Raw genomic sequence first — 69,116 nt, 5'->3', positions numbered from 1 at the left:
GGATTTCCAGTTTTCTTTTGTCCGTCTATTGAGAACTCAGTAGCTGTTGAGAATCCCTCATGGTATCCTCCATCTCTGATAGTAGCCTAACCTGAAAGTCTACTTCTTTCTGTAACTTGACCATCTTAGCGCTTGGCTCAGACACGGATAATTATAATTCCTCTACATGCTCTCTTAAAATCTTATTATCCCGCTCTAAGTCCACCACTAGGTGGCTTAAATTTAGCCTAGTAGCATAATGCTGAAAAGAGCAGCAGTGAGAAGTTTTATTTACTAAAAGAAATCAATTAAGAACTTACCACAGTTGCGCTCTAAGTATATTTATTCGCATGCTCAGAAATAGAGAAATCCCTCAGCCGTCTTCTCGCATTTGTCTAAGCCTCAGCTAATGAGCCTTTCATCTTCACCACCCCGTAAGATGATTGAGTTGAGACCATTATTGGTGCGGGAAGCATCCGACGATCGAACTTGTGTTTTGATTATGTCAAAAGGTCCAAAGTTAAGTTGTTTTATTATCTAACGAGTTTGATTGAGATTGTAAGAAAATCCTAAGTGTACTTAGGTAAAAGTCCTAGCTGCGGTTAGGCAGGTGGAAAACCTTAGGGGGTGGTAACCCTAGGTCCTAGGAGATGGTAACCCTAGGTGAGGAAAAGTCCTAGCTGCGATTAGACAAAGGGAAAACCATAGGGGACGATAACCCTAGGTCCTAGGGGGTGGTAACCCTATGCGAAAAGTCTTGGCGGGTCGAGGGCTTGGGGCAAAAGTCCTATAGTAGTCGGGGACTCTAGGTGGAAAGTCCTGGTGTCGCGAACTAGGTGGAAGACTGGACGGGTCGTGGAGCAGACATCCAGCAGAAAGTCCTAGAGCCTCAGGTGCTGAGCAAAAGTCTAGTCGGTCTAGAGGACCGGTCTGGCAACAAGTATACTCTCCTGAGTGGAGTAGATGAGGATGCGTTCCCCGATTAGAGAACAGTAAGCGTCGATTCGACCTAGGGTTTCTAGACGAAAATCTGAAGTCAGAACCTGACAGTCCAAAGACTATCAAATGGTTTGTTTATCATGCCTGTATTATGCTAACTTTGTTTTGCAGGGTATAGTTGGTTTGTTGGATTAACGTATCTTGCAGGAAGCGAATTGGACATCTTTGGTTCAGATGAACAGTACCCGAGGCACCTTTCATAGAGCTTGGAGGCGCAATGGGTCGCATGCGGAAACCTCCTCGCAGCAGGGTGCGAGGGCACCCTCATGGAGCTTGAGGGCGTCCTGGACACTGGCGCGAGGGCGCCCTCCAAGGTGCACTCAGGCTGATAAGCAACGACCTGTTTAGAGCTCATCCACGTTGCGAAATCGGCAGGGTTGAGGGCACCCTCCATGTTGTTGGAGGTGCCCTCCACAGGCTTTATAAGCAGGTCTTGAGCAGCGGCTTCATAACAACACAAGATAGCGATCTTTCTTTCGTGTGCTGATCAAAGGATGATCCGATAAAGCTGTAATAATACACCGACGACCAGAAGCTTCAAATTTCTTTATTCTTAATTGCCGATATAAGTTTTCTGTACTGCTTTTATATTGTACTTCCAAGTGTAATTTTCTGTGCTTATAGTGATTGTCCACAGAAAGCGATCAACGATCATTGGCCTTGGAGTAGGAGTTGCCACAGGCTCCGAACCAAGTAAAAGAAACTTGTTAGCGATTGTGTTGATTTCTTTTTTATATTTCACTGCATAATTCTGAGTTTTCTGAAATGAACGAAATAACCACGAGCGCTATTCACCCCCCTCTAGCGCTTTCGATCCAACAATCCCCTGTTTAGATGGTAAACCAAAAGTGAAGTAACATTAACGATATGAGTCGGGATGAGAGCTCGACCTTGAAGAAGAGGTGCTCAGAGTAAGGCCCGTTGTTAGTGTCGGGCGTATAGAGGATGAAGGTCTATGAGTTATCTTGGTCGGATGAGGCGGTTGTGTAGGTATAGAGGGCACAGAAGAAGGACCATATGACCTCAAGATGATCGGCTTGGTCAGAGGACGGTTAGTTATAATCGAGTCTTTACCTTGAGCGGGAGGAACTCGGGCGTACTAACAATGATCTTCTCGGTCACCAAACATTCGAATACAGGCGAAGCATCCGGTTAACACCTTTCATGTCTAAAGGTAAGTGGCGTATTTGAGTATGAAGATAAAGGGGTGGCAAAAGGTATTCGAGGATGGATAGGTTGTGGAACTTCTTTCCCTGCCTTGCACTTCTAAAATTTCCTTTCCCATTCAGTTTAGTGTGGCGTCATTCAGCCGGGAGGTTTTGGAAAGGAGAGCATTGGATATGACCATCACTATAAAAAGAAAAAGAAAATGTTTCAGCTAGGAACAAGAGAAAAAGAAAGTTAAAACCTCTTACCAAAGGAGTTGTCTAGCCCTATCTGAATGGGGCTTAGCCAGAATATGTACAACTTCCCTTGGAGTAGCATGGGAATGTCAAACTACAGGCTAACTAGTTTCTTTACAATTTCGTTAAAGGTTATCTCCTTATAGAAGTCACCTAACTCGAGTACAGGAGGAAGAAATAGCTATAACTCGATCGGCCAGGACACAAGAGTCGAGAGTCGAATAAAAAAGTATTTTCCCCTTTCACTCAACGTCGTGATAAGGGATTTTGTTAAAAAGAGTAACTTTTGGGTGAGCACAGAAGCTAAAGAGACCATAAATTATTTGATGAGGATAGAAGAAGTAATAGAATATTCAAGGATTTAAGGAAAACCCAAATAAGTGAAATACAATGGTGACCCCGCATAAGATGCAAATAGAGTTGAGGACTAATTATGGCAAAGGAAGGTGGAAATATCGACTTACCATGGATCCAACCACCATGGATATGATATTCTTGTTGAGGACTAATTATTTTTAGAAATCAAGAACATAAAGCTAGATATGATATTCTTGTTGCTAGGAAAATTTTGTGCATTAGATATATGGATCCAACCACCATGGATATGTTAGGGATTAGGAATGACGTGGATTGGATGATTAGCTCCTTTGATTGGCATGACATGATGTACACATGTCTACCGACTTACCCCCGCCTAGTCCTGAAATTTTTAAGTTCAATTGATGTTAAAATTTCTTCTGAGGATGACTACATTGGGGTCATAACTTTTAGGTTGATGAACAAAGAAATTCGGTGGGCGTTTAGTGATTTTAATATTTATTTTGGTTTACCTACTGGAGGTGCTCGTGGATTTGATGGTACTGTAGACTGGAATGGATTTTGGGCTTTAATCACGGGATCAAAGAACCCTTATGAACCCTTTAGAGCAAAGGCATCACACATTCAAAATCCTACTTTTAGATACCTTCTCCGAGTGATGAGAAAAACAATCTTTAGTTGAGATGAGAGTGATGGGGTGGTTAGGAAGGTAGAGCTTTATTCTCTTTGGGCGATGCTAAATAAAGTCGACTTTGATTCTGAGTTTCATTTCTTACAAAACTTGTTAAGAGCAGGTAAAGCATCTTCGAGGATGATAGTGTTTGGCGGTTTAATCACCCAAATAGTAATAAATCTAGGTTGTGAGCTTGATGGGCTGGAGATCATTCATGGTAATGATAAAATCGACATCGACTCTTGTCTTGCAATGAAGATGATCTGTCGGGACGAAAATGAGTTTGCTTTCCCTAGGAACGATGGTTTCCCATTACCCCTTCCTTGTCCCAAGCGCACTTTAGTTCGTAACCCAGCGAACTGGGTGATCATTGACTCAGAACCCGAGTTTGTTCCCTCCCTTGTAGAAGATACCGAGCACCACTAAGAACCCTCATCATCAGGACTCCTGCAACCCTTCGGATATCCGGAACCTGCTAGGTACTCTTTCGCCTATGGTACGGGACCTTCAATATTTGATTTTTCTGATTTTCGTGCCTCCTTAGACTCGCTTCATGAGAAACACGCTACCCAACAACAATTATTGGAGGGTCGCTTCAAGCTGTCTGACGACCAGTATAGGGAGGTACAGGACCATTTTCAGTTTACTAGAGACTTTCATAAACAGGTGACAGGATTTGTTCAGGATTATAAGGTTGAGCAGGAAAGAATGAGGAATTTCATGGATGATATGAATATTACTAGACAACAAGTAGACGCTCTTTACCAATATCACAAGCACATTGGTCATCTCCCTGGTATGCCTAGATTTCTCTGTGGCACACGACGGGGACCCCCCTTATCCCCCTCCCCCACCACCGTTTTGATTTCATCGGGACGTTGAAATGTCTAAGTCTGGGGGGTGTTGTGCTTACATAACCTGAGTCGAGTCGAGTCTTTTTCCTTGTCCTTTTGCATATTTATTTATTTTGCTTTATCTACTTACATTTCATTCTATTTTTCAGTTTCATATTACACTTTCTTTTCCCACTTGTAGTTTTTCATCATGTTTATTTTGAATAGTTTTGAAGCATATTTGAGAGCATCGAACCTTCTACTTCTTCTGTTGACTTGTCCAATAGTAAAATGACTAGCACGTGTATTTTCTGTCATAGAAATAGTGTTAGTATGTTTGGTGTACCTCCTTTCTTTATTTTTAGTAGCATGAAATAAGCTAAGTATTGTACGGAGTTTAGTATAAGTTTTGCCCTAACTTTAAGGATCTTACTTTCACTTCACTTAAGCTTAAAAAATATAAATATTTTGAAATAGTTATGATTCATCCAATTTATTTAGTACGTGTTCCCATAGGGATTCCTTAGTTACATTTTGGTTACTGAATGACCACAGATCATGGAAGCTCATTCCGAAAAATCTAAATTCCAACATTTGCATCTTGCATTTGTGATTAGTGCTTCTATAGCATCAAAAAAAATAATAATAAAAAATAAAATAAAATAAAATAAAATAAAGGGTTGAATAAGGGATAAAAAATAGTTGTCGTGAGTGGAAACTAACAATTTACCCTTTTGAGACCGAATTAGGTTATTGGAGAAATAAATGTTATGTTTCTCTTGATTCCGAGTAGTATCCTTTGAGACCTTGTGTAATTTAATGGAAACGAACCAAGTGTGTGGCAGGTAAGTACCTATCACCGGGAACATTAGGAACTCAATTGTATGACGACTTGACTAGGACAGAAAATTGACACTTGAAGAGCTTGAGTCACTTATTACACCGAGCACAAAGAACTTATGCTTAGGTCATACTTAGGTTACTCCACAAACATGCTTATCAATAAAACTAGTTGATAGAGTTAGGCGAATGCACTAGGGATCATGATACACTATAGGAACTCATGAACATAGATTGCAGCATTTTGCTTGAGGACAAGCAAAAGTTCAAGTCTGGGGGTGTGATGTGCGTAGATATTATGATCGTTTATGCATGTTTTAACGGGCAATCACTTGCTTTATTTGCATATATTCTTCGCACGATCATCTCTCCTATTGTTTATTCAGTATTAATTACTCTTTTGTCGGAGATTTGCTCTTTGTTTAGTTTTGTGTTGACAGGGATAACTCTTGGAGTGAAAACAATGATTGTCGATGCATCGGAGCAAAACCAGCAAACTTGACACCAGCCGTGCAACCCTGCACGGTCGTGTGGCCATTCCCGAGAGAGAGCAGCACACGACCGTGCGACCTTACACAGTCGTGCCTCATGACCAGAGACAAAGGATAACATGGCCGTGCGGATCTCGCATGGTCATACCACTCTACCCAAAGAAGGAGAGGAGCTGGCCGTGCGGATCTCGCACGACCGTGGCACAAGCCGTGCGGCGCCCGTGCGTTAGCCTATAAAAGGGCACTTAACCCTTCCCCTGGGGGGGGGGGGGGGGGAGAGAGAGTCGGAAAGAGGGAGATACACCTTAGTGTCATTCCACGTCGTCCCAGACCTCTATTCGACGATCCGAGATCACCTCCATCACCGCATCAACTCCATAAGCAAAGGATTGGATCCGAAGATCACTCGACGTCATTGAATAATCATCTCTATTCCCTCTCTCTTCTTGCCTGGGGATTGAATGTTTAATTATACTGTCTTTGTATTTTTCTCCTACGTCTATGGAGTAGATTCTTTGTTCTAGGATCAGGGAGTAATTGTGGATAGGTTATGATGCAAGATTCATGCTTATGCTTTCACTCTTTGAATGATTTCGCTCGTCTAGCTTGTTTCAATTTCATATGCATGAGATTTGTTTGCCATGTCGTATTAATTGATTGTGTTGGGATTGCTAATTTCGTAAAGAAAGGATCTTAGATTGTATACCCGAGGGGTCCTAGTGACAGGGGTAATCCATTCACGGACATCTATGGCACTCCCTCGAAAGGAGAGGTAATTCCTCCACAAGGAAGTAAGAAACCAAACCAAATCCCTATCTCTATCCTTAATGATACCGACCAGGTTTGTATTCTTGTGATCTACTGAGGCGCGCTAGTGACGGGGGTTAACCATAGCAGGATTTCACAGGGATCTTCTCTGTTTAGTGGTTATGGGTAGTAGCTATAACTTTCGACAAGTACATGTTGATTGACAATGAGGAAAGGATAGAGCATAATACATTAGTTACCATCACAACGAAACCAAACTCCTAGAGCTCTTCCTAAACCAAGTAAAACTCTTTTTCTCTTGCTAGTTCGCACATCTACTTCCCAAGTTCTTTTCTTCTCAAGATACAGTTCACTTACAACCATCGATAATTTAATTAATTCTACGTGAACAATTACTAGTGCTTATAACTAGTCCTTGTGGGATCGATAATCTTTTATTACTGACGACGTATCCGTGCACTTGCGGAAGCGTAACAATGATGCCCGAGGTTGCTAAGTTCCCCATGAACAGTTTGTCTCCATTGACTTTTTTGAAGTTGTGGAGCAGCTCCTTGTTGCAGCAAACATGTCTGGTGACTCTAGTATCGGTCCACCATTGCCACGGGTTTGAACCCATCAGGTTCAACTAAGAGACCACAGCGCAGAGGTCATCCATTTCTGGTCTCTCGTTTAGGTTGGCCTCCTGCTTCTTCAGCTTCCTGCACTTCGAAGATTTGTGATCCACTCGGTCACAGTTGAAGCACTTCCCAGCGAACTTCTCTTTGCTGATGCCTCCTCTGGGTCCCATCTTCGAAGATTTGGGGTTCTTCCATTTCGATCTTTAACCATGCTCGACCACGTTGGCTTTCACAATAGCTTGAGAGAACATTTTCCTATCTAAACTCTTGTTGTGTCCTTCGATGCAAAGTCTAACAATGAATTCCTCCACATTCATCTCCTTCCGCTTGTGCTTCAGGTAGTTCTTGAAGTCCTTCCAGCTGAGAGGCAGTTTCTCAAGGATAGCAGCCACCTGGAAGATTTCACTCATAACCATCCCTTCTCAGTGGATCTCATGCAAGATCACCTAAAGCTCCTGGACTTGGTTGATTACCGTCTTGGAGTCAACCATCTTGTAATCCAGGAATCGGCCCACGATGAACTTCTTGGCCCTTGCATTCTCCTTCTTGTACTTCTTGTCCAGGGACTCTCACAGCTCCATAGTCGTTCTCTTCATACTATACACAGTGTACAGCAAGTCGACAAGGTAGTTGAGGATGCAATTTTGGCAAAGGAACTCAGAATGAGTCCATGCTTCTACTGCACTGATGGTTTGCGCATCAGCATCCTCAGCATGCTTGGGAGGGTCCTCGGTCAAGAAACGAGCCAGATTGAGCGTGGTCAGATAGAAGAACATCTTCTGTTGCCACCTTTTGAAGTTTAGTCCATTGAACTTCTCTGGCTTTTCCCCGTGACTGATTAGCATAGTTCTAATCGGGATGGAGGGGGCCTGCACGTGTTGAGTCTGTTGCACCTCAATATTCTATTATGTGTCCAACTCAACAGAATTGAATCTGTTTCAAGATTGTTAGTAAAAATAATCTGTTGTCGAAGATTTTTAGGGACTTAGTTAAACTTAAAATTACACAGAATTTAAATTCACTTAACTGTTGAAATGACCTGAGTTGATAATCTCAGGCTACCAGCAGGAGCTTGTGTCTATCAAGTGCTTAACGCATCCTTCACAGTGGCCGACCGAGTGAGTTAGTTGCCGAACGAGCGAATCGAAGGCTTCTACAAACCGAGAGAAATAGACTAAGGCCAATCGAGCGAAGCTTAAGGCCGACCGAGTGAATCGAAGGCTTCTACCGAGCGAGTTGCTACCGAACAACAGAGCAAAGCCTAGAAAGCAGTCAGACGAGTGAACTAAGTAAACTAAGGCATGCGACAAATGTAATTTTCTTGAAACAGATTTGCCCCACCTCTGGTTGTGTTTCGATGCTTTCTTGGGTCATCTATTTTTCAGGATACAACGGTGAACCGTGATTCTCACCAAGCACTAATGGTCACAACAAATAGAGAGGTACCCGACTACTATCACGGGCACTCCACCGAGTAAGAAATGCCAATATAGAGGAGATGGGGAACGTAGGTGTGTGTAACCTTTTTCCATATGATCTATCAATAACAACGTTAATGATCATTACTCACCGAGATATAAAATGTCAGTGTTTCACTCTCTGCATTAATCTTCAATTTAATGCTTCCGTTGCAAGTAGAAAAAGGTTCATGTGGCAAAATGTTGGTCCGGCATTGGTGCGTACAGATCATGCTCACACATAAGTCAACTTGATTCAGTGCAATCCGACCCCTACATTTGCACCCCCTTACACGCCCATGCATGAGAGAGAGCCTTTCCCCATGCATTTGTTCACATCATAAAAGTATGTGAATCAATATAAACTAACTAATTTGCCTTGAAGCTCCCAATGTGGGACTAAAGTCTCATTTACAATAGAGCTTCTTTCTACTTCCATCTCTTCTCCATTCACATATATCCAACAGCTCCCCAATCACCCCTCCTGCCCAACTTAACCATGATTTATCCCCTCTGGATATCTGTGGGGCCAGACCCAGGGGGCCGCTAAGATGACGGTTCCACCTTTTGCAACATATATCCAACAGCTAGATTGGCTATGAAGATCAATTGTTGATGCACTACTATAAGTGTTTTTGGATTTAGGGTGAATTCGAGGGAAGTTTGTCTATCTCAAAGACTAGTAGGGTCTAAGTGGTCTCCACATTTGGATTAAAAAAAATAGAGCTCGATTCTAGGGGTGTGATATAGTAGTAAAATATTTAAGAAAACAATTAAAACATCTAAATCGGAATCTCAATAGGAATAAATATCCTGAAGATTAACCTCTAAATGTGCATATGTTGTGTTTCCAATTTAATTGATAAACGAATTAAGTGAAAGGTTGTCTGCTTTCCAAATTAATTGTGGAAGACTTAAGTTACTAAAAAAAATTAGAGATCCATTTCTAAGTATATAAAAATTGTATTCTAGACTTATTAGATAGATGAATCATGAGATATTTGAATATTTAAATTACTTTTTTAAAATAATGAACAATAATAATAGATTATGCTATTATGGCACAACTACATCAGATAGGTCTACATAAGTTGAGTGCAACATCATGTTAGGACTCAAAGCTGAGTCGATTGAGCTGATGGGTGAATGTCGAACTTCACCAAATTGATGGAGTTTGGTCGATCAGCTGTATCAGACTCTTCAAGGGTCTGAGTTGGAGATTGCTTTGAGTTCGAGGTAGATTCGGAGAAGGATATTTGATAGTGAGGTCGGCATGAGCGTGATTTCATGCCTCAAAATAGTACCATGGGATCTTATTTATAGGTCTTAGAATGCACACCCTTAGTTGCGGCATCCTCCGGTCCCCGTATTGAGGTCGTAGCGGCTCCTATGTATGACATTGGATAGATGGAGGAGAAAGAACGAGTAAAAACGATAACAATTGTCACTATATATACTCAATAGATCAACCACACTAGCTAGAGAAAACTTTCTCCTTACAAAGAACCACCCACCAAGAATATATTGTGAAAGGAAGGTGACTATGAATAAATAACTTTTCAAAGAGAAAAATAATCCATTTTAGTGAGCAAGCAAAGAGTAAGTAAAGAGTAAATAATCTTAATGAAGGTTCATGCCAAACTTTTAAATTGGATATATAGCTTGGAGAGTCGAGTAATCAAGATTTTCTTGATTTCTTTGTTTGTTTTTTTTTCACGCCGCCACTAAAGTTTTGAGTCATAGGAAGTAGACCGTATATCCCGAAGAAACTTATACTTGTTTGAATTGAAGATCTATCGTAAGATAAACACAAGTCCCATTAGCAAAAAATCTTGCCAACCAAAGTCCTTAAGAGATTTTTCTAAAATTTATTTAGGCACAAAGTAGGTAATATCATACTATTATATATATTTAAAGTAAAAAATATCATCCTATTATGAAAATATATAAATTTTTTTATCCGAACACTTGACATTAAAATTGATAACATGAGAAACATCTGAAGAAGTCTTGTTGCAAGTAATAAAGTGAGTCATTCTCAAAAATCAATCAACAAACACCACAACAGAATCATTCTTCCTTTGAAAGGCAAGTCCAAGATGACCAATAGAGCATTAGGCATGGGCCAATGTGTGTAAAGACTAGGATTTTGTAGACAGATAAATCATGAACATTAGGCATGGGAAAGGTTGAGTATCCAATGAGATATTTTACACCTGTTAAAAATTGATCTTAAGATTTATTGAAGCAAATACTCATGTAGATACCAATTATACTGAGATTGATTAATATTTTATGAATGAACTTTAACAATATGACATGCATGATGCCTCTAGATACAAAGTCTAATATCTTTAAGTAGAAAGGACCGATAAAAATGCATTAACTTAATTTTAATTTTACGAATGCTAAAAATTTTATCTCTATCAAAATATCCATTAAGTCCACTTTCATCTTCATAAAGTTTTTTAGCACTTTAATGGGACCACTTTTACTTGTATAGTAGTGAGAAAAGAATATCTTCAAGATACCAAAATAGTCAAGACGATGATAATGTGTCTGAGACTTCACTCCCCAATCAAAGTGGATTGAAAAAACTTTGCGACCAAAGTAGTGTTCAATGTTGTCTTTAAAAGCGACATGAAATATGAATCATAGGAAAAACTAACTTGCCAAAAAAAATCCTAATTAAACAAAATAAGTTCATGATGAAAACTACCGACACGTTTTGCATAAATGAAATTAAAAAACTAAAGAAGAGAGAAATAATTTTTAAAAAAAAGAGTTGATTTCGCGATTATACTAGACTAAACAAGGAGTTTTGGTAGTCGAATGTGCCCCTACTTGGTCCGATCAACCTAGTGGACAACTCTTTTGATGGCGGACATGCTCCATAGGTCCTTCGGTGGACCTCCGGCAAGATCGATTCTTTGTTGCTAAGGAATGTCTCAACTAAGTGCACAAAATTAGATAGAGCAATACTACATTGAGAAAAAGAGAAAAAATACACTCGTATTTAAAAGAAAAATAAATAAAGTAGTAAAATTAAGATAGACAAGGTCAAAAATGAGAGAGGGAAAAACAATTAAAGGAGACAATAATCTTTTATAATGTTAATATAGTCCAATAAATATATTTATATAATTTATCTAAAAATGTGGTGTACAATCATAGTAGTGTAGTTATGAAAATACAATGATTAATCATAATTACAATACGAAATATGATTCACATAATAAACTCTAAATAGATTGGAACTAATTAGCTAGGGCTGATGTTACGCTGCATGACCAGTTCTAGTTTAGGAAACAAAAACACACACACAGACAGAGATCTGATCCATCTCATTCACTAGGTTAATTAGATTATATTGCATGCCTAGATCGTAATCTTTGTACAAGAACTACGATCGCAAAACGATCGAGAAAGAGTACCACTGATCATAATTAATTAATAAAGTTACCTGCAAGATTAAGATCGATCGAGCTAAATCATGGCTGCTTTGGCTGGAAGAAGGAGGGAACGACGTCCTGCAGGAGGCCGCAGTCCGGCAGCTGAACCGGCGGCCGCCAGGGATTCGACTGCGAGAGCTGCATGCCGCCGCCGTCTGCCATGCCGGTGAGCGCTCGCATTTGCTGCAGGAGGCGGCTGCGGTGGTGGTGGATGAAGTTGTCCGGCGGCGCTGCCGCGGCGGAGAACGGAAACTGCGGCGGAGGTGCCGTGGCCGCCGGTAGGTAGAGCCCTCGCTGCGCGGCGGCGGGGCTCGGGTGGGTGTGCTTCCCTTCGTAGGTGGTGATCACGGTGGACGGGTCTTGGTACGATCTCTCCACTCTCTTTTTCACCGGACACTTGTGCGTCGTGCAACGGTAGTAACTTCTGCGATAACGATCGATCGATCAAATTAGATCAACCGGCAGTCGAATTAAGAGATGGGGAGCTGAGGAGGGATATTTCATGTGGATAAAACCTTGGGAAAGGGCTGTTTTTGACTGCCTTTTGGCCGTATTTTCTCCATCGATAGCCGTCTTCCAGATGATCCACCTCGCTCTTGGTCATGAAGGCGAAGCGAGGCTCCCTCTGTCTCTTTTCTCCCTTTTTCTTGGCCTTGTTCCTGCACCACATGCAGATCGAGTGAGCTAGAGCTATCAATCGGAAGGTATAGTAGGTTTTCGATAGTTTCCATCTCCGCCCAGATCTCTGTAATTTAATACAGCTAGCTTTTGATCTAGCTAGAGAGATCGATCGAGTGCAAGTTCAATCGATCGGTTTTGTAATAGGCAACCGATCGATCGAAATTGATATATCTTACGTACGCTTTGAGCTCGGATTTGTCGGCGTCGGTCGCCGCTTCTGATCGCTCTTTCCGCCTCCCCTCGTTGAGCATCTCCCCTTCCGCCGCCGCCTCCGTCGTCGACGACGACGCCGCCGAGCAGTTAGCCGACACCGGGGACGACGACGACGACGCGCCTCCAGTTGACGGCGTCGTGGCCGCTTGGATGGGGCCCCACTTGACGCCGCTGAACCCGACGTCTGGCTGCCAGGATGATTCGTCGAAAGGGTCGGCCAGGTAGTAGTCGTCGAAGGCGATGAGGTCCTGCAGGCTATCCGACACCGAATTCTGCCCGGTACTGGCCGGGAAGATCAACGAGAGATCTCTGTCGAGGGGGTAGCCGAAGAGCCCCCGGTCATCGCCGCCGGACATGGAGAGGTCGAGACGTCTCGACGGTGGTGGCGGAGAAGAGAAAGTGGAGGAGAGCAGAAGAGAGAGGCGCAGTGTGTGGGTTTAGATGATAAGCTACTCTCTCTCTTTCTCTCTCTTTCCTCACTCCCTCATTTATCGAATTACTGACTCCATTAATCAATTATTAATATCAATAAAAAATTTAAAAATAAATAAAAAACGGTGGAATAGTCCGCGGTCAACAAGAGAAGCTGTATGTGAGTCAGCGGCCACCGGCCACCGGCTGTGGGTCACGTGGCCGGGAGGAGAGCGGGGCGAGCAACGGTCCAAAGAGTTGTAGATCTCTTCTTGGATTCTGCTCCCACGTGTCAGTTAACCACACGTTCCCGCGGCCGTTTGGCCCACCGTGACGACCCCGCGCGCGTCACGCGATGTTGACCGCAATGTGCTTTGGAGCAGCGAGACCTGCCGTCCGATCATCATCCAACGGTGCGAATGATGTTTAAATTAAGATGACGATATAGTGATTTAATAAATTATCCCTTCAAAATTCAATTTTATTAAGGATAAATTGAAAGTGCTAGTATATATATATTAGTCAACATACTGTAATATAATACATTGAAATCACATTATTCCTTTATAATAAAATTCTATTAATTAAATATTTTAATATTAAAATATTAAAATAAAATCATTAGTAGAGTCATTAAGATATGAGTCTTTAAAAATCCGAATTATTTGGATTTTCGAGTGTCATCCTTATAATTTCCCTATGAAAAAATTAATTTAATTTAATATTATACTTATCTTAGTAAAAAAAACTAAAAAAAATATATTTTTTTAACATTATCAGTCTAAAATATTTATAGAAATTTCTTTGATCATAGTATCGTCAATTCTAATATGTGAGACTAAAGAGAATTATATTTTTTTATATAAAATAATCAGAAAAAATTAATGATGAAAAAAATTCATAATAATATACCGCAACTGAGTCTAAAATTCTAGATCACTTATTTTTTTACTTGTGGAATTACTAATAAACTTTGAAATTATTTTTAGTATGAATAGAAAAAAAATATATTAACATAAATTCATTTAAACTTCACTAAAATTAATTAGTAAAGGGGGAAATTTTTTTAATAAAATAATAAGATATATATAACGAAAACAAAAACCCATCCTTTTAATCTCACCAATTTATATATTAACTCAATCACTATCTTCTTGACCATTTAGATGTCGAAATCAAGTGGAATATATATATATATATATATATATGTGCATATTGGAGTCAACATTTTGTCAGATATTTGACGAGGGAGATGGGGTAATTAGTTTTAAAGTGGATGCAATAAGTCAACTAATATAGCCAATCTATCACAATTTGTCTTGATCTTCTAAATAATTAAACTTGAAAATAAATTGACTTGCATACAAACGAAGTCGCCTCACACATGCATGTTTTTTATTTTTTTATTTATTTTTATTGTTTTTAGTTTTTGTTCTTCCCAAGACAAGACCTACAAATATACCTACTACAAGAATCTGCACAGTTCACAAGAATGTTTGGTGAGCAAGCAATTGCGATTGATTAAGCAATGAAGATGGAAAAAATGTCTGTTAAAAGAACAAAAAAGTATTAGAGAGTTGAATATCAGGAAAGAAAGATCATGATTTCATGCATAAGTTAATCAAACAGAAGAAGGTTTATACTTCCTATTCATAAATATAAATACCAAAAATAAGAGAAGAAGAAAATTGAAAGCTTAATCAAGAAAATGGCAGAAGATAATAGCAAAGTTGACAGGAGAAGACTAACCACTTGAATCAAGTTCCTTTGACTAATTCTTGACACTGTTAATTAACTTTTGGGGGAAAAAAATCAAAAGAAGGTGGTGTGGAGAAATCTTAAGGATCTCAGAGAGATTAGTTAGAGAGCTTGAGATTGTTGACCAGATAAATTAACAAGTCAAACTGTTGTTTTCTCAAAGATTAATGTAACTGGCTGTAGGATTTAGTAAAAGTCTGTGAATTTTCAGCAAGAAAATTTGTGTTTCTTATTTTTCACCTTTCCTTCCATTCCATGCTTTTTCCCAACTGGGGCCTGATTCAAAGAAGACTGATTCCAATAGCTCGAACTATGAATTCTCCCTCTTCCATTCTTGTTTTCAGAGAATTATTAGGTGCCTCTCATTTTTATTTTTTTTTCTCAAACGGATTTCTTGACAGAAAGTTTCACCTCTTGCAACGATCTCATGCAATTTTCCTGTGAATCTGAAGACTGGACTTGGTCTGAATTTCTAGAGCCCTGGACCATAAATTCAATAAAATTCCCACAGGGCATCCATGTCTGATAGTGTCAAAGACATCAAGTGGAGAAAATTTGGAGAAAAAACTTAAACAAAGATGTCTTTCATCTTTTTCTGCATTCAAAAGGTGTCATATGCATAGAAGACTGCACCCACATCAACTAGGTCAAAGGATGACCCTTCTGCCAAGGTCTTTTTGATCAAAGTCTTCATTACTTTTTATGAACTGTGAGCACACTAAAAAACATATATAATCAAGCATTACATTGTATATAATATGTAGCAGGTGATGCCATTTCCAACCTGAAGTTGCTTTTGACTTCTCTCCTCTTGAGAGCTTCAAGGAGTTTTTAAATAAACTTATTGTTCCCATGAACTATCCTCCAGTGATTTCACACTTGGTTCTTGTTGAATGATTAGCTTGTGAAGCTAATGGAAACAAAGGAAGCCCCCACTTCACATGGGAGACATAATTCAGAGGGATTCTTGAAGTAAATTCACTCAGACAAACAATTCAGTCATAGAGAACAAGTCAATTTCCACTGTAATGTCAGAAGCCAGCATGCAGTGGCCCCTGTGCCATCACTCATCGCCTTTTGTTTGATAATTTAAACATCTGCTCATCAACTCAGTTCACAATTGACAAACAACACTCATTCATTGCTAGGACATCGAAATAGTATGTGTGTTGGATTGGTGCAATCCTTGCTGATAAAAGTAGGATGTCCTTGGAGCAAACAAGAGCATTGCAGAGAGAAAACATTAGCATCCAGTATCTGAAGGGCAGTGAGCAATATGCACCACGGCAAGTTCCTGAAACACTGCATGCCATGTATGAAAATTTTTTCACTCCCTGTCCATGATTAAAGCACTGCTCTAACTTGTTCTAAGATTAAAAATTTCTGTCTCTTCTGTGACATGGTGGCAGTGCCATGAGCAAGCTTCTGAAAGCTCTGGACATGCACTAATGGAGGGCAAAGGTGAAGACATTTCTTTCAGCATGGATTGCGGTACTGCGCACATCGTGTGGGAGAGGAACAAGTATGATCAGTTTACTGATGTCCTCCTGCCTTGATAAATGTGCTGTCAGCAAGAACAACAAGTCTCTTAAATCTAGAATTAAAGTTGCATGCAATGAGAACTGAGAACTTGTCTTGGAGCAACCTTGCAAAGCTGCATACACACTTCAGTTGGGGCTGCCAAGCTGCCTCAGATCTGTGACCACAGAAATGTTAAGGATAAAAAAAAGGAGGCTCCACTTGCAAGCAAAAAGTAGAAAAGAACAAAAAGTAAAGATGTGGGAAACAGGATCTAATCTATCTTATAATTGAAGGGAGAGGAACTTTGAAGGGTATACATTCTGCTCGAATAATATCAGTTTGCTCAGTTGATAGGATTATGATGTGAATTCTGTTGTATGTTTGCTTGAAAAGTGGCATGCACTATACAGATCCTAAAAAAAGGAAAAAGTAGTGTTCCAAAGTGGCGATGTAGTTGGGTTTCTGCAACTAGTTTCTATGATGGATTTTGTGAATTAGAAGATTATTATTATTATTATTATTATTCAAGTTTTGTTATGTTTCCTTAGATCTACAGTTCCAATTAGCAAACAACAAATAATATTATTATTAGTTGGGTCATGCAAACCAGTTGAATCAATCGTGCAGTTGGAATGATGATATTGGTCATACCAAGCAAGTAGGTAAATCGTGAGAGCTAGACTAAGTCAAACAAAATATTTAAGTGAAGATATTATTTACATTTTGAATAATTTATGTCCCTATTTTTTAGAACATTTTTATTAATAAATATAAGAATAATAATTTCATATGTATTACACTTCACGAATAGATTAAGGGAAACTTTTCAATATTTATTTTTTATTTATTTTATTTTCTAGAAATAGTCATTATGCCTTTTTTATATTTCATTATTGAACCAAATGCACCACAAGAGAATGAATGTAATTTAAGCTAAACAAAAAAGTGTAAAAAGGGAATTACATTAATTTCTCTCATCCAGTTCCATTTATCTCATTTGTTAGAACAAAATTTAAAAGAAGTCCATAACCATGCTATTTGTATTTGTGCAATGAATTCAAACCTCATTTACCTCTAGATTTGTCCATATGAGTAAAAATATGATCAGACGATTAGATACTAATAGTTGTTCAATCTAATGATAAGTAAGTTTACTTTTGGCAAAAAGCTAGGGGTTTCAAATTCATATATAACCTTAACGGTCCCCAGTGTCAGCTCCATGGATATGGAGGGAGGTAAATGAGATACGCAGAAGTTAGGCAACTGGTGGGGTAAATCTCAAGTCATCAGTTTCTGAGAATCGACCCCTAGCCATCACGACAAAGACGTCATCTGCCCAGCGTCTGCGCTATGCCCTGGGAGCTCAAATTTGTATATAATGATACTATCTAGAGTGGTTTAACCTTGTCACTTCCACATTAAACAGGGAATAATCTCACATCTAATGTAGTTGCATGGGAACACCTCTCGATTAATATAAAAAAAATTTTAAACAACTAGACAAAATTAAATGAAAGGAGACAGGGGATAAAAGAAGACAATATCCCTCTTGCCCACCCAAGCTCCTCCACCATGGTTAATGGAAAATGTGAGAGGAAGAGGCAGGAAAGTGACAAAAATATTACATAAACCGTGAAACTTCATGTGTAATTTTGAGTCTTTTATGCTTCTCATATATTTCATTCAACTAATTAAACTCTTAATGTGCAAGCTTTATTTGTCAATAATTTATCTTTAAGGTGTTAAGGGCTCATCTCAGCCATTACAATAGATCTTAAACTTTAAGGTGATAGACTATGAAGGATATTCTTGTTCAGTCTAATTGAACTTATAATTAGACGCATGCAAGATATGAACATAGAAAGAAATAGCCTCCTCATAACTCTTTCTCAACAAGTTATCCACAGAGATTACATCAATTAAGAGCAAAGAAATTGGGTGTAGTATCTTAGTTGATGTCCCAGACTGTATCCTTTAAACTGGTATTTGTCTGCAACTTACTCATAACCTATTTCTGAAAAACATTCAGGATTCCAAACATTACAACATGCAGTAGGTGTAAAATATCACTATTTTGACTTAAATTTCCTCCTTCAATTTTATTTAGAGAACTTTAATTGCAGGCCATGCAAAAAATGATGTGTGACTACAGGGAACAGGAAAGAATAAGAAAAATGGGAACATCTTTGAGAGATGAAAATGACTTCAAAAAAAAATTCCTTATGTTTTTGCAGAGGCAAGAGAAACTACTACTCTGAAGAAAAAGGAATATTTACAAGAGCATGCTTCATATCAAAATGATGTAAATCACATGAACAACAACAAGAAACTCTAGAAACCAAAAATTATGGAACCACTTCCTCCTAATTCCATGCTTCACACACTAATTTGCAGAAAGTGTATTTAAATAAAAGTGATCAGTAAATTTGTTACCTCCAATTTCAACTGCTGAGTTGCATGTTTTAGTTGCTATGATTGCCAAGGATTTGGTCTGACAAACTGTGGAAAAGGTGGGCTCGCCCCAGAGCAAAGAGGAGAGAGATAGACAAGAAGAAGAAAATAAATCATTACCTCTGTCACTTTGTATTGAAAATAGCCACTCGTGTATTGCATGTTCATGTGTTTCTCTGGAAGTCATCCATGTCTATTTAGTTCACTGTAAAGCTTGCTATGGCATTTTTAATCCATCTTTTTATCATTTATAATTATACCTAAGAACCTGAAACAGTTAATGTATTAATGCGGCTTTATAATAAATGTCCTTCCTGCAGAAAAAATCACCCATTCTTTCTACCAAAATGAACATTTTTACTAAACTAAAGCAACACTGCTGTTGGAGTTCTATAACTTCGAAAATGCTCAACTAGTTCTAAAACTCCATCTGAAAGGATATTTTGAAGAAAGGAGATCTCAAGAGTGCAATTATCTTCCCAAACCTTCCAACAAAATTTTCAACAAAATAAAGCCTATTAGTGCCCCTATCTGATATTGGAGAGATAATGCAACTCATTTGCAGGGATGATGTGCCCCTGATTCTCCATCTTCACTAATAAATCATTCTCCTTTAGGAGATAAAAAAACATCTAACTGTTCATAGTTGTTCTAACAATGAACTATAAGTTAAATATCTCCAAACAGAGGGCAATGAACTCACTCAGCAAAGCCTTGAAATATAAGGATTGGGTGTCCACATTGCCAAGGATATTCTCATCATGGACTCGAAAAAGTGTGAAGCTCCAATTTAAAAAGAAGTGTGAAGCTCCAAATTCATGGATCCACTCGTTAACAACAGTGATTGACTTATTGGATATTGTCTTTGGCAGCAAATTTAATTTAATGAATGACAACTCCTAAAAGCATTCTATATGTTTCATGCTTTTTCGCAAACTAGAAAGACTAGATTAGAGATTTGATGAGACTGGGATTAATTATCCTTACAAAGCCTTGAAAGAGATAACACAATTTTTCCAATAACTGAAGAAGCTATTAAATTCACATTGGAATACCTCACACCTCATATATGATCCCTTCGAATGTCTTTTTTCACTTTATTTGCCAAACATCAGGTAAAAGGAAACAATACATCACAATGTGAAGTGCACTTATTCCTACGACAGGTCTCAAATTTTATCAAATGTTGACTTTTCCAGCAGATACAAAGTGCCTCCTCAAGAAAAACAAGTGCCAAGTTTCACCCTAGAGATGGATAAAACTTACAACAACAATATTAAATATCAAAATAAATTTTAAATAATATCTTGAAAACTTAGACACATTATTTCAAAATAAGAGTGCTGGCTTACCAGTATCCATTAGGTAGAGCACCAAGGTTCTTGCTCTTTCAAAAACATATTTCTGTGTATTAAGTATCAAAAATCTTGTACAGCATGAATTTGCTAACAAAATTAGATATGGTTGACAAAATACTCATTTGAAGAGGTTAATCTTGGCAATCCTCAAAATAAGAAGGCCTGCAGAGATTCTCAATGGCATAAATCAGTTTCCTCCTTGGCCCAACTGCATTTGCACCCATATCTTTGAGTTTGCCCATTGTAAGATTGACTAACTGATAGATTCCTACCTTTTCCCTCTCAAAAATACATATGAAACGCTCAAGCCCTTGAGATAGCAGCCAGGTTCTGAGCCCACCTAATAGCTGGAGCTTTCTCTCAAGGTTCAATGCACGCAATTTGTAATCTACAACATGTGACCTAACAACTGGTAGCCTCCTTAGACTTGCTGCAATTTTGTGAGAGGGCATCATTGTTTGCTTTTCAAAGTGAGCCACAATGTTTTTGTTTTGCAGATCTTGAGTTATTGGTTCACGATGCATCAAAGGTATGCTGTACAAATGATCATGATTGTTGCCCATGGTCCTCTTGTTCCAATTTCCACTTGCAATTGAAGGATCAAGATTTTTGTTCCTCCTCAGATATCTTGATTTCCCTGGATTAGCTTGTGCTTGACATAAAGGAAGTACTTGAGAAGGTTTCTCAAATTCATCCTTGTTCATATGTTGATTGTCTGACAACTTTTTCGAAGGTCTAGAGCTTTTTCTGTTTGGAATCCTTTTAGCCCTTCTCTTAGGACTACCCAAGATTTGGATATTTCTTCTTGACTTGGTAGATTTTACCTTAGGAACCACAGATTGAGATTCTCCAGCTGGAGGAACCAAAATTATAATTCTACGTTTTTTAACTACCACCCACTCTTCCTTCATTGCCTCATCGTCAACAACTGAGCTTGATAGGTCCATTGAGCCAATCATGGATGGTCCTTATCTGCAGCTGATGTTGCAAAAAAACATGGATTTTATCTGGTGTACAAAACAGCACATCTTGTCATCAAACAAGACCTGCTAGGAAAATTGGGGTAGCTAAAATCATTACAAAGAATCATAAGAGAATTTTGAGGAATATCCCTGCAATACGAATAGAAGAAAAAAAATAACCAGCAATAGTCTAGAATAAAAGAAAATATTATAAAACTATTAAGCAGAACAAAAGGTTGCAGGCCACCAAATTTATATTCTCAAAAAGTAAATCCAACCTCATGAGTAATGAAACCATGCCAATTGGATCTGAGACAAAAGTTCAACTATGTTGCAATTGGAATATTTCATCTTTTACCTGTTTTTTCTTGGAAAAAAAAAACTACTATATGAACATTTTATTTTGTGAAAACTGTGCTTTGACAAGTCTCATTATCTTTTATGATTCCATCTTTCTGTGAAATTTTTTCCATGTTAATGGCTTAGATTGTCGCACAAAGTTGGTAAGAAAGTCACTATTTTGTTTCATGGCATAACATAAACATAGACCTCAAAAATTTTCTCAAAATGAACAATGCAAGGTACAGTTGAAGATTCTCCACTATATAATATTTAAACTAATAAAGAACCTGAAAAGAACCTGGTGGTCAACTCTTCAAAATAAGAGGCTGGTGACTCAATAAATGTGATTTATCTGATTGAAGCCTTCTTTTACAAGGGGGAAAGCTGCACTTAGGGGATTGGACACCAGGATGGATGAGAACTGGAAAGAGCACCATAGCAGCTAGATCCTCACTTTAGGAAAAGAATTCTGCCAGAGTAGCCCTACCACGAATGACTGAGCTATGCCATGGAGGAAGTCTTTTAGCACGCCGTGAAGAACTATAACAGTGCTACCTTGGATAGAAGAGGCTTGACCAGACTCCAAAGTTCAAACTGATAATAATATAGAATGAATTCATATCCCTTTCCTCCCACTAGAGATCTCCTTGTTCACAGAAAGCTATAAGTCTTCCCACAATATTTATCATTTATGTTATGCCAGGGCATCCTTATAATTTCTGAGTGAATTTGGAGACAAAGATATTCTACCTTATCCCATTTTTGCTTATAAATATATTTCTTTTACACAATTACAAGCCTTATAGGCACCAAAATTCATGCAATATCCAAGAAACTTAATTAATCAAAAATGTTAGTGTCATAACTCAGTTGACAATTTTATGCTCTTTTCTTCTGAATCCTTAACTACAGGCCCATCTAGCATTTATGCACAGATAGAGAAATCTTTTACCGGATCATGTAAATCCAACTTCATACACAGAGCTTCTGTTATGTGTCCTAATTGGGAATTAGATATGGTTAGCTAAAATCTTATATGTATAACATTCATTATAAAACTGAATCTCACCCTATATTTTAGTAAGAGACATTGAAATTATTTTACAATCATTGATAAAGAAAAAAAGAGTCTAATTAAGTAAATTGAGATATGGAGAATAAAGAAAATCTGGTAGTAAACAAAAGAGAGATTCAATTATAAAACTGAAATATTCAATAAACCTTGCTTCTAGAGTAATTGGCATAGATCATTTCTTCATTCAAAATGAGGGCAGGCGCTGATGATGGTCATTGTGATTTGATTTATCCAAAAAGAGAATGATGAGAAGCTTCTTCTATATGCAAAGAGGAAGGATAATGCATCTTACACAATCAAAGAAGAAGAGAAGATGCTTCAGGGATCCAAATAGGAGAATTTGCTTTGTGGAACGAATAGCTAACATGTAGGGATGATTCTCCAGCAATTCATGTGAAGGAATTTATGGATAAAATTCACACCTTCAGTGTGATAGAAATCAGCAAGGTGTGTGATCTAAAAAACAATGACTCCACATCTCATCACCATGAGGTGAGCAAGGAGGAGAAGATGAACCTGATAGGCAACAATAAGGCATAGAGGAGAAGCATAGCTTAGGGTTTCAAAAGTTGGGTTGAAATTTGAGGATTAGGTTAAAAACAATGAGCAGGACAGACTATGAGTCAATTTGATTCTGAGCGCCAACTCTTTCTCATTAAAAATGTAAAAGTGATTACTAATTATCAAACTGTTTTGAAACTCAGTGGGGATTGAACAGTCAACCTCTGCTACATCTTTTACAATTCAATTAGTCAAAGGTTGATTCAACTAGGATGAATTTATCATTTCAACCAGACTAGATTGCTTTCTGATTCCTGGATTAATAAGTTAAATGTCTGATCTAGTCCAATGTTCTAAACACTTGACTATTGGTGGGAGTTTGGGCAATTGACCTTAAATAAAATACTTTGATGTTGCTGAAGCATTCGGTAATATAAGATTAAATCATAAGTGCTGCAAATAAACATCTAGATAATCTTTTAGCATATACATTTGAAAATTGAGGCATTGTTAAACAGTAGCAAATGCAGGATGACATGTTGATAATGACATAATAAAGGTGTTAATAAAATGAGTTCATCCATACAAACAGTATCAAATAATGGATCAAATGGCAGTGACAAAGAATATTAATTTTGACAAAATCTTAATATCATCATTTCCATCAAACATTTATGTTGTATTTTCAATTTGTAGTATAATTCATCATAGTTACATCTCCCGCACGCTGTCACTGATAGTGCATACTTAATATGATTGGGGACATAAAAAAACAAAAAAAAAAAAAAAGCTAAAAGTCACTATCATAATGGTTAAAACTGTAATGTCAAAGCCCAAATAACTTTTCATAGCACAATTCTGAAAGACACTCTCATAATAGTTAAGATTGTAATGCCCTTACATAAATTTCTGATAGCACTGCATGCCATAAGATAAGAAGACAAAGAACCATCAGCTTAATAAATTAAACAACCCTATACACAATGAAATTTAAAGCACGGCAAGCAGAAAAAGGAATCCTACATTGAAAAAAAAAAAAATCATATAATTTGTTCTGGGTTTAACACTAGGAACCAAGTTGAGAAATAATAATAAATGAGTCTGAATTGTTGCCAAAGTTTTAGAAAGCATACAGATCTGCATATTCTGTTGCCTCTTGTCTCCATTTTCAAATATATTGTTTTAACATAAGCAAGTTAACTTTTTCCTCCTGCAATTGCCCAAAGGGTGAACCTAAAGTTCGGAATTGACCAAAAGACGCCCCAAACTTTGAAATGCCCAAAAGGCGCACTTTTTCCCGTTTTACACCCTCTTCCAAATCCAAATCTGACTTTTTCTCTTTCTCTTTTCTCTTTCCTCTCTCTTATGCATGCAACCTCTCTTCTCTTTCCTCTCCTCTCTCTTTTGTATGCATGCATAACTATTGTGGTGCTGATTTTCAGATAATTACATTATCTTTCAGTACTACCACGGTCCTAATTTATCAGAAACTAGGATCACATTTTAGTTGATTCTTCTAATAACATTTTAACACCTCCAGAGAAGCTAAAATAAGGAGGGCATTGTTGGACTCCTTGCAGCCTCAAAAATCCACAGAAGCCCTCCATTTGGATTTCTAAGGCTGCAAGGAGTCCAACAATGTCCTCCATTGTTTATTTCAGTTTTTCCGAACGCGTTAAATATTATTGAAAGAATCAGCTAGAACCCTAAACCCCCTAGGCTTGATATGAATCATATCAGACCCGACATGATTCATATCAGGCCCGAGGGTTTAAGGTTCAAGTTGATTCTTCCAATAACATTTTAACACCTCCAAAGAAGTCGAAATAAACCATGGAGGGCACAGTTGAACTCCTTGCAACCTTAGATATCCAAATGGGACCAATTAGACATGTATAGGTCCATGTTTCGGTCCAATTGGACCTGTTTCAGATCCTGTGGACCCCTGGGCCTGATATAATCAGATTCATATCAAGCACAAGGGTTTAAGGTTCTAGTTGATTTTTCTAATAACATTTTAATACCTCCGGTAAATCTGAAAGAAGCAATGGAGGGCACTGTTAGAGTCTTTGCAACCTCAAAAATCTACAAGACCTGAAATGTGTCCAATCGGACATGTTTAGATCCATCAGTGGATTTCAATCGGACCTGTTTAGGTCCATCGGTGGATTTTGAAACAAATCCAATTAGACACATTTCAAGTCCTATGGATTTCTAAGGCTGCAAGAACTTCGACGGTACCCTCCATTGTTTATTTCGGCTTCTCCGACGGTATTAAAATGTTATTGAAAGAAACAACTAAAATATGGTCCTAGTCTGCAAGAAATCTGGTCCGTGCTAGTGTCGAAAGATAATGTAATTATCCGTGGTGCTGATTTTTAAAAATCAACACCATAATAGTTATGCATGCATGCAACAGAGAGAGGAAAGAGAAGAGAGGAGAGGAAAGAGAAGAAAGGTTATTTGCATAAGAGAGAGGAAAGAGAAAAGGCCCGATATGGAAAAGTGGCAAAACAGGAAAAAGGTGTGCCTTTTTGGGCATTTTCAAAGTTCGGGACATCTTTTGGTCAATTCTGATTTTTAGTTGCGCCCTTTGGGCAATTGACGTTTTCCTCTATCATTGTTAAAATGATATCTAAAACAATATACTTATTTTTTATGAGAATAAATCATCATTTTATCGGCCAAAACAGAAGGTTGATAACTACCATTATTCTTCATTTCTACCAAGCATTATTATAGATCCATGAGTGCAATTAAGAAATTAAATTTTCCATAATTGCCTTTCAGATGACAAACAGTGTGATTAAGGTAAGAATAAAAGCAAATAGAGTAGCATTTTTTGGATTCCCTTACCGTGAGTAATGGAAGAAGCAGAAAGAAAATAAGTTTCTCAACTTGTGTAAAGACATAGAAAAAAAGGGAATGATGTCTTATACGAATTGTTATTTGTTACATCTGTGATAAAAAATAATAATAAATAAATAAAATAAATCTAAAACTCCATATAAAGATTCCGAGCTAATTCATCCCGATCAGTATTGGAGTCATACTTTAGCCAAAACACTTACAGCCTCGTTCAATTAAAATGGTCCTTAAAAAGAACAAAAACTCTAGACCCTGAGACCAATATTTCAACATTGACATTTTCGCAAGAATCCATTGTTTCAAATAAGCATATGATATTTTTATCCATGTGAAATACTATGGACCAAAAAATCATTTTTCTTTTATCAAGATCCAAAAAGAAATTGATTTCTCCTAGAGATTGAAGACATTAGGAAGCACAAACACTAGAAGCTTCGCCTCTGGACCTATCTCCAACATCAAACCCGCACTTAGGTGATTTATCCTTCCGAATGTTTTGATTCAGATCCAAAAAAAAAAAAAAATTAAAAAGCTATAAAACAAGGTTCATCAGAAGCAACGCTATGGGCGATTCATACGTCAAAGTTGGTTTCGCCCAATGGGAGAGATAACAAGAAACTGGATTTAGGACGATGCATAAGGGGGGGTGGGACTTTTAGGGATTACCTGCTCCATTCCTTCTTCTACTTCTCCATCTCCTTCCTGCAAAGTGGAAGACCGACAATGGCCGATGGCGAGGCGGAGGCGGCGAAATAGGGTATCTTGACTTTGGGTTCCCTAGGACTTCACTGCTTAAGCAATGTCGAGATATATAACGAAAATTATCAAAAAGAAAATTTTACTTCATTATCAGGAAAAATATTAATTTATATTTTAACGTTTCTTATATGTTTATATATTTTATAGGATTATTTCCCATAACGACAATTTACTGAAGAGGGTGGGTGAATTAATCATAAAATACATTATATTTTGATAACGTATTCAATTTTTTATTATTACCATTCTATCTCTTCATTATTTTATTTTCTCTTTTTTCTCTTGTTTTTTTCCTTAAAATATCTCTCTTCTCTCTAAAGTTTAGGATACATATAAATAGTATTTAACGTATTTCTTTAAATAATATTTTAACATCTCCGAACAAATTAACATATATAATGAATAACATCGTTGAACTTTTGATAGTATCAGAAATCCATAAGGTCTTAAATGAGTCCATTTTGAGGTTTCTATGTACATCAGTGAATTTGAATCAAAATTCACTAGTGGATCTAGATATAGGATCGAAAAGCGCTAAGGGGGGAGGGAGGGTGAATAGCGCTTGTAGCTTTCACTTCCATTTTGAAATAATCGATCAACACATACGTAGCGTAATAATAAAAATCAAATACAAACACTAAGATTTTTACTTGGTTCGGAGCTTGTGGCGACTCCTACTTCAAGGCTCATACTCGTTGAGTGTTACTTTAGACGATCACTATCAATTCGTAATATTACAAATTAAAGTACAATGATTAAATACAGTAATGGAGATTATATCGACAACTAAGAATAGAGAATTTTAAACTTTTGGTTGTCAGAGTCGCGTTACGGCATTGTTAGATTGTCTTTTGAGCAGTGCGCAATAGAAAGATTGCAAATTGTTGTTCTATATATCTGCTGCTACTCGAACCAGCTTCAAATAGTCTGTTGAGGACGCCTCCATCAACCATAGGAGACACCTCCAGCAGAGATTTCTATCCCCTCCGCGTCGATGCCGATAAGCACTACTTCCTGCGCTACTTATCCACTCGAAGCACCTCCAAGCTCCATAGAGGGCGCCTGCCATCCAGCACCGAAAGGCGCCTTCAACAGCCTTAGAGGGCGCCCTCTGCCTGCTTCCTGTGCAAGTCGAGCCAAGGCACTCAAGGCGCCTTCAACAACCCCTGAGGCGCCTCGGATGCTGTTTATCCGAGCATATCCTTGTGCAACTTCATTCCTACAAGGCATATTAGTCCACAAACAAACTATACCCTGTAAAACTAAGTTAACATAATAAAATACAACAAATATAAGTATTTGACAGTCACTAGACTATCCGGTTCTGACTTCCGATTTCCTCCGAAAATTCTAAGTCGAACCAACGCCTACTATTCACTCTTCGAGGAGCGCATCCTCACCTACTCCACTTAGGAGAGTTTACCTTTTGCCAGATCGGTCCTCCAGACTAACTGGACTTTGTTGGAGTGTATACTGAAAGCCTAAGCTTTTGTAAACATTTGTTTTGAATAAAGAATCACATTTGGTCAAATTATCTACATTTGTTTGTAGTTGTTCAATTAATTTATATTGTAGATAACATAGTATGTGGTGTCACATGCAGAAGATAATGTTATTAGTATCTTATAAATTATAAACAGTAGCTCACGACCAAAATGGAAAGGAACAAACCATTAGAAGGTCGTAGTGTAATTAGGTATGAGTTTATCTTGACTATATAATTACACTAGTACACTCAGAGTGTATTGAGTAGGATCATTTGAGGTCGTTTCTTTTATACTGACTTTATAAAGGAACAAAGACCTCAGTTATTATGGAAGTGTGTGCTCTTAATCCTAATATAATAACAAGCACATATATTTGATATTTATTTCTTTAATTTATCAATGGGTGAGATTTAGTTCGATGAATCAATAAGCCCGATAAGTTGGGAAATGATATCACTTATAGTGTGTGTTATTGATTATAGAAGGAAACTGTGTCCTAGAGATACTAGGTTGATAATGTCCCCAAGAGGAGCTCATAAGGATTGTCATGTTAAACCCTGCAGGTGGACTTAGTCCGACATGACGATAAGGTTGAGTGGTACTACTCTTGGACTAAGATATTAATTAAATGAGTTGTTAGTAACTCACTTAATTAGTGGACATTCGATATCTTAAACACAGGGAGACTAACACACTCATAATAAGAAGGAGCCCAAAAATGTAATTTGGGATTGGTGCGGTAGTTCAATAATAGTTCTCTAGTGGAATGAATTATTATTGATAAAATTAAGTTATGTGTTCGGGGCGAACACGGGATGCTTAATTTTATCGGGAGATCAAAACTAATTCCTCCTCTCGGCCCCTATCGTAGCCTCTTATTTATAGAGTATTATACCCACCTATACCCACCTTCTATACCCACCTAAAGGGGGTCGGCCAAGCTAGCTTGGGAATCAAGCTAGGGCCGACCTAAGCTTGGTTTATAGGTGGCCAGCCCTAGCTTGAACCCAAGCTAGAGAGGGACGGCCATAATAAAATTAAAAAGAATTTTAATTTTAATTTTTTATTATGTGGAAGATATAATTTATTAAAGAGAATTAAAATAAAAATATTTCTCTTAAAAGGATCTACAAAAGATTAAAGAAAGAGATTAGATTTCTTTCCTTATTTGTAGATTGGAAAGATATTTTATTTTCTCTTTGAAAATTATTCACATGTTGAAAAATTAAAATTATAGAAATTTCTTTTTATAAACCATGAAGGGATTTTTTTTGAAGAGAAATTTAATTTTAAAAATTTTCGGAAACAAATTAGGAAGTTTTAATTTGTTGATTGAAACTTGTCTAATTTTTCCTCTCTATGATGTGGTTGGCCATTATAAGATTAATTGGAAAATTTTATTTTATTTTTCTCAATTAAATCATGTCAAGAAAATTAAGGAAATTTTATTGTAATTAAATTCCCTAATTTACCAAGACTAAGGAATATAAAAGAGGGGGTTGGGATGCCTTCATGAGATATAACCTCTATTATTTTTCTCCCTCTCTTATTCCTTGGTGTGGCCGGCCACCCTCTCTTCCCCTCTTCTTCTTTGTGGTGGTCGAACCTTTCTCTTGGCTTGGAGCTCTTGTGGTGGCCGGATACTACTTGGAGAAGAAGAAGAAGAAGGAGAAAAAGTTTGCATCCCTTGGAGCTTGGTTGGTGTTTTTTTTTCTTCTTCCTTGGTGAAGCTTTCTTGTTTTAGCCGAACCTAGCTAGGAGGAGAAGAAGGTGTTTGGTGGTTTCTCATCTTGGAAGATCGTTGCTCACACAACGTCCGAGGTTAGAAGAGGAATACGGTAGAAGATCAAGAGGTCTTTCTAAAAGGTATAACTAGTAATTTTTCTTTCCGCATCATACTAGTTATTTTTGGAAATAATACCAAATACAAGAGGCTTACGATTTTAGTATTTCGAATATGTTTTTCGATGTTGTGTTCTTTTGATTTATTTTTTCTTGTGATTTGATTGTTCCTTTCGGTTAACCTAAAGTTATTTTAGGAAATTAAATATTAGCTTTCCATAAAAGGTTTTGTCTAGTCGGTGGTAGTTGCTCACATATCCAAGAAGGTCATGTGCCTCGCCACGTCAGTACTGGGAACCAATTATGAAAATTAATATTTAATGGAATTAATAACTTAAGGTGATTTGGATCGAACGTGTTAAGTTCCGCAGGAGATCCAAGTCTAAACCTAAAAGAACAAATAGATTAAGTTTTGGATCAAACGTGTTAAGTTCCGTAGGCGATCCAAAATTTAATTTAAAAGAACACATGGTAGCTAGGAAAGAGGTTCAGACCTTTGTACAAAATTTTGTACAGTGGAACCTCTAGGTTTTCCGAGTAGCAACCAACAATTGGTATCAGAGCTAGGGTTTTGCCTCTGTGTATTTGGTATTAGTTTAATTATGCACATGTCATACATAATTTAGGCAGGATAATAATAGGATGTGCTAACTTTGTGGATGTAGGATCCAACTATTATAGCTTATAGTTTTATGTGTGTGATTGGACCCTTGGACATGTCAAGGGCATTTATATGTGTGTGCATGATTGTATTATAAAATACAGCAGGAGCTGTATTTAGTTTTATTAGGATTTTATTTTTGATCTAGATACATGTACATTCCTTTTATGGAATATAGGATCAAAATTATAAAATTCTATTTATGTCGCGGATCGAATCTTGCAAAGCGTGGAACCTTCTGAGGACCAGAGGCGCAGCGGAACAAGGAGCAAGATGGATGCGACAGCTAGACCCGGTGGCGGTGGCCAAATATGGTAGCAGCTTGGGATGACAACACACGGAGGACAACCATAGATAAAAGCCATAATAGTTAAAAATTAGATTTTCTATTTATTGCTTTTATATTGTGCTGTGTGTGTATGTTAGTATACATGTTTAGTAGGCTAGCATAGTTAAAATTCCTCATTTATAAATAACTAAGTGGGAGAGGGATTTTTAAGTAAAACTCATGGTCTCCATTACTGGTTTGTAAGTGATGCAAACAAGCTTGCGCGTTGGATCTGAGTGCCTTCCTCCATATCGGATGAGCTTGTTTGTGGATCACTAGAACAAACTTCCATTTGGGATGACTATAGGAAGTTAATTAAGAGCATGTGATCTTCCCCATCGGAAGGGGCACAATCTTATTAATGGACTTAGTGTCAAGTAATGGTATACACTTAGGCACAACTAATAGTATCCTCCCCATCAGAGTCACTGCTATTATTTGTGTGACCAAAGGATACCAACTATTAATTTTATTTGTCAAAAAGTTAGGTTGACAAGATAATAAAATTAATGGGTTAAAACCCTCCTTTTACAAATGTTGAATTTGTATACGTCCACACTATCGTGGCATACAAAATTCACGGTGGTTTGAGGTGTTGGTTAATTTAAAATAGTATTATTTGAGGAATCAATATTATTCTAAATTTAGAGTTCTGACCAAAAGTTATTTGTGATTCTTAGGATGACTTTCAACCCACTGTCCATCATACTACAATAGAATAGACTTACTGGTCCTAACTACATAGATTGGAAAAGGAACCTGGATATTGTTCTTACTGCTGAAAGCTATAAGTTTGTACTAACTGACCCTTGTCCTGATGCACCCACTGGTGAATCTACCAAAGAGGAGATTGAATATCATAGGAAATGGGTAAAAGCAGATGAGATGGCGCGGTGTTACATTTTGACTTCAATGTCAAATGTATTGCAACATCAGCATCAAGATTTACCAACAGCTTATGATATTATGAACAATCTCAAGGAACTCTTTGGTCATCAAAATCGGGCTTCTAGACAAGAAGCCATGAGAAAGATAATGACAGCCACCATGCAAGAGGGTACTCCTGTGAGGGATCATATCCTAAAGATGATGACTTATCTGAACGAGATACAGATCCTTGGAGGAGAAATTGATGGGGAAACCCAGATCGATATGATCCTCCAAACACTACTTAGAAGTTTTGAGCAATTCCGCCTGAATTACAATATGAACAAAAGGGTATATTCATTGGCGGAACTACTGACAGAACTTCAGGCAGCAGAAGGTTTGTTTCGTCACAATTCTCATATTCACTATGCTAAAAATGGTTCTACTTCTAAATCGAAAGGAAAGAAGAAGAAGAAACAAGTTGGTTCAGCAAAGAAAGTGAATAAATCTCAGAGTACGGGACCTAAAGCTGGAATGAAGAAGCCGAAGGGCAAGTGCTTCATCTGCAAGCAGTCAGGGCATTGGAAGGCAGACTGTCCTCATAGGAATCAAAACAACAAAAGTATATCTCATACTCTAGTTGTTGAAACATGTTTAGCGGTGTTATCTACCAGCACCTGGTGTGTAGATATAGGAGCCACTGATCATGTCTGCAATTCCTTGCAGGGGTTCCAGGAAACCCGACGACTAACTGAAGGAGAGATTACCGTCTACATGGGCAATGCTACTAAGGTGGCGGCTGTTGCAGTGGGAGACGTCTACTTATCTTTTAGTAGAAATAAAAATTTGATTTTAAGAAATTGTCTTTATGTACCCAGTTTTAGAAAGAATTTAATTTTAGTTTCTAAACTGTTTTTAGATGGATATTCAGTTTCCTTTAGTAACGATGTAGTTATTAAAAGAAATAAAGTGATTGTCTGTTCTGGTGCATTAGTTGGCAATTTGTATACTTTAAATATAATTTCTCCCACAAAGCAAAACATGAAAATTTATAACTCATTTTCTAACTCAAATAAGAGAAAAGAAACTTCAGAAATGAACCAAGCATATCTTTGGCATCTAAGGCTTGGTCATATTAACTTAAGTAGGATTCAGAGGCTTATAGCCGATGGACTTTTGGGTTCATTAGAGTTGGAAAATTTTCCAACTTGTGAATCTTGCTTGGAAGGTAAAATGACCAAAAGGCCTTTCAAGGCCAAGGGGTATAGAGCCAAAGAAGTGTTAGAATTGGTTCACTCTGATTTGTGTGGTCCTATGTCTGTCCAGGCAAGAGGAGGTTTTGAATATTTTGTCTCTTTCATAGACGATTATTCGAGATATGGATACATTTACCTAATGTGCCGCAAGTCTGAGTGCTTTGATAAGTTCAAAGAATACAAGGCTGATGTGGAGAAACGACTAGGTAAAAGTATAAAGACACTACAGTCTGATCGTGGTGGTGAATACCTCTTAGGAGAGTTTAGGAATTACTTATCAGAGGCCGGGATTCAATCCCAACTGTCTGCACCTGGAACACTCCAACAGAATGGTGTGACAGAATGAAGGAATAGGACTCTTATGGAGATAGTTAGATCGATGATGAGTTATTCAGAATTACCAAATTCATTTTGGGGATATGCTCTGGAAACAACAGTATACGTTCTGAATTTAGTACCTTCTAAATCAGTTTCTTCTACTCCCACAGAATTGTGGAATGGGCGAAAACCCAGTCTAAGACATATTCAGATTTGGGGTAGTCCAGCACATGTGCTGAAACCAGATGCTGATAAGTTAGAATCTCGTACAGAAGTTCGCGTGTTTGTGGAATATCCTAAAGGAACGAAAGGAGGTTTATTTTATAGTCCTAAAGACCAGAAGGTCATTGTTAGCACCAATGCCCAGTTTTTAGAAAAAGACTATATAATGGATCACAAGCCCAGTAGTAAAGTTGTTTTAGAAGAACTAAGAGAGGACACGTCTACTTTAGTACCAGAAGTACAAGATGAAGTACCACAAGAGACTGCAACACGTGTCACACATGATACACAACCACAGACAGTACCTCGTCGTAGTGGGAGGGTTGTAAGGCAGCCTGAGAGATTCATGTTTTTGGGAGAGTCTTCGGACTTGATCCCGGGTAAACATGAACCTGATCCCCGGACATATGATGAAGCACTCCAAGATATAGATGCAACATCTTGGCAAAAGGCGATGAATTCTGAAATAGAGTCTATGTACTCTAATAAGGTCTGAGAGCTTGTAGAACCACTTGATGGTGTAAAAGCCGTTGGATGCAAGTGGATCTACAAAAGGAAAAGAGGGACAGATGGGAAGGTAGAAACCTTCAAAGCTAGGCTTGTTGCGAAAGGGTACACTAAAAAAGAGGGAATCGATTATGAGGAGACCTTTTCACCAGTAGTCATGCGTAAGTCTATCCGGATACTCTTATCCATTGCTGCTCATATGGATTATGAGATTTGGCAAATGGATGTCAAGACATCTTTCCTTAATGGAAGTCTTGAAGAGAACATCCATATGAAGCAACCAGAAGGGTTCATTGAAAAAGGCAAAGAGCATCTAGTGTGTAAGCTCAATCGGTCCATTTATGGACTGAAGCAAGCTTCAAGGTCTTGGAACATCCGGTTTAATGAAGTAATCCAGTCATATGGATTTATTCAGTGTCCGGATGAGTCTTGTGTATATAAGAAGTGTAACGGAAACGTGGTGGTATTTCTTGTACTATACGTAGATGATATTTTGTTAATTGGCAACAATGTCAAGGTATTATCAGACGTAAGGGTATGGTTGTCCAAACAATTTGATATGAAGGACTTAGGAGAGTGTGCACACATTCTTGGGATCAAAGTAATAAGGGATCGCAAGAAAAGAATGTTGTGTCTGTCCCAAGCTTCATATATAGATAAAATCCTTGCTCATTTTAGCATGCAGGATTCCAAGAAAGGTTTCTTACCTTTTAGGCATGGAATAGCTCTATCTAAAGAGATGTCTCCAAAGACATCAAAGGAGATAAAAGACATAAAAACAATTCTTTATGCTTCGGCTGTAGGAAGTCTTATGTATGCAATGCTATGTACGAGACCTGATATTTGTGGGCATGCAGATATCGGAGTAACCTGGACAAGGACATTGGTGGGAAAGCATATATTAAAGTACCTTAGAAGGACTAGAGATTATATGCTAGTTTACCAAGCAGACGATTTGCTCCCTGTGGGTTACACGGATTCAGATTTCCAATCAGATAGGGACAACAGTAAATCTACATCAGGCTATGTGTTTACTTTAGGAGGTGGAGCCATTTTATGGAGGAGTGTTAAGCAGAAATGCGTTTCGGACTCAACCATGGAAGCTGAGTATGTAGCAGCCTCTGAGGCAGCTAAAGAAGCAGTATGACTCAGGAACTTTCTAATGGACTTAGATGTGATTCCTGGTTTGCCCAAAATTATCACAATTTATTGTGATAATAGCGGTACAGTTGCAAACTCGAAGGAACCACGAGCTCATAAGGCAAGTAAACATATAGAGCGCAAGTACCACCTGATACGAGATATCGTGAAGCGAGGAGAAGTTGTCATCGCCAAGATTGCATCAGCGGATAACCTGGTAGATCCTTTCACTAAGGCCCTTCTAGCGAAAGCTTATGATCGGCATGTGGAGGGAATGTGAATCAGATGTATGGTAGAAGAAATGACAACTTAGTCATTAGTATAAGTGGGAGATTGTTGGAGTGTATACTGAAAGCCTAAGCTTTTGTAAACATTTGTTTTGAATAAAGAATCACATTTGGTCAAATTATCTACATTTATTTGTAGTTGTTCAATTAATTTATATTGTAGATAACATAGTATGTGGTGTCACATGCAGAAGATAATGTTATCAGTACCTTATAAATTATAAACAGTAGCTCACGACCAAAATGGAAAGGAACAAACCATTAGAAGGTGGTAGTGTAATTAGGTATTAGTTTATCTTGACTATATAATTACACTAGTACACTCAGAGTGTATTGAGTATGATCATTTGAGGTCGTTTCTTTTATACTGACTTTATAAAGGAACAAAGACCTCAGTTATTATGGAAGTGTGTGCTCTTAATCCTAATATAATAACAAGCACATATATTTGATATTTATTTCTTTAATTTATCAATGGGTGAGATTTAGTTCGATGAATCAATAAGCCCGATAAGTTGGGAAATGATATCACTTATAGTGTGTGTTGTTGATTATAGAAGGAAACTGTATCCTAGAGATACTAGGTTGATAATGTCCCCAAGAGGAGCTCATAAGAATTGCCATGTTAAACCCTGCAGGTGGACTTAGTCCGACATGACGATAAGATTGAGTGGTACTACTCTTGGACTAAGATATTAATTAAATGAGTTGTTAGTAACTCACTTAATTAGTGGACATTCGATATCTTAAACACAGGGAGACTAACACACTCATAATAAGAAGGAGCCCAAAAATGTAATTTGGGATTGGTGCGGTAGTTCAATAATAGTTCTCTAGTGGAATGAATTATTATTGATAAAATTAAGTTATGTGTTCGGGGCGAACACGGGATGCTTAATTTTATCGGGAGACCAAAACCAATTCCTCCTCTCGGTCCCTATCGTAGCCTCTTATTTATAGAGTACTATACCCACCTATACCCACCTTCTATACCCACCTAAAGGGGGCCGACCAAGCTAGCTTGGGAATCAAGCTAGGGCCGGCCTAAGCTTGGTTTATGGGTGGTCGGCCCTAGCTTGAACCCAAGCTAGAGAGGGCCGGCCATAATAAAATTAAAAAGAATTTTAATTTTAATTTTTTATTATGTGGAAAATATAATTTATTAAAGAGAATTAAAATAAAAATATCTCTCTTAAAAGGATCTACAAAAAATTAAAGAAAGAGATTAAATTTCTTTCCTTATTTGTAGATTGGAAAGATATTTTATTTTCTCTTTGAAAATTATTCACATGTTGAAAAATTAAAATTATAGAAATTTCTTTTTATAAACCATGAAGGGATTTTTTTTGAAGAGAAATTTTATTTTTAAAATTTTCGGAAACAAATTAGGAAGTTTTAATTTGTTGATTGAAACTTGTCTAATTTTTCCTCTCTATGATGTGGCTGGCCATTATAAGATTAATTGGAAAATTTTATTTTATTTTTCTCAATTAAATCATGTCAAGAAAATTAAGGAAATTTTATTGTAATTAAATTCCCTAATTTACCAAGACTAAGGAATATAAAAGAGGGGGTTGGGGTGCCTTCATGAGATATAACCTCTATTATTTTTCTCCCTCTCTTATTCCTTGGTGTGGCCGGCCAACCTCTCTTCCCCTCTTCTTCTTTGTGGTGGCCGAACCTTTCTCTTGGCTTGGAGCTCTTGTGGTGGCCGGATACTACTTGGAGAAGAAGAAGAAGAAGAAGAAGGAGAAAAAGTTTGCATCCCTTGGAGCTTGGTTGGTGTTTTTTTTTCTTCTTCCTTGGTGAAGCTTTCTTGTTTTGGCCGAACCTAGCTAGGAGGAGAAGAAGGTGTTTGGTGGTTTCTCATCTTGGAAGATCGTTGCCCACACAACGTCCGAGGTTAGAAGAGGAATACGGTAGAAGATCAAGAGGTCTTTCTAAAAGGTATAACTAGTAATTTTTCTTTCCGCATCATACTAGTTATCTTTGGAAATAATACCAAATACAAGAGGCTTACGATTCTAGTATTTCGAATATGTTTTTCAATGTTGTGTTCTTTTGATTTATTTTTCCTTGTGATTTGATTGTTCCTTTCGGTTAACCTAAAGTTATTTTAGGAAATTAAATATTAGCTTTCCATAAAAGGTTTTGTCTAGACGGTGGTGGTTGCTCCCATATCCAAGAAGGACATGTGCCTCGCCACGTCAGTACTGGGAACCAATTATGGAAATTAATATTTAATGGAATTAATAACTTAAGGTGATTTGGATCGAACGTGTTAAGTTCCGCAGGAGATCCAAGTCTAAACCTAAAAGAACAAATAGATTAAGTTTTGGATCAAATGTGTTAAGTTCCGTAGGCGATCCAAAATTTAATTTAAAAGAACACATGGTAGCTAGAAAAAAGGTTCAGACCTTTGTACAAAATTTTGTACAGTGAAACCTCTAGGTTTTCCAAGTAGCAACCAACAGACTTTTGCTCAGCGTCCGAGTCTTCAAGACTTCTCCGTGGGACGTCCGATCCCCAACCCATCCAGTCTTCCACCTGGTTCGCGACCATCAAGATTTTCACCTAGAGTCCCTGATAGTCGTCATTTCGCATGTCACAAGGCGCTTCAAATTAATAAAGATTGGGAACTCAACTAAACTAAAGATAAGTGTTGTAGTAAAGAGTCCCAAGTCGTATTTTTCCAAGGATAACTAGTAAATGTGTGTGAATTCTAAATTTAAAGTTATTTTTGGATTTTCTAACATCAATAGGTGCCTTAGTCTTAATCTAGCTAAAAGAAAATGTCCAAAAGTTAAACTAACAATGTGTATCTAATCATGCTAGCTCAACAATAGAATAGTAAGTATCTTCAATTCGAATTAAAATAAAACTTTGATTTCTTTCAACAGATCAAATAGGTTGTCAAAGGAATTCAAACTTGATCTCAACATGATACACTTATTTGGATTAAGAATGTAACTGCAATTGCTTATTCTATTCAAATTGCAAAGAGATAAAGATACGATCAAGGATTTCTGATACAGCAAAGTAATGAATGAAATGCAACAATCAAAATTCAAAGATTCTTGGGTAAAATGAAAACTGCAGGAATAAGTATCAGATCATCAGATCTGAGCAAAAGGTAGAAAGATTCAAAAGTAAAACAAAATGAAAGAGCATTCTACAACCAAACCTTAGTTCAAACTCCTTCTCTCTACTGTAACGCAGAGATGCTATTGGGAACGCCCTTCAAGCAACCGGCGGTGAAGTTCTGAACTCCCAGCTCATCCAACGTTGTTCATAGCTTGTGGAGAACGCCCTCTTCAAGCTTGCAATGCTCGAATTCGCCAGCATCTGAAGATCGCCGTCGACAGAACGGGGAACACCCTCAAATCTGCCGAGGATGAACTTCGCGGAATCAAGATCACGAAACGGAGAACGCCCTCAAATCGAGCCTTGCTCCTTAATTACTGCTTCCCGGATTGTCCAAGGCTCTCCGTCGACGACGAAATTTGATCTTGGATCTGGAGTGTGGAATGGAAGCGTCGGGCGTCGCTGAAGAAGAAGAAGGATGAACAGTGCGGAAATCATGAAAACGCCCGAGCTCCGTGAATCACTGTAGCTTCTCAGGTTTTATATCTTTCTCACATCTGATCGGACGGTCCATATTGCTTCGAGTCTTGATCAATGGTGAGAATATCTCAGATCTGGATCAAAACCTCTGGAACGACCAATCAATGAAAACACAAAAGATAAGCAATCAAATCAAGAAAGATGCTAACAAAATAAACCAATCAATGCACAATCCAAAATAAACACACACTACTAGTTATGCCGTATGTAACGACCACACTTCTTACTACTACTACACTCTAAGGATGACCGTTACTTAACTACTAACTCTACTTAACCGGTGTGATCGAAATCACGAGGAATCCCTACCGAAAAATTTTGACAGAGTCTCCCCTGTACCGGTGACCTTAAATTGAGATACAAACACTATATACATCAGCCACAGGCGGCTGGAACATATATCAAACAACTTACGCAGTAATTTTTAAAACAACTAGTATAGTAAGCTGTACTAAATGTTTCTAGAAAACTTAAAATTCGAGCAGAGTATCTGCTGTTCAGTGGACTAAAATCCAATACATACATCACTTGCATTTATAACATAACTATACTAACAGAAACATATCAAAACTATAACTCAAGAAAGCATCAAAGTACTAACTTACTAACAATTACATCATAACATGCAATCTAGAACCCAAAGATAATCTCAAGGACCTAGAACAAATGATACAGTCTCAAATGTTTTTACCAAAGCTCAAATAACTTAATAATGTTCTCAGATCTCTCCCATAGTCCAAACATCACACGCCCCTCATACATCTCCTTGTCGCCTTCCTTCGTATACTTTAGCTTTTCCTTTATCTGCAGTAGGAGGAAAATAAATCTATAAGTGAAACGCTTAGTAAGTACTAATCTATCTCACAAAAACTCGAAAGTGCATAAGATGCAAAGGATATTGAAACTGAAATGCTAAAAAGAAAAGCTAATGTAACGCCCGAAAATTCTCAAAATAATTATTATAAATATCCTAGTATTTTTCTGGAATTTTAGGATATTTTTACAGAATTTTTAGAGTAGCGGAGGTAGCAAAAATAAATGGAATCATAAAATAGCCTACGCGGGAATTGAACCCGAGACCTATTGGATCCTACGACTTATAGCGGACTCCAATAACCAAGTGAACCCAGCAGGGCCGTGCTGAAAGAAAAGGGAGGCAATTAAATTTATATTAGAGTTGGGCCGAATTACCCACTTAATATAAATAGGGAATTTAAGTGAGGAATTGTTATTTTCTTAAACGAGAAAACCTTTCCCTCACCCTAGCCACGCCGCCCCCTTCTCCTCTTCTTCTCTCGGCGCCAACCACAAGCACACCTAGGGTTCCATCCCTAGGGCCATAGGGGTACTTTTCGGTGACGACTCCGACACGAGGACGCTCCCCTCCGCGAGAGGAACGCATAGACGCGAGAAGATTGTCGAAGAGATCTCTCCTCCAGAAAACCTAGTGATTAGATTTGTAAGAAAGTCCGAACAGGAGGTAAGAAACCCCTCACCTGCAGTATAAGTAGCTTCCGTATGAATTTTATGTTTCAGTTAGTAGTATGTAGATTTTCGGCACAAAGGATGCAAATTAGCGCATACCAAGTGTTCGGTTAAATTATTAGCATGGTTAAAATGCAACTTAAGCATTTTACCAGCTTAGCTAAATGCAATAGAAGCATTCATTCAGTATGTTTAGCTTTAGTACAGCTTATATGGGACTACGGTCCAATGGGTGGGCTCCCACAGTCGCCTCTAGGTTCAGATAACCTAGAAATAGCAATATAAGAAGAACTCAGCTATAATCAGTATTTTATTTTAGCAGTGACACTGTACTGGATTACATATCCATTGGGTTGGACTCCCATAGTCGTCCCTAGGTTCAGATAACCTAGTAACCCTACTAAATTCGGGACTTGTAAACCCGGGTCTAGTTAGGGATGCGCGCATAGCACATACAGTTGCCGGGCCCAAACAGCAGCATGATTATTATTTTAATCTATTTATGAAAATAGTTTTCAAAACTTCATAAATAGTTATGTGGATTCAGTACAGCTTTAGCATTGGTTAGAATTAACTTAGTTCAGTTTTTGTATCAGTTCAGTTCTCTATTGATACAATATGATAGTTTATGTTAGCACTTATTGCCATGACTAGTTTGTTTGTATTCCATGCTATGCTCTTACATGTTCAGTATTCATATGTTTCAAATAGCATATTTTAAAAACATAAATTGCATCGTATGCATGTTTTAGTGAGGTAGATGGTTTCTTACTAAGCTCTCAAGCTTACAGATACTATTTTTCCTTATACTGCAGATAAAGGTAAAGGGAAGATGGACTAGCGGAGGCTGGAGGTCAATGCAATGATGAAGATGTGTGTGAATGGAACCTGGAATAAAGACTTAGAAGAACTAGAACATTTAAGAACTTAGTGTTTCTTATCATGTTACTCTTTGCTTATTCAGTATCTAAATGCATGGAATTATAGAAAATCTGCTTAGATTGTTAGTAACCATGTTTAGAATGTTAGTTGTTTGATATTAGAGTGTTCTCCAGTTATTTTAGAACTTATGTAGGTGAGTTTGGCACGAAACAGTGCTAAAATCAGAGCCTTGCTGCGAAATCAGAAACCCCAATCGATCAGTGGATCGATTAGGAGCCCTCAATCGATCAGTGGATCGATTGGGAGCCTGGTTCCGTGAACAGTAAGCTTCTGGATCGACCAGCCGATCGATCCAGTCGCATTCTGTCACATACAGTAAGCTTCTGGATCGATCAGCCGATCGATCCAGTCGTATTATGTTGCGAACAGAGAGTTGGGGAAATCGCTCCCGCGAACAGAGAGCGCTGGAATCGATCACTGGATCGATTGACCAGTCTGGATCGATCAGCCGATCGATCCAGAATACTACCCCGAGCACAGTAGCCATCTGAATCGATCCATGGATCGATTCAACAGCTTGCAATCGATTGAGTTCAATCTGGATCGATTGGGAAGTTGGGTTTCGACCAAGAGACCTTGTAGTTCAGCTCCTTGACCATAGAGGATGTAGAGTATGCCATGAATACCTTAGGTTGCATCCTTTAGCACATGTAGGACCAAGAACTTGTATTAGCTTAGCAAAGTTTTAAATTGGTACAATTTTCCGCACCTAGACTTAGTAATGGTCATGGATATAGCTTAGGACAGCATAATGTGACGGTCCGGCCTTACAGCTTAGTTAGTAGAAGACGGGTCGTTACAGAGTGGTATCAGAGCAAGTTCCATACTTCCTTCACACACATCAGCATTGAACCTGCAGCTTCCAAGTAAGAATACCTCTCACTTTGTTATGTTTATTGCTTTCATGTTTGTAGATAACTAAAGTATGCTTATCTAAGATAGTAACCAACATGATAGTATTAGCTATGTAAACATGATGCTTTAGTTATGTATGTCTTTTGTTCCTTTAGAGATGGCACGAGGACGCCCAGCTAAAAGGGCACCAGCTACTGAGCCCCAGCACGAGGCAGGCAGTTCAGTGCCTCCCCCAGACCTTACAACATTAGTGGCTTAGTTACAGCAGCAGCTTGCTGAACAGCAACAGGAGATAGCCACCTTAAAGGTTAATCAACAGAATACTCCCACAATCACCCCGGAACCAAACTTAGCAACGCCAGTAGTCTTAGAGGTTCCACCAGTAGCCCCAGCAACAGAGGCAAGAAGAGAAGCCTATCTGATCTAGTGGCAGAGAGTCAAGCTAGAGAATTTCTCAGGCACTAGTGAACCATGGGATGCTCAGGCCTGGTTCCAAACACTGGAGAGTACGATGGAGCTTCTGGACTGGCCAGAACATGAGAAGGTGAAGTGTGCCTCCTTATGCTTGACAGGAGATGCACGTATGTGGTGGGAGAGAATTAGAGCGAAGCGCCCAGTGAACCAGATGACATGAGCTGACTTCGAGAAAGAATTCTTCGAGGAGTTCTTTCACATGCGGGTCACGAACCGCCACTACGACGAGTTCACAGAGTTTCGCCAGGGCAACCTTTCAGTGGAGGAAGCCGTGAAGAAATTCAACAGATTGGCTCGTCTATGCCCTGAACTAGTCAGCACAGAAAAAGAACGGGTCCGGTTGTAACAACCACCCTTCTTACTACTACTATTCTCTAAGGATGGCCGTTACTTAACTACTAACTCTACTTAACCGGTATGATTAAAAATCACATGGAAACCCTACCGAAAAATTTCGACAGAGTCTCCCCTGTACCGGTGACCAAATCCATAACACACAAGATATATATACGCAGCCACATGCGGCTGGAATACATTTTATTCACAACCACGCAGTAATAAATTCATACTATGACCAAAAGACTAGACTAGCAACAAGAACCAAACACAACTCCCAGAATAGGACATAAATAAGCTACAATACGAATCAAACTCAATCACAATCACATAAACTTCATAACAGTATTTAAAGAAAAGAATTAAAGCATAAACTCTAATTATTAGGTCCTGCAAGTTTGCTAGCACTCTCTGGATCTCTCCATAGTCCAATCACCACACACATTCATCATCACCACCACCCTGTCGCCTCCCTTCATATCTTAGCTTTTCCTTTATCTGCAGTAGGAGGAAAGAAAAAAAAGATCTATAAGCGAAAACGCTTAGTAAGTACTAATCTATCTCACAAAAACTCGAAGCGCATAAAAGAAATGCTGAAACTGAAATGCTAAAGCAAAGCTGCATGTACTCATGGTATACAGAAATAAAACTGAATACTAAACATGCTCACTAACTGACAGGAAAGTAATGAAACTACTACTGTAGGCTTAGAATTAAAGAAATAAACTTTTATTGATTCTAAGCATAAACTTGTTTCATTTTCTTATATCTTTATACCAGAAATTAATCTTTTAATTTCTCTTTCACTTTCTTCTTCTTGTTCTTCTTTCTTTTCTTATACTAGAAATTAATCTTTTAATTTCTCTTTCACTTTCTTCTTCTTGTTCTTCTTTCTTTTCTTTTCTTCTTTGGGCCCAGGCTTAGTACCATCTTTGTTTTGCGCGCTCTCTAATAGTGACTGGGGTAGCGAGCCTCCAGCCCTATGAGGATAAAGACCTCGGTCTTACCAGGGCCAAGACCTCGGAATTGGTCACCTGGATTTGTTTAACGACAACCTCGGAAGTCGGGTACTAGCCTCTTACTTTAATTTACTTGTTATCTCTTTTTAACTAGACTTTAGTCCTTTTTCTTTTTACTCAGTTTTCTCATAATCCTTTATTAGAGTTTATTGGAATCCTTTAGATATACCTAACAAGTGTAGGATTACAATTAACTAAGCATGCTATATAAAAACAATACAAGGGAAACAAGTCTAGACTCTCTCTAAGCATGTTATAAAACAAAGCAACAGAAAAGCAAATCTGAACTTTCTAAACATGCTATAAAACAAAGGAAAAGAAAGCACATCTGAACTTACTAATCATGCTCTAGAATAGAGCAAAAGAAAACTAATTCAAACTTGCTAATCATGCTGTAAAATAGAGCAAAAGAAAGCTAACTTGGACTTACTAAACATGCTATAAAATAGAGCAAAAGAAAGCGAACTTGGACTTACTAAACATGCTGTGATAAGAGCAAAAGAAAGCTAATCTAATCTTACTAATCATGCTACAAAGTAGAGCAAAGGAAGACTAATTTGATCCTACTAATCATGCCACCAAATAGAGCAAAAGAAAACTAATTTGATCTTGCTAATCATGCTACAAAATGGAGCAAAAGAGAACTACTTTAAGCTTACTAATCATGCTATAAAAATAGGGCAAAAGAATGCAACTTTGAGCTTCCTATACATGTTGTTCATGCCCAGTTATGTGCACATAAACTAAAATCTGCAAAGTTAACATAAGATGGAATACTTAAACACATGCTAAAACCCTTAAAGTTCCTTCTCCTCTTCTATATCAAACTCATGGCAGTAAAAAGGGAGTTAACCAAGGTAAGGCAGCAAAAAGGAAACTGAAGGGTTGATACTGTTCAAGTTGATACTATAGGCTCAGAATTAAAACTTCTTACAGCATGCTCCTCTATTCGAAACTAAATTAAAACATAAATGAATCTGCACTTGCTTAAAGAAAAAGCAACTGACTCAAATCTAGCATTACAAATAGCATGTGAAATCTCTAATTTCTCTAGCAATTAAAAGAAAGACTCCTAATAAACTCTTAACAAATTCTTAACAAGAATCCATTTAAATCCTCTAACAAGGTAACAACATGAAGGGAACTACATGTCAATCAACAAGCATATGCTTTCTCATGGTCAACTAAATAACCGAATTGCACAACAACCCTAAAGAAACTACCCGTGCCCCTTTTCTTTGCCTAACTCAAGTTAAACTTGCTGTAAATTTTATAGAAAGACCTATATACACCAATTCACAGTTAAAACCCTTGTAGGCAACCAAAAATCTCTAAACTTGCTTCCACAGATTTGCAAGAAAGGAAAACACAATCTTGAATCTATTCTATTAATCCCTAATAACACAATCAATTCACATGTAACTTATTCAAACTATACCTTCACAGAATCACAGAAAACAAGCTAAAATACACTACAATACTTATACTTTACGGCACAACAGGATCTAAGATCTTGTTACAACAACACTTAGGGAGAAGAAGACCAAAAACGCATGCTGTACACAACCATCCGAAAGCAAAGAAAGCAAATTGAAGCTCGGAGCAACTCCTACCGCAGGTGAGTAGTACTTACCCCTTGTTCTTGCACTTACAACCGAGAAGGAGGAAGGGGCGGCTAGGGTTCCGGGTGGAGCTCGAAATCTCGGTCTCCTCTTGTGCTCGAGGGCTCTCTTCGACGGGAGGAACTCGGATCCGCAAGGGTTCGCCGGAAGAAGCCTTCGCCGACCGCCAGGGAAAGGAAAACCTAGCTCCCTTTGCCTTCCGCCCGAGCCCGCTGTCGCACACGCAGAAGCAGAGGAGAAGAAGAGGTTTCGGTTCGGGGAAAAGAAAACTTAAGCTTCTTTTAAATCTAGGGTTTTCCCATATAACTATACTTTAAATCTTTTTCTCTCCATACTTAGTTAACATAATGCTCGCAGCTCGGTTGGTTTGCTGTGTTCGGTTGGGTTTGGTTCGGCCGGAGGTCACCGGTTCGAGCCTTACCTTCAACGGTTTTTGACAAAATTTCTTTTTTTTTTTGTAAACATACTAAACGACCTCCAAAAATTACATAAAAATACTCTAAAATTTTCTAAAAATCTCTAGAATATTTTAAAAGCATTTCCAAATATTTTTATGAACATTTGGAACTCGAAGTAGGGAAAATTGGTTCGTTACACCGGTTGATGCTTAAGATGCTGAGGCCGGAAATAGCAATGAACGTGGTTGGCGGCGTTCATAGGCCGCAAACCACCGAGGAACTAGTCAGCAGTGCTCTGACCACCGAGCACTACTAGAATAATATCAAGCAGCAGAAGCAAGTTCTCTCAGAGTTCAAAGGGCAAGGAGACTCAGGTACTCAGAAACAACAGGGCCACAGCTCTAACTGGAAAGGGAACTCCAGCAACAAGCGCAAACCAGAGAGTTACCCAAAGGGAGGACCAGCCAGCAAATAGCCTAGTTATCCCAAGTGTGCTACTTGTGGGAAATTTTCACTGGAGGCGAGTGACTGCGAGGACGCGTTCCCGGGAAGGGAACATTAGGCGTCGATCCGGCTTAGATCCATTTCGGATATCTAAGTCGAGATCGTGACTAGATTCCGGTCTCGGAAAGACGGAATCTAAGTCATATTTTTACTGTTAATTCTATTTCATAAATTGTGCTAACAATCTGTGTTGCAGAATACATATGTGCCTCGGACTAACTCTGTTTTGCAGGAAAGGAAGTTTCTGGAAACAGGAGGTCCGGGCGCCCGGAGGTCCAGGCGCCCGGAAGGGATCCGGGCGCCCGGAGGTGAATTTTATCCAGGCCGAGTCGTCGCCACGTAGAGTTCGCTGATTAGACCTACCACGTCTCACCAGGGCGCCCGGAAGGGATCTAGGCGCCCGGAGTAGCATATAAAAGAAGCCCCAGGGATGGAGCTTCTTCAATAATCTATCTGAGAACTCTTCTACTGCTGGTCCTGCTGCTTTACGTTCCTGCGACGCCAACAAAGCTCCGACAAAGTGCTCCTTCGGTTTTTAGTTAATTTCTTTGTCGATATTACTTTGTTTCACTTTCATTTCCTGTATTCATTTTGTAATTATATTCGAATTGCTAGTGATTGCCCAACGAAAGTGGTCAAGGACCACGGGCCTTCGAGTAGGAGTCGTCACAGGCTCCGAACGAAGTAAAAACAACTGTGTTCATTTACTTTTCTGCTGCGTAGTTTTACTCGACTTTTCGAATCGATATTCACCCCCCTCTATCGAATGATCACGGTCCTACACAAATAAGCACTTTAAGGGATTCAATTTTACTCCATACTGCCGGAGGGTGCCACAGGTCTCATCCACATCAGCTATTAGATTTGCAGCTAAGGGAGACTTGATGAGTATGTCATCTACATAAACCTCCACATTGCGGTCGACCTGCTCCCGGAAGATCTTGTCCATCATCCTTTGATAGGTGGCCCCGGCATTCCTGAGCCCAAAAGGCATGACCGTGTAGCAGAAGGTACCATTCGTCATGATAAAACTAACCTTCTCTTGATCTTCCACAGCCAAGGGGATTTGATGGTACCCCTGATAAGCATCCAGCATGCAGATTCTTTTGCAACCGACAGTTAAATTCACCAGTTGATCGATTCTTGGCAAAGGATAACAATCTTTAGGGCTGGCTTTATTGAGATCCTGGAAGTCTATGCAGACTCTCAACTTATTGTTGGGCTTCGCCACTAGAACCACGTTGGAAAGCCAGGACGGGAATTGTACTTCCCTAACGTGGCCTGCTTTTCTGAGCTGGTCCACTTCAGCTCTGATAATTTTATTCTGGTTGGCCGAAAAATTTCTCTTCTTCTGCTTTACAGGCCAGGCATCTGGTAGGAGATGCAACTTGTGCTCCGCCACTTCAGGCTTGACCCCTGGTAGTTCTTCAAGGGACCAGGCGAAGGCATCCCTATTGTGGATTAAGCACTGGATCAGCTCTTCCTTCAGCTCGAGCGACAGGTCCCCAGCTTTACGAGTAAGAGTCTCCAGGCACTCAGAAGATAGAGGACCTCTTCACAAGGGATAGGCTCCTCCGCCATTGGCATGGGCTCCTCCTGAATGGCGTGAACAACCCCATCCTGCGTCCTCTAAGCCTTGCGAGCTTCCACCTTGACCATGTCGATGAAACATCGTCGAGAAACCCTCTGCTCCCCTCGAACTTCGCTGACCTGCTCTCCCACAGGAAACTTGATATTCTGGTGGAAGGTGGAGACGGTAGCCCGGAACTCATGCAGGGCTGGTCGGCCTAATATGATATTATAAGAGGAGGGCGAGTCCACCACGATAAAGGTGCTCCTCCTGGTCCTCACTAGTGGCTCACTTCCCAAGGATATGGCCAACTTGATTTGGCCCATAGGTCTTACCTCGTTACCGGTAAAACCATATAAAGAAGTGGTTACCGGCTGGAGCTCGCTGGCGTCGATATGCATTTCTTCAAGAATGGTGTGAATAGCCCCATCCTGTGTCCTCTGAGCCTTGCGAGCTTCCACCTTGACCATGTTGATGTAACATCGTCGAGAAACCCTCTGCTCCCCTCGAACTTCGTTGACATGCTCTCCCACAGGAAACTTAATCTTCTGGTGGAAGGTGGAGACGGCATGCCAGAACTCATGCAGGGCTGGTCGGCCTAATATGACATTATAAGAGGAGGGCGAGTCCACCACGATAAAGGTGCTCCTCTTGGTCCTCACTAGTGGCTCGCTTCCCAAGGATATGGCCAACTTGATTTGGCCCATAGGTCTTACCTCATTGTCGGTAAAATCATATAAAGAAGTGGTTACCGGCTGGAGCTCGTTGGCGTCGATCTACATTTCTTCAAAAGCATATCTGAACAATACATTGACAGAACTGCCGATGTCAACAAAAACTCTAGCCACGCGGTTGTTGGCAATAATAACCTTGATGATGAGGGCATCATCATGGGGCAGCTCCAGCCCTTCCAGGTCTTTTGGTCCGAAGCTGATGACCGGGCCGGCAGCTTGCTCTGGGTTGCATCTGACAGCATGGACCTCCAACCGGCGCTCATGGGACTTGCACGCCCGACATGAGTCTCCATCGGTGGGTCCTCCAGAGATCATACCGATGTCTCGGATAGCCGCGTTACCTCGATTCTCCATCTCACGGGCTTCTCCTGGCTCCCCAGTGTGCCCTTGCTACGACATGCTAGGACCTCCCTTCTCTGCTCGGGGTCTGCCGGCTTGCCCCACAGCGTTGCGTCTTTCCTCCATCATTCTCTGGACTTGAGGCGCCAGCTCTGGAGGTGGTAGGCCCAGCTCAGCCACACGACGAGAGTCTTGCATGAATTGCACACAATCACTGGTGGCGTGAGTGTGCGACCAGGGATAAGTATAGTAACGCGGTCCCCAAGGCCCAGGTCGAGGAACCTGAACCACAGCTACGCATGGCACCAGTCGGGCATCTTGACTGGGGTGGAAAGTCGGGCGGGCATCCTGACCGGGGTGGAAAGTTGGTCGGGCATCTCGAGCGCATGGGAGAGGTTGAGTAGGCGGTTGAGGCGCTCTTCTTTCCGGTCTGTTAGTAGAGGGAGGCAGTTTATCTACCTTCCTTCGGGCCGCCTGCACTTCCTCCACGTCGATGTAGCTGGTTACCTTCTCCAGCATCTCATCGAAATTCCTTACGGGATTCCTGATGAGGTCTCTAAAGAACTCTCCCTCGGTCAACCTATGGGAGAAGGCGCTCATAAGTATTTCCGATGTGGCCGAAGGAACATCCTGGGCCACTTGATTAAAACGCTTGATGTAACTTCTTAATGGCTCGGGGGACCCTTGCTTGAGAGCGAACAAGCAATGGTCCATCTTTTGATACCTCCTGCTGCTGGCAAAATGGCGCAGGAACACAATCTTGAAGTCAGAAAAGCAGGTAATGGACCCATGCGGTAACCCATCGAACCACTTTTGGGCAAAGCCTGATAGAGTGTTCAGGAACACTCGACATTTAACGACATCACTATATTGATGCAGCAGAGCCGCGTTCCGAAACTTGCGGAGATGGTCTTCAGGATCTTTACTTCCATCGTATTCCCCTATAGAAGGGGGTCGGTACCCTTTGGGTAGCCTCTCTTCCAAGATTTTAGAAGAAAAAGGCACTTTCTCTTATGGCTTCGCTCGCCGTTCGTCGCGGAGGACGGTAGCCTTCCCCTTCTTTGAATCCTTAGGCCACGAACTTTCATCCACAGAAACTTGGGGTTGCTCCTTGTGGCTGTAGTATCTAGGCTCTGGTTGATAGTAACCCTGGCCCAGCTCCCTATAGAAGGCAGGAGGAAATTCTAGGGGTTGTTTCCTCTTGGACCCCCAACCTGAAGCGTGAGCTGGCTCTTTGGAAACCTCAGGTAACGTTTTTGGCCTAGAGGCAGTAGTTTGTTGCTTTTCAGAGGCCGCTCGCTTCTTAGCCTCTTTGAAGAGCTCGTACTCTCCAGCGGTCATGGTCACATTGATGCGACCAGAGTCCTCCATCATCACGTCCTGGATCAGGTAGTTGTGTTCCCACAGATGGCGCCAAATTTGATCCCATCAAAAAGTTGAGTCGGATAGAGGCCGATCGCATTGTTGCTGGTGTTGACAGAAAGTCGCTGCGAAGCCTGGTCGATCTGGCACCCGTCGGGAAAGCTTACACGAACGAATGACGAGGGGTGATGATGAAGCGAGGATCCTGCGCACACTCAGACGAGCCCACGAGTCGTTAGAGACCAGAAACCAGGGAAAAAGTCCTCAGGTCAGGCCCTCTGACGCTCAAGTCAGGTACTTTTCCCCCAGAAGCACAGAGAAAGGATGAAAAGTGAAAGACGAGTGTGAAAAGACGAGTGAGCGTACCTGCGTAAGGGACAAAGCTTCCCTTTTTATACCGCATAGGATGCTTCTAGAGTCTGACGGATGTCAGGGAATGTCGGATGTCAGGCTTTGTCTGGCGGTGAATGACATGTGGTGCCCTCTTATAGGTCTAGGAGGGAGTCAGCGGGTGGTGAGCACCAGACTGTTAGCAAATTCTCTGACAGGCAGTGATAATTCCCTGACAGGTTGTTACGATTCTCTGGCTTGCTTGTCGTGTAGTGCATACTTTGCCCCGATCTGTTAACCCTGGACTGGGCTCCTGTGCCTACCGACCTCGGTTTGTGGGATGTAGACCTATATTTCCCAACTTGCATTTGCCGCTTCATAAATCCAGATCTGTACACCAGCCCTGTCCTGCATGTCCTGTCTTGTGAACTCCTGACCTGCCTTACCTTGTATCTTAACCTGTATACCTTGGTTTGGTTCCACTTATCTTGCGTCCCGACTTGTACGCTTTAGTCTGATTCTGTCTGTCTCTACCTGTATGCCTTAGTCCGATTCCATCTATCCCGACCTGTACTCCTTAGTCCGATTCTGTTTGTTCCAACCTATACGCCTTAGTCTGATTCCATCTATCCCGATCTGTACTCCTTGGTCTGTATTTCCTGACCTGTATATTCTGATTCGTAGATCATCTGCGCGTTTTGATTCGTATGCCCCAACCTGTGATTCCTGTATCCTTGGCTGGCCCATTCCGACCTGTACGCTTTTGTCCATGTGTCCTGCGTCGTAAGGCTATAAGTCTTGACCTGTATCCTTGGCTGACACATCTTGACCTGTACGCTTTTGTCCATGTGTCCTGCGCCGCAAGGCTATAAATCCCGACATGTATCCTTGGTTGGTACATTTTGACCTGTACGCTTTGATCCATGTGTCCTGAGCCGCTAGGCTATAAATTCCAGCCTAGGATCCTGGCCTGTAATCCTTGGTTTGCATATCCTGACCTGTACGCTTTGATCCCTTTATCCTGTCCCGCGGGGCTATAAATCCCAGCCTGGGATCCTGGCCTTCGGGTTCCTACTCGCTATGCAGGCCCAACCCCGACATACAACCTGTGCCCGACTTAGACCATCTTGTGACCAAGCCTTTTGAACTCCACATAGTCCGGCCTTTTGACATCCCTGTAGGCCAGACTTTTGACCACCACGTAGGTCAGACTTCTGACCACCACGTGGGCTTGACTTCTGACCGCCGCGTGAGTTTGACCTTTGACCATCCCATGAGCTTGACTTCCGACCACGTCATCTTTCGGACCCTACGATCATGCACCGTATTAATCAGAAACTATTTTGTATGGAATATCAAATCTACAAATAATATGCTGCTATAGGAACTTGATGACTGCCTGTTCAGTAATTTTGGTTAATGGCTCAACCACCACCCATTTTGAGAAATAATCCACAACCACCAATAAAAATCTTCTCTGAGCAGATGCAATAGGAAATGGTCGCACTATATCCATCCCCCACTGATCAAAGAGACATGATACAATGGAAGTCTTCAATAATTCAGTGGGATAATGAGGAATATTCTGATATTTCTAACAAGATAAGCATGTTCTTACAAGATGAGCAGCATTCACTTATAAAGTTGACCAAAAATATCCAGCTAATAATATTTTTCTAGTAAGAGATCATCCTCCCACATGACTACCACAAGAACCCTGATGCACTTCCTGTAGAATATACTGCATATCATCTGGTCCTACACACTTGAGTAGGGGACTAGAAAAATCCCTTTTATATAACTGATCCCCTACCATAGTATATCGACTAGCTCTCTTCTTAAATACACATGCTTGCTCCTCATCAACTGGCAAGATATCTTGCTATAAAAACATGATGATTGATGCCCTCCAATCAACTTGCATCTCCACATCAGCTTGTCTCTCAATACAAGACACCAACACTGTTTTCTACACAGGTTTGTCTAAACTCTAAGGTATTATAGAGGAAGCCAATTTAGCTAGTTCATCTGCTACTTGATTATCTGATCGGGCAATCTTTTGTATACTTACTTCCTGGAATCCAACCTTCAACTTATTAAATGCTTCTACATATAATTTGAGTCTCTCACTATTGATTTCAAAATTGTCTGTTAGTTGTTGTGCTGCCAATTGAGAATCAGAATAAATCAAAACCCAAGTAACTCCTACATGCCTTGCAGCTTGTAATCCTGCTATTAACGCCTCATATTCTACCTCATTATTAGTAGCTTTATAATTTAATAGAACGGATAGTTGCATTCGATATTTCCTTGGTGATATAAGAAGAATTCCTATTCCACTGCCTTACCAGGTAGAAGACCCATCAACATATATTTTCTAAGTCTCTTCTTTTTCTGGACCTTATATTTCTGTTATAAAATCGGCTAAGGCTTGAGCTTTGATTATCGCTTGGGGTTGATACTGTATACCATATTCACTAAGTTTGGTTGCCCATTTAATAAGTTGTCCTAATGCTTCCAGGTTAATAAACACTCAACCCAAAGTAATGTTAGTTAGTACTATGATTGGGTGTGATAAGAAGTAAGGACGTAATCTCCGCATGGCTAGAATCAATCCATAAGCCAATTTCTCAAGTGCAGTGTATCGACACTCGACTCCTTTTAATAAATGACTTAAGAAATACACAGGCTGCTATTCTTTCCCCTCTTGCATCACCAAAACTGAGCCAATAACATGCTCATTGGCTGACAGATAAACCCATAGTCTCTCCCACTATTGGTTTAGCTAATACAGGAAGAGTAGACAAATAATTTTTTAATTCCTCAAATGCCTTATCACATTCTTCATCCCATTAGAATTTAGTAGCCCGTTGGAGTATCTTGAAGAAAGGAAGACTTCAATTGGCTGATTGGGAGATAAAGCGTGATAGAGTAGTGATGTGACCGGTCAACCTCTGCGCCTCCTTTATGTTGTGTGGTGGAGTCATATCTTGAAGTGCCCTTACTTTGCTGGGATTAGCTTCTATCCTCCACTCGGTCACTATGTATCCCAAGAATTTTACATTTTTGGCTCCAAATAAATATTTACAAGGATTGAGCTTGAACCCATACAACCTCAGAGTTCCATAAGTTTCTTCTATATCCACACATAAATCTGAGGCTCTTAGAGATTTAATAAGAATATCATCCACATAAACCTCCATATTCCTTCCAATCTACTTCTTAAAAACCTTATTCATAAGCCTCTGATAGGTGGCCCCTGCATTCTTTCGTATGAAAGGCATAACATTATAGCAATAAGTACCTTCGGTAGTTATAAAACTAACCTTTTCTTGATCCTTCTTGGTAAGTGAGACTTGATGATATCCCTGATAATCATCTACAATACATATAAACTTGCACCCAGAAGTAAAATCCACTACCTGATCGATGTGAGGCAAGGGATAATAATCCTTTGGGCAAGCTTTATTAAGATCTCAGAAGTCTATACACACCCGTCATTTGTTCCCAGGCTTGGAGACCAGGACAACATTAGCCAACCAACTAGGGAATTGAACTTCTCGAATGTAACCAACTTCTAATAGTTGATCCAGCTTCCTCTGTTTAACCGGTCAGGCATCAGGATACACATGAAATGCATGCTCCATGACCATAGGGGATACTCTTGTTACTTCCTTTGGCGTCCATGCAAATACATCATTATTGCGTATTAAACATTGTATCAATTTGGCTTTCAGTTTTAGTTCTAGATCTGATGCCACATGAGTAACAGCTTTTGGTCTGCCAACTTGAATCTGTACCTCCTCCTTTTCTTCATATATTAGGGTGGGCATCCCTTCTTGAATGACATTGACCTCCATTCTTTGCATCTGCCGTGCAACATTGGCCTCTGCCTTAACTATCTCCACATAGCACTTGCGTGCTACCAATTGATCACCATTTACCTCTCTTACTTGATCATCCACAAGAAATTTAATTTTCTGATAGAAGGTAGAAATGACTGCCTAAAATTCATTTAAGGTCGGTCGACCTAAGATAACATTATAGGCAGAGGGTGCATCTACCACCATAAAATACGATCATCATGTCCTCATTAAAGGCTCCTCTCCCAGAGATATAGCTAATTTTATCTGAACTAATGACTGAACTTCATTTCTAGTGAACCCATATAAAGGAGTTACCATGGGCTACAACTCACTCAAATTTATTTGCAACTGATCAAAAGCTTATTTGAAAATAATATTAACTGAACTACTAGTGTCAATGAAAGTACAAGAAATATTAAAATTGGTTATAACAACCTTGATTATTAATGCATCATCATGGAACACTTTTACCCCCTCCAGATCTCTGGGCCCAAAGCTAATTTCTGGTCTGACCGCCCTTTTTGCGCTGCATACCACAGCATGAATTTCCAGTCGCCGAGCATTTGCCTTCCTCGCCCGGTTGGAATCACCATCTGTTGGTCCTCCAGCTATCATGTTAATATTACCCCGGGGGGTGTTGCTATGATTTTTTTTTCTTGTCGGACTGATGTTGCTTCTTGTTGTGGCTGACCGGATGTTTGAGCTTGCCCGGCTGGGAGTGGCAGAACTCCTGTCTGCAGATCCGCCTTTTGGTACTCAAGCTTATGTGGACTATCTTGCCTCAGATATTATCGGCGATTTGGGGCTAGAGATCATCGCTAATACCGAGGATTATGAGTTTGCTGATTCCTCAAGGTATAAAATTTTTTGTACTGTGAGTGCTCATTAAATGGTATGTACACCACCTTCGTGGGATCTCTTGAGGAACCCCCATGTGTTGCACAGCTTGAGGTCGCAGGTCAGGATGTCGTTGGGGAGGAACTACGTGAGGCCTCCTGGGTGGCTGAGCAGGTACCACCGTACAATCCATATTTAGAACGAGAGTAGGAGTAACAGCTTCCTTTCTCCGAGCAGCTTGAGCTTTCTCCACATTAATAAACTCAGTCACTCACTCGATCAATAAATTAAAATTGGTCGAAGGGTTTCTGACCAAATTCTTGAAGAAATCATTATCATTAAGCCCTTGAGAAAAGGTGCTTACCAAGATCTCGGTGGTGGCCATAGGTATATCTATGGCTACCTGACTTAACCTTTTAATATAGGCTCGAATAGATTCCTTCGGCCCCTGTTTAATTGAAAAGATACTCTAGGGGGTCTTGTGATATCGCCGATTACTGGAAAAATGATGAAGAAAAACCTTGCGAAAATCCTTGAAACGGTGAATAGAATTATCTGGTAATTGCTTGAACCACCTTTGAGCTACTTCTCCAAAGGTAGTAAGGAGCATCCGACATTTAACACCATCGGTAAATTGTTGAAGGAGAGCCGCATTTTCAAATTTAAGAAGATGATCTTCTGGATCAGTTGTCCCAGAATATTCTCTGATATTTAAGTTTTGATAATGCTTCGGTAGAGGATCATCTAACACTCATTGAGAAAATGGAGTGACAATCCTCTCAGGAGAACTATCGCTGGCTACGATCTTCCCTTTATGTTTGTCATGTATAAGCGCTTCTCCATAAGATTCTTATGGAACTTCCCTTCGTCCTCCTTGCTCCAAAGGTGTGTGAAGAAATACTCGAGGGCGTCGAGCTAGGGAGGGAGGAGGAGGAAGCAAACAATCAGGATCCTCCTCCTCCCCCCTTCTCTCCCTTGGATAAGCAGTTGTTGATATCGCCTGATTTGGAGTTATGGGCAATGTACCACTAGTATTGACTTACTGTAGTTGCTGTAATAGTTTTTGCACTCTGGCATTGATGAGCAAGTCCAGATCATCTCGCGTCATAGTTATAGTGTTAGGTTTCCTAGCTTCCTCCATATCACAGCGTTAGATCCAGGTGAAGATTCCCACAGACAGTGCCAAATTTGATCTTGTTTGAAACCTGTGAGGTGGAGCGCTGGCCCCGGTGAATGCTGATTTTTGATAAAGATGAACTCTTGAAGATCTGGAAGAGATCCTCAACGATCCTATGCACAGTGAGAAGAGCTAACAAAGTGTTAGTGACCTAGGACCGGGGTGGGGATTCTTGGCTAGCTAGGCCCTCCGACACTCAAGTTAGTTACTCTTTTGAAGGTGGAAAAGAAGAAGAAGAAGAAGAAGAACTACAATAACTCAAGTACTTGGAAATAGAGTTTTGGATGCTAGAACTTACTTACCTTGCTAACAGAGAGAATCCCCATTTTTATACTATCTCATATAACCTCCGTAGTCATGAGGTGGTTCCCGCTATGTTAGAGTTTGTTAGAAGATGAAGTTACCCTCTAGACTTCATGTAATAATCCTTTAAGGAATCTTTTTTGTACCCCAGATGTACCTTTCTTATTGTTTGTGACTCATATTCATGATAAAGTATGTATAAGAACACGTTACTACAATTGAAGAATCTTCTAGAAGATATTTCCTGCCAAATTCGTCAGGCTGTCATACTTATGTACTTATGTTAAGCATGTGTCGACTGGTCGTTTAAGATGGTCATGTATATATTGAGAATACTTTCTGTTAAACGTGTCTCGGCTAGTTATTTGAGCCGGCTGCATATATATATATATTGAGAATACCTTCTGTTAAGCATGTCTCAGCCAGTCATTCAAGCCGATCGCATATATATTGAGAATACCTTCTGTTAGGCATGTTTCGGCTGGTCATTCAAGTCAGTTATATATATATTGAAAATACCTTCTGTTAAGCATGTTTCGGTCGGTCATTCAAGTCGGTCGTATATATATTGAGAATACCTTTTGTTAAACGATTCTCAGCTAGTCATTCAAGTCGGCCACATATATATATTGAGAATACCTTCTATTAAGCCTGTTTCAGCTGATCATTCAAGCCAATCATATATATATTGAGAATATCTTCTATTAAGCATGTCTCGACCGATCATTCAAGCTAGATGCATATATATTAAGAATACCTTCTGTTAAGCACGGTTCGGCCAGGAATGTACTTTATAAGGCTAAATTCCTTTACGCTCGGTCGGGCTTTGTCCGGCTGAGCGCATGTAAACACATTGGTGCTCGTTCGGCCTTCACTCGGTCGATAATATATTAAAAGCTATATAAGGCTAAATACCTCTATGCACGGCCGAGCTTTGTCTGGTCGAGCGCGTGTAAATACATTGGTGCTCACTCGGCCTTCACTAAGCCGATAATATACTAAAATTTGTATAAGGATAAATACCTCTATGCTCGGTCGAACTTTGTCTAGTTGAGCGTGTGTAAGCACATTGATGCTTGCTTGGCCTTCACTCGATCGGTAATATACTACAAGCTTCTATAAGGCTAATTACCTTTACGCTCGGTCGGACTTTGTCAGGTCGAGCGCATGTAAGCACATTGGTGCTTGCTCAGCCTTCATTCAGCCAATAATACACTAAAAGTTGTATAAGGCTAAATACCTCTATGCTCGGCTGAGCTTTGTTCGATCGAGCACTTGTAAGCACATTGGTGCTTGCTCGTCCTTCACTCGGCCTGTAATGTACTAAAAGCTTCTATAAGGCTAAATACCTTTACACTCTGTCGGGCTTTGTCCAGCCGAGCGCATATAAGCACATTGGTGCTCATTCAGCCTTCACTCAGCCGGTAATATACTAAAATCTGTATAAGGCTAAATACCTCTATGCTCGGTCGAGCTTTGTCCGACCGAGTGCATGTAAGCACATTGGTGCTCGGTCAGCCTTCACTCGACTGTAATATACTAAAAGCTGTATCAAGCTAAATACCTTTATGCTCGGTTGGGCTTCGCCTGACCAAGTGCATGTAAGCACATTGGTGCTCGCTCGACCTTCACTTGTCCTATAATATACTTAAAGCTTATATTAGGATAAATACCTTTACACTCGGCCGGGCTTTGTCAGGCCGAGCGCATGTAAGCACATTGGTGCTTGCTCAGCTTTCACTCGGCTAGTAATATACTAAAAGATTCTATAATGCTAAATACCTTTACGCTCAGTCAGGCTTTACTTGACCGAGCACCTGCAAAAAGCCTTTTACTTGGTCATTCATTATTCTATTAATCATGCATTCACCCAACTATATATCCCTCCTATCTTTCTCAACCATGACCTCTACTTTATTTGCCAGGCTGATCTATCATAACCCATATCATAATAGTAGGTGAAATTTTATGGATTTATTTATCAGCTAATGAACATGTTGTTGGTTCAGTATTGGTGAGACGGGAGGGGAAAGAGCAACAACTTATATACTTTTTGAGCTATTTATTAAAAGGACTAGAGTGCCACTACACTACACTTGAGAAGTTGGCATATGGATTGGTTTATCTGCTCCAAGATTGCGCCCTTACTTTTTATCACATTCAATCATAGTATTAACTAATAGTACCTTAGGTCGAGTACTCGTTAACCCAGAGGCATCCAGAAGATTGATCAAATAGGCGACCAAACTTAGCGAATATGATATATAATATTAGCCTCGAGTGGCCATCAAAGTCCAAGCCCTAGCTAATTTCATAATAGAAGTGCAAGCTCCTGAAATTGAAGAAACTTGAAAAATATATATGGATGGATCCTCTACCTAGCAGGGTAGGGGGATAGGTATTCTTCTTATGCTACCCAGGGAAGATCGAATGTAATTATCTGTTCGGTTAAATTATAGAACAACTAGCAATGAAGTAGAATATGAGGCCTTAATAGCAGAATTGCAAGCTGCTTAGCACGTGGGAGTTGCCTGAGTCATACTCTATTCTGACTCCCAGCTAGCGGCTCAATAATTATCTGGAAATTTTGAGATCAACAATGAACGACTCAAGTTATATGCAGAGGCATTTGATAAGTTGAAGGCATAATTTCAAGAAGTTAGTATACATAAAATTCTCCATTCAGATAATCAGACAACAGATGAATTAGCTAAATTAACCTCTGTCATAATTCCGTGGAATTTGGATAATCCTATAGAGAAGTCATTATTGGTAGCTTGCATTGAGAGGTAGACTGATTTAGCATTACAAAGTGATTAGAGGGCGTCGATTATCTTATTCTTACAACGAGGTATCCTACTAGTTGATGGAGAGCAAGCACGGATATTCAAGAAGAGGGCTGACCGGTTCACTATGGTTGGGGACCAGCTTTATAAAAGTAAAAGAGTCTTCTCTTATCCTTTACTTAAATGCATTAGGCCAGATAATATACAGTATATTCTACAGAAAGTGCATCAAGGCACTTGTGGTAATTATGTGGGAGGTCGATCTCTTGCTAGAAAAATATTATTGGCGAGATATTTTTAGCCCACTTTGCAAGTTGATGCTACTCAACTCGTGAAAATATGTTTATCTTGTCAGAGGCATCAAAACATTCCTCATCATCCCACTGAATACCTCCATTTTGTTGTGTCCCTTTGATTAATGGGGTATGAATATAGTGGGACCATTTCCTATGGCACCTGCTTAGAGGAGGTTTTTATTGGTAGCTATGGATTACTTTTTAAAATGGGTGGAAGCTAAACTATTGGTTAGAATTACTGAACAAGCAGTTATCAAATTCTTATGACAATATATTATTTGTAGATTTGGTATCTCACATAAGCTGGTTTCTAATAATGGAAGGCAGTTCCAAGGTAGAAAATTTCAAGAATAGTATTTGGGATATGGTATTACACAGACTTTCACCTTTGTGGCTTATCCATGGAGTAATGGGCAAGCTGAGGTAACAAATAAAGAATTATCAGAGGGCTCAAAACTAGATTAGATCATGTTGGAGGAAATTGGTTGGATGAATTACCTAGTGTGTTATGGGCATATCGCACAACTCCTCGAGAATCGACAGGTATAACTCCTTTCATCTGGTTTTTGGGGGGAGGCAGTAATTCCGATCGAAGTTGTCATGGAATCTGATTGGAGGCGCTTATATGATGAAGATAATGTTGATCGGTGTCTTATGGAGATTGACTTGATAGAAGAAGTATGGGATAAGGTAGCGGCTCGACTTTTATCATATTATCAAAGAATGAGGTAAAATTATAACAAAATAGTTATTCCTAGATTCTTCTAGGTGGGTGATCTAGTCTGGAAACGCATTAAGCCGGTCGGAGATGTTAATAAGCTGAAACTACAATGGGGAAGACCCTATAGGTGTTAGAGTGTATACTAAAAGCCTATCTTTTGTAAACATTTATTTTAAAATAAAGAATCACATTGGTAAAAAATGTCTACATTTGTATGCTAAGTGTAGTTGTTCAATTAATTTATATTGTAGATAACATGGTGTGTGGTGTCACACACAGAAAATCATGTTATCAGTTCCTTATAAATTATAAACAGTAGCTCACGACAGAGATGAAAAGGAGCAAACCATCAGAACAGTCGTAGTGTAATTAGGTGTTAGTTTATCTTGACTATATAATTACACTAGTACACTTAGAGTGTATTGAGTATGACCATTGAGGCAGTTTCTTTTTATACTGACTAAATACAAGAACAAGACCTCGGTTATTATGGAAGTGTGTGCTCTTAATCCTAATATAATGACAAACACATATATTTAATATTTATTTCTTTAATTTATCAATGGGTGAGATTTAGTTCGATAAATCAAAAGGCCCGATAAGTTGGGAAATGATATTACTTATAGTGTGTGTTGTTTATTATAGAAGGAAATTGTATCCTAGTAATCTAGGTTGATAATGTCCCCAAGAGGAGCTCATAAAGATTGTCATGTTAAACCCTGCAGGTGGATTTAGTCCGACATGACAATAAAGTTGAGTGGTACTACTATCAGAGCCAGATATTAATAAATGAGTTGTCAGTAACTCAATTAATTAGTGGACATCCGATATCTTAAATACAGGGAGATTAACACACTCATGATAAGAATGAGCCCATAATGTAATTTGGGATTGGTGTGGTAGTACAATAATAACTCTCTAGTGGAATGAGTTATTATTGATGAACTTGAGTTGTGTGTTCGGGGCAAACACGAGATACTCGAGCTCGTCGGGAGGCTAAAGCCAATTTCTCCTCAGGGTCCTTGTTGTAGCCTCATTAATGCCTCATATCCACCCAAGAAAAGCCCATCTTGGTGTTCAAGAGGGGGCCGGCCCAAGGCTTGGTGACTAAGCCAAGGGTCGGCCACTACTTTCTCAAAGGGGGTCGGCCACATAATTCAAAGTATGAGGGGCGTTTTGAATTTTTAAAATCTTTTCTTTGTAGATATCTACAAGTTTTGAAAGAGAGATTTAAAATTATAAAACTTTCCTTATTTGAATTAGGTCACATGGTTTAAAAGAAAGTTTAAAAGTTTTAAAACTTTCCTTTTTTAACCATCCACATGGTTTTAAAAAAAAAGAGTTTTAAATTTAAAACTTTCCTTTTTGTAACCATGTTAAAAAAGGAAATTTTAAATGAGAAGTTTTAAATCTTAAAACTTGTTTAAAAATTTTCCTTTTTAAAAAAAAACATCCACATTAGGAAATTAAAAGAGAGCTTGTAAAATTTTATAAGAGCTTTCCTTCTTTGCTTATAAAATTTTTACAAGATATATTTTTCTTCTTTTATGAGTCAGCCACCCTTGCTTGGTGCCCAAGCAAGGGGTCGGCCATTCAATCAATTAAGAGGAGAAAAAGGAATTAAAAAGGAGGAAAGGAAAACAAGAGGAAGATTTTAATCTTTCCTTATTTGCCTTGGGCAAGTATTATAAAAGAAGGGGAGGAGAGGCCTCATGAGGTATCAATTCTTATTCTCTTACTTGTGCTCTCTCTTGTGGCTGACCCTCTCCCCTTTCCTTTCCCCTTGCTCGCTTTTGTTCCTTGGTGGTGGTTGTGGCTGAAACTTAGAGAAGGAGGAGGATCTTTTGGGTGGTGTTCATCTTGGAGGTTCGTCGCCCACACGAAGTTCAAGAGGAGGTGAGGAATACAGCAGAAGATCAAGAGGTCATTGCATACAAAGAAAGGTATAACTAGTAATTATTTTCCGCATCATGCTAGTTTTTCTTTGTATGAATTCCAAACACAAGAGGCATATGATTCTAGAGTTTCAAATTTGTGATTCGAGTTTGTGTTTTTTTTTCGAATTTGTGATTCGATTGTTCTTTTTGGTTAAACCTAGAGTTATATAAAGAAATTAAATATTAGATTTCTTTAAAAGACTTTGTCTAGGCGGTGGTGGATGATCCCATACCCAAGAAGAGCTAGTGCCTCGCCATGTAGTCCTGGAAGACAATTTTAGAAATAAATATTTAATTGAATTTATAACATAGGTGGATTTGGATCAATAATGTTAAGCATCGTTTGCGATCCAAATCTAAACCATTAAGAACAGATAAATTAATTTGGAATCAATAATGTTAAGTTCCGTTTGCGATTCCTAATTTAATTTCTAAATAACACAATAGGTTGTTTAGGAAAGGTTCGACACTTGTACAAAATTTTTATACAGTGGAATTGGTACGATCTTCTTAGGACCAACCAACAATTGGTATCAGAGCTAGGATTTGCCTCTTTGTGTTTGGTTTTCAATTTAATTATGCACATGTCATACATAATTTAGGTAGGATAATAGTAGGATATGCTAACTCTGTGGTTGCAGGCTCCAACTATTATGGCTTATGGTTATTGTATGTGATTGGACCCTTGGACATGTCAAGGGTATTTTATTGTGTGTGCATGATTGTAATATTAAATACAACAGGAGCTGTATTAGTTATTAGGATTTTACATTTTTGTTTCGATCTAGATTATATGTACATTCCTTTGTGGAACATAGGATCGATATATGTAAAATTCTATTTTTATCGCGGATCGTATCCTTACAAGGCGTGGTACTATTGGAGGACCAGAAGCGTAGCGGAAAAAGGAAGCTCGATGGACCCGACGACATGAACCCTAGGGCTAGCAGCACGTGAAGGATAGTGATAGAAAAGGCCATAATGTTGGTGCGGGAAGCATCTGACGATCGAACTCACGTTTTGATAATGGCAAAGGAATTCAAAGTTAAGTTTAATTGTTATCTAATGTGTATGATTGAGTGTCTCAGGAAAGTCCTAGCTGCAGTTAGGCAAGGGAAAAACCCTAGGGGGTGGTAACCCTAGGTCATAGGGGGTGGTAACCGTATGCGGAAAGTCTTGGCAGGACGAGTGCTTCAGGCAAAAGTCCTAGGGGGTGGTAACCCTAGGTGGAAAATCCTGGTGTCACGAACCAGGTGGAAGACTGGACGGGTCGGGAAGCAGGCGTCCAGCAGAAAGTCCTGAGCCATCGAACGTCGAGCAAAAGTCCAGTCGATCTGGAGGATCACACTGGCAAAAGGTAAATCTCCTGAGTGGAGTAGGTGAGGACGCGTTCCCCGCAGAGGGAACAGTAGGCATCGGGTCGACCTAGGGTTTCCGGTAAGAAACCTGAAGTCAGACCCGGACAGTCCGAAGGCTGTTAGTTTATTCATTTATATATTCCATTGTGTTCTAACTCTATTTTGCAGGTAGCTAACATTTTTATGCAGAGTTAGAAGTGACCGGGATCGGTCGACCGAACCCACAAGCCAACAGATCAGATCTCCAGAGGTTGGACCAGGCTCGATCAGGGGATTGGTCGACCGAACCTTGGGATCGGTCGACCGAACCAGGGTTGGGCGTCGACTAGATCAGGCCAGGTTGACAGAGTCAGGACAGCTGATCGGTCGACCGAACATGGTGATCGGTCGACCGAACCTCGGATGAAGTTTGACCAGATAAAAGCGGAGCGAGAGGATCGGGCGGATCGGATGGGAGAAGATCGCCTGATCGGTCGACCGAATAGGGGATCGGTCGACCGATCCGCGTCGGGTCAAACTTGATCCTGAAGCTTGGGGATCTGGATCAGACTTTGCAAAGCTATAAAAGGAGGCCTCGAGGTGCAGCTTAGATCATCGATTTCGAACAAAAAATTGCGCTCTTCCGTGTGCTGCTGCTAACGCCTCAACAACGCTATGCTACTCCAACGAATCACTTCAAAGTTCTCTGTTCTCTTTTCGTTGGTATAGTTCCTTTATTGCACTTAATTGTACTCCAAATTGTAAGCATTTTTATCGACATATAGTTGTTGCTCACCGAAAGCGGCCAACGACCGCGGGCCTTCGAGTAGGAGTCGAGATAGGCTCCGAACGAAGTAACTTCTCGTGTATTCTGTGGTTGTGTTGTTTCTTTTCCGCTGCGTTTACTTTTACGATTCCGAAATCGACTGTGAAAACCACGAGCGCTATTCACCCCCTCCCCCCTCTAGCGCTTTCGATCCAACAATTGGTATCAGAGCGGGGTCGTTTTAAATCAGTGCAACCACTATTCAAAATAATTTTTCATGGTATTTTCAGATTTTTTGTAGTCAATTAGAATTTAGCCTTATAGCTATATTTTAATTCTTTTCTCGAATCGGTTTTTGCTCGAAGTTGGTGCAACACCACTCGAGTCCGTTCTCTTTTTACACTTCCCGCACTACTAATCCAGGACTAAGTCCTAGAATTTTCTTGTCGTTTATTTTCTTCAGAGTTGATCTAAAATGACCCTTCAAGAATGCTACAGTACAGCTCGCCCCCCGCTATTCACCGGAGACGACTTCGGGTACTGGAAGAGTCGGATGGAGGCATATCTCCAGACTCATTTTGAAGTCTGGATGATCGTCAAAACCGGACACCAACTACCAACTGATATCGCCGGCAAGCCACTACCATACGAGGACTGGGACGCATCTCTGATTAAGAAGGTGGAAGCTAATGCCAAGGCGACCTACACCCTCCAGTGTGACCTATCAAAAGAAGAACTTAACCGCGTCGGCCCCTTCAACAGTGCTAAGGAGCTGTGGGAGAAGCTCATTGAACTTCACGAAGGAACGTCTGACACCAAAGTAAGCAAAAGAGACATAATCTTCAATAAATTATTTAATAACAAACTGCAGGAAGGTGAGACAGCTGCCCAACTCCACGCCCGGATTCAAGATCTGCTCAATGGTCTTCATGCAATTAGACAGAAAGTAGATAACCGGGACATCATAAGGTACTCCTTAAACGCCTTTCCGAGGAACACCTTGTGGGCATCCATGGTAGATGCCTACAAGGTTTCTAAGGACCTATCTACCATTAAGTTAGATGAACTTTTTGCAGAATTTGAACTTCATGAACAGCTTAATGCATGCCCGATCGAGAAAGGGTTAGCTTTAATTGCAGGAACAGGGAGAATGCGCGAATCAAAGATAAAGCGCAGAACCAAACCAGAGTCAGAAGAAGAACCAGATTCAGAAGACGACGACGAGCTTACAACCGAAATAGTCAACCTGGTAAAGAAACTCTGCAAAAAGAAGGGCTTCAACAAAAAGGATGTCAGAAAGACCATCCAGTCCAAAGAAGCCCAACCAAGCTCAAAGGTCAAATTCGAAGTGGCATGCTACGGGTGCAATCAAAAGGGGAACATCAAGGCAAACTACCCGAACCAAAAGGATCCAAAGAAACCAAAGAGGAAGAAGGCCTTGAAGGCAACATGGGACGAGTCTTCTTCCGAGGAATCCGACAACGAAGAACTCGAGCAGACGAATTTTCTCGCGTTAACAGCCCGGGACTACCCCAACGAATCCGGAAGCGAGGACGAATCGGAAGCCGAGTCTGAGAGAAATCACGGATCCGCATCCGTTTCCGAAGGGCCAAACCCCTCTGTAAGTAAAAATCGTTTATATAGCTTAATTAATTATTTAATGCATAAAGTAGCTAAGCCCAAAATTCGAATCAAGTCGCTTCTGAAGGAGGTAACACTCCTTAAAGAGACGACTAATACCGAATCCTTGACTGATCCAGTTCAGACTGGAACCTCAACTCAAGTTCAAAAACTTGAGGAAGAGAATTCCAACCTGAAAAGTCAAGTCAAGGATTTGAAGACAACCCTAGAACGATTTTCCTTGGGGGTCCAAGAATCTTGACTTGATTCTTGGAACACAAAGGGCAATCTATAATCTAACTGGACTAGGATTCAAATCAAAAAAGAAGTATAAGTCATATCTATCACTCATACAAAAAACAAATAGAAAAATGGTCCAAGCATGGGTTCCCAAGTCCAACCTGATCAATCAAGTTGGACTCGGACAATATTGGGTTCCTAAGGATCAAATACATTACCTCGATAGACCATATCGAGGCTATGATCCAGGGGGAGCTACAAGAAAAATAATAAAAATAAAACTAAATTCAAATTAAATTAAAATTAAATCAAATTAAATAAAAAATCAAATTAAACTAAATCAAAATCCAAAAGGAAGGCTCCAGAACAGCTGGCACCTCCGAAACTAATCCACCCAATAAGGGTAAACAAAAGTAGACTACCCGGCCGGGTAATTAAGGTTATATTAACACGCGCTAGGTTTAACTTAACCCACGGTACTGGTGAAGTATTGGATGATAGTACATTGGGGAAACTTAGTCATCGCATGTCTAGGAAGATATGGCTTCGATCTGGTGCATTTGGCTAAGTGGAACTGATCGAAGCTACCCTTTATGAATCCTAACCAGTTAGACCAAGGTTTTGTACTAAGTTCAATGGGTAGGACTATTTGGAAAACCTCGAAGGCATGGTTACTTTAATGATGTCCTTGTGACTCACCATAGCTCAGAAGTTTATCCAAAGAACGCCTGCTTGTTGAACTCAAAGCTAAACCTAAATCTAACACAAAGTTAAACCAAACCCTTAAAATGAATCTAATTCATCTCACAAAATTATAGGACCCCCTGATTGAAAACTTAAATCAGGTGAGATGATTAAGGATTAGAAATTAAAATTATTCAAATTTAAAATTAATTCAATTAATCAATTAAATTCGTAAGTAATTAAAATTCAATTAACTTAAAATATTTTTCAAAATTCAATTAACTTAAAATATTTTTCAAAATTCAATTAATTTAAAATATTTTTCAAAATTCAATTAACTTAAAATATTTTTCAAAATTTAATTAATTTAAAATATTTTTCAAAATTCAACTAACTTAAAATATTTTTCAAAATTCAATTAATTTAAAATATTTTTCAAAATTCAATTAACTTAAAATATTTTTCAAAATTAAAATTAACTTAAATATTTTTCAAAATTAAAATTAATGTATATATATATTTTTAAATTAACTTAAAATATTTTTCAAACTTAAACATTTTTCTTCAATTAACGTAAAACCACCTTACAAACACTTAAAGAATTAACCAATTGTTAACTTAGATTGGGTAAGATGGAAAATTAAGGACTTACTTCAATCAAACTGTCTTTTGATCCATCAACTACTTTATGTGCAGGAATTGGATCAATGAATGTTGGACAGTGGATGCTCCAGACATATGATTGGAGATAGGTTGAAGTTCACTAAGCTAAAACTACAGAACCTAGGATCAGTTACATTCAGCAACGATGGAAAACTGAAAGTAATCAGAAAAGGTAATATCGAACTTAGTTCCGATTTCATCATTCAAAAAGTTTTATTGGTTGAAAATTTCAATTTTAATCTATTAAGTATAAGCCAATTGTGTGATAGCGGATACTTAGTTACCTTTGATAATTCTGGATGCTTGATTAAAAATATTGAAAACCCTGAAATCACGCTTAAGGGACTTAGAAAAAATAATATCTACACCATTGACCTACCCACACCCTCGATAAAGTGTCTCTTGACACAACAAGAGGAAACCAAATTGTGGCACAGAAGACTAGGTCACACTCATATTAGACTCATCTCGAAAATGAGTCAAAATGGTTTAGTTAGAGGATTGTCTAAATTAAGAAACCTAGAAAACACAATATGCCATCCTTGTCAACAAGGAAAACAAACTAAGTCAACCCACAAGTCAACCAATCTAGATAGAACCAACTCTTTACTTGAGCTCCTTCACCTAGACCTATTTGATTCACA

The 69,116-nt window shown here is 39.4% G+C and overlaps 2 protein-coding genes and 1 long non-coding RNA gene across 3 annotated transcripts; all 3 read right to left on the bottom strand.

Moving 5' to 3' along the window:
• Positions 1–11,730: 11,730 nt before the first annotated feature.
• On the bottom strand, positions 11,731–13,196 carry LOC122000285 (WRKY transcription factor 71-like). Its single transcript, XM_042554740.1, has 3 exons — positions 12,692–13,196; positions 12,346–12,489; positions 11,731–12,254 (listed from the first exon to the last, which is right to left on the bottom strand). The coding sequence occupies exons 1-3, from the start codon at positions 13,078–13,080 to the stop codon at positions 11,870–11,872; spliced, it is 918 nt and encodes a 305-aa protein (XP_042410674.1). The 5' UTR covers positions 13,081–13,196; the 3' UTR covers positions 11,731–11,869.
• Positions 13,197–15,461: 2,265 nt separating this feature from the next.
• Positions 15,462–26,756, bottom strand: LOC122001831. Its single transcript, XR_006117497.1, has 4 exons — positions 26,638–26,756; positions 18,848–21,269; positions 16,539–16,589; positions 15,462–16,457 (listed from the first exon to the last, which is right to left on the bottom strand). It is a non-coding gene; the product is annotated as an uncharacterized LOC122001831 (long non-coding RNA).
• Positions 26,757–49,598: 22,842 nt separating this feature from the next.
• On the bottom strand, positions 49,599–50,918 carry LOC121999544. Its single transcript, XM_042554209.1, has 2 exons — positions 50,630–50,918; positions 49,599–50,524 (listed from the first exon to the last, which is right to left on the bottom strand). Exons 1-2 carry the CDS (start codon positions 50,916–50,918, stop codon positions 49,599–49,601), a joined length of 1,215 nt encoding a protein of 404 aa, XP_042410143.1.
• Between the last annotated feature and the right edge of the window lie 18,198 nt (positions 50,919–69,116).

Source organism: Zingiber officinale, chromosome 7A (genome assembly GCF_018446385.1).
Source record: "Zingiber officinale cultivar Zhangliang chromosome 7A, Zo_v1.1, whole genome shotgun sequence".
NCBI classification, from domain to species: domain Eukaryota; kingdom Viridiplantae; phylum Streptophyta; class Magnoliopsida; order Zingiberales; family Zingiberaceae; genus Zingiber; species Zingiber officinale.
Note: the sequence above shows the minus strand (reverse complement) of the source record. Positions and strands in the feature narration are given on the sequence as shown.

Excerpts from the sequence above, each read along its gene's own strand:
- LOC122000285 (XM_042554740.1), bottom strand. The coding sequence starts at position 13,080 with ATGTCCGGCGGCGATGACCGGGGGCTCTTCGGCTACCCCCTCGACAGA. Across the intron at positions 12,490-12,691 it reads GACAAATCCGAGCTCAAAGC|GAACAAGGCCAAGAAAAAGG; the intron begins GTACGTAAGATA and ends CATGTGGTGCAG. Across the intron at positions 12,255-12,345 it reads AAAAACAGCCCTTTCCCAAG|AAGTTACTACCGTTGCACGA; the intron begins GTTTTATCCACA and ends TCGTTATCGCAG.
- LOC121999544 (XM_042554209.1), bottom strand. The coding sequence starts at position 50,918 with ATGGAGGACTCTGGTCGCATCAATGTGACCATGACCGCTGGAGAGTAC. Across the intron at positions 50,525-50,629 it reads CCAAGTTTCTGTGGATGAAA|AGAGGCTACCCAAAGGGTAC; the intron begins GTTCGTGGCCTA and ends AAATCTTGGAAG.